The sequence below is a fragment of the Cryptomeria japonica genome, chromosome 7 (genome assembly GCF_030272615.1).
Source record: "Cryptomeria japonica chromosome 7, Sugi_1.0, whole genome shotgun sequence".
In the NCBI taxonomy this organism is placed as follows: domain Eukaryota; kingdom Viridiplantae; phylum Streptophyta; class Pinopsida; order Cupressales; family Cupressaceae; genus Cryptomeria; species Cryptomeria japonica.
The window spans coordinates 802,724,742-802,796,830 of NC_081411.1; the positions used below are offsets into that span (position 1 = coordinate 802,724,742).

The 72,089-nt window shown below is 34.4% G+C and overlaps 2 protein-coding genes across 2 annotated transcripts; both read left to right on the forward strand.

Moving 5' to 3' along the window:
• The first annotated feature begins 13,334 nt into the window (after nt 1-13,334).
• LOC131057278 (ent-copalyl diphosphate synthase 1-like) lies at nt 13,335-41,564 on the forward strand. Its single transcript, XM_057991454.2, has 15 exons — nt 13,335-13,455; nt 13,554-13,607; nt 13,788-13,870; nt 13,960-14,266; nt 14,362-14,545; nt 14,798-15,015; nt 39,259-39,379; nt 39,472-39,584; nt 39,683-39,909; nt 40,005-40,117; nt 40,202-40,300; nt 40,444-40,662; nt 40,779-40,920; nt 41,021-41,230; nt 41,316-41,564. Exons 1-15 carry the CDS (start codon nt 13,335-13,337, stop codon nt 41,562-41,564), a joined length of 2,460 nt encoding a protein of 819 aa, XP_057847437.2.
• Nucleotides 41,565-44,316: 2,752 nt separating this feature from the next.
• LOC131057616 (ent-copalyl diphosphate synthase 1) lies at nt 44,317-51,730 on the forward strand. Its single transcript, XM_057991767.2, has 15 exons — nt 44,317-44,437; nt 44,536-44,589; nt 44,770-44,852; nt 44,939-45,245; nt 45,321-45,504; nt 45,999-46,216; nt 49,201-49,321; nt 49,423-49,535; nt 49,633-49,859; nt 49,974-50,086; nt 50,186-50,284; nt 50,394-50,612; nt 50,729-50,870; nt 50,963-51,172; nt 51,267-51,730. Exons 1-15 carry the CDS (start codon nt 44,317-44,319, stop codon nt 51,513-51,515), a joined length of 2,460 nt encoding a protein of 819 aa, XP_057847750.1. The 3' UTR covers nt 51,516-51,730.
• The last annotated feature ends 20,359 nt before the right edge of the window (nt 51,731-72,089 follow it).

Below are 72,089 nucleotides of genomic sequence, written 5' to 3' on the forward strand. Positions count from 1 at the left end.
TTCCTCATCAATAATTCCTCCATCAACTGCAATGAGGCAATCTCTTTTACCTTTTCCTTTGTACTTCTTATACTTCTCCCGTTTATGCTCATTGTCTCCATTTGGACAGTTAGCTGCAATATGTCCAATTCGGTTACATGAAAAACACTTAAAAGGTAACTTACCTTTGTACTGACCAGTAACTCTAGGTAACCGCTTGGCCGACAATGATTCAAGCTCAATCAGACTGTCTTCATCATCAACTTCTCTACTAGATCTAGACTCATAATTGTGACTGGCTTCTTTTCTTTTCCTCACTGATGGATTAGAAATTGAAGCTCTAAATGTAGATTCTGATATCTGAGCACTTTCATCATAACCATTTAATTCAAATGCAGTTATTTTACCAATGATGGAGTCAAGAGTTACCTTTATTTTATCAATAGAGTTGAGTTTCTGAGTGGCTGCAACTTGGATAGCGTAGACCGATAGAAGGGTTCTCAACACCTTTCTAACCACTATGGTATCCTCCACTTTACCACCAGCACTTTTGATCTCACTGACTATTTCTTTGATCCTCTAACCATACTGTTGAATTTGTCACCTTCACCCATACGCATGTCATCAAATTTACCTCTCAGAATCTCTTCTTTGGCAATCTTCGCATGCTCATCACCGCTATAGATATCCTCAAGTTTCTTCCATTCATCACAAGCAATCTCTAGACCATGGACATCAACATACTTTGAATTGGACAAGGAATTGATAATGGCCTCCAATGCTTGATTATTCTCTTTTTGCTCCTTCTTTTGATCATCTCACAGAATCCCACTAGGCAAGGTATATCTGGTAACAACATTTCCCAATATTGACTTCCTAAGCTTTTGATAGAGATATTCATCCTATCACTCCAGATTCTGTATTGTTCCCTGTTGAACTTCAGACCTTCTTTCTTCATCATGTTCTTCTAGATCTTTACCTAAAGCTATTAGGCTTAGACACTAGAGGACCTGAAATACTCTGATACCAATTTATAATAAGATGAGTCAATAAGGATCTAGACAACTAATGAGAAAGGGGGGGCTGAATCAGTAGATAGAAAACAGACTAAACTTTCATAAAACTCAAAACCCAACTAATAAATCAATCATTGAATTAACTGGTTTAAACACTAAACTACAAACTGCAACTTGCACTATCAAGTTTACCGGTCGACTAGCATAATAAAATAATAGTGTAACAGATCTGAATCTCTCAAACCATTTAACCAAAAGATTAAAACACTTGCTAACATCAATAAATGCACTTTTCAGATCACTTCCAGTCATCTTAACATGTCTAAGTAGCTTGACCAGTTAAACAAATTAACCAAATCAAAACATAACCATAAAAACCATTCACCACTTGACACAATGATTCTTGACATGGAAACCCAAATGGGAAAAACCACGATGGGGATGAATACCCACAAGTATTCTAAACTCTTCTGAAGTTTGCCCTATTAGGAGCCAAACCTTGTTAGAAGCTTTATAAAAATGTCCTATTAGGAACAGATCTGATTAAGGACCACCCGGTTAAGGGATTGACTATAATACCTTGTTAAAGGCAATACCCTATTAGGAGTAACCTCGATAGAGGATTTTAAATCCAAGCTAATGGATCACTTGGTTAGAGGATTTACAAAACACCAAGCCTATTACCTAGTTAAGGGATTTAGTTGTTGTAATTGTTAGAGAACAACAAGGTTTTTGTTGATTTGGTAATAGCACTACTCTTCTTGTTTAGATCATATTCATGCTCCTATCTGCCTTCAAACATTTTGTAGATACTCCTTGTGGTTCAGCAATCAATCACACTGATACTTAACCAAAATTGTGACCTTATAAGCAAAACAATAGGTCGATAACACATCACAAAAGCTAAGATATCATAGAGATTACAAACAAATCGATTCAAACATGACCGTTAAAATACATAGCAATCATCAGCACATTGTTAAAGACAACCTTGATTGCTCCTTGATCACCACTCATCGAATCCTGTAATTCATCACGTGATTTCCACTTCATGCAATGTACTCGCTCATTCCCAAGATAAAATAGTTATCTCTACACACAAAAAACCACTTGAAACTCATCACATGCATCATGCATATGTGGCATAATCATCTCTGATCACCATTTGATCATAGATCATCACAATCGATTCACCAAGCTCCATTGGTTAGGGTTTGGCATATCAATAGGAAGGGTTACCGGTTGATCTCACTGCTACAATAGTAATACCGGTTTCCATCACTTGCTCATTTATTGGTTGTAAAACAACTCCATTATCGGTTATAATTGACATCAATGACAACACTTAAACTTGATCAATGCAATCTTCATACAAATGCCAACACAATCATCATCAACAAGTTGCAGATCTACAAGGTATACATTTCTATTGTTTACATTCAAGCATTTGCAATTACTTTCTTTCAAGGTTGATTCCTCAACTAGGGTTTGAATGAGGCAAACCCTTATCAACAACCCATTTTCCTCTCTTTTATGTGTGTAGGTTGCAGGTGTGCAGTTGTAATTGCATGTTTGGGCTTCATTTGCAAAGACAGAAGAACCCTTTATTATTTCGTGGATTTTTTGGAGGACCATGTACACTCTCACCATGGTACTAACGAATTTTCTCTAAATTTGTAGGGCAGATCCATATCAGTCTAATTATCTCAGATCCGAAGTTACAACACAATTCCGAACTCGTAGCTCTTCATTTAACTCATTTTCTCTCTTTTCCACATAGTCAACAAGTCAACATATCTATTACAAAAGAGGGCAAATCATACTTCAACCCCTGTAATCCACTTGGAATTCAAATCCTTGTTTCCCTTGGATTTAGATCTAGTGGATTCAAGCCCCTCTTTTGAATGTAAAGTTCCTCCAAGTGAAAATCATCCTAGTGGCTTCCTTTCTCTCTCCTAGGTGGGGAGTCACTAGGATCCAATTTTCCACTTTACATTTTGGTGAACCCAACATCTTACACATTAATTATGATTTCTCATTATTCGATCTAATTAATTGCACTTTGGATTTCAAATTTTCATTTCCAGGTTTGATCTATTTGCAAATTTTAGAGGTTAATTGCATAAAACCCTAATTTTTCATTTTGAGCAAATTAAGATTGTGAAGCACAACTTTTTAATTGTTTGTTTCAGATCTGATTTTCATCTCAAAATTGTAATTAAAATTTGTCTCTTTATTCTGAAAATTCAATGGTTAAATCATAAAACCCTACTTTTTAAGATCTTTCCATTTTTTATTTTTGGTTGCAAATTTGATCGATCTAGACATCTCCAAATCAGCTATTTTTCTAGATTTCACAATAATATCATAATATCTATCATCCCTAAAAATTTCAAAAAATGTTGATCGGACCGTGTGTACTTTCACCACGGTCCTCATTTTTTTTTCCTGAAATTTCAGGAGGTGGAATTGAGTGTGTTTTTCTGCTTAAATCCAGATAATTGGCATACTTTATCAATTTTAAAACCCTCTAAGGTCGAATACAAATTCAAATTTCACAGTTTCAAATTCAAATTTTAAAATTCAAATTTCACAATTTCAAATTCAAATTTTAAAATTCAAATTTCAAGTTTGCATTTCAAATTCCATTTTCCCTCCTTTATTAAATTTTCTATGCATGTATGGGGTGAACATTATTTTGGTTAAATGACATATGAGTTTCTTGTTTTATCATAAGTGCATATGGAGTTCTTATCTTATTTTGCTAATTCAATTTCAAGTTACATTAAAGATGTTCATGATGTTCCCTTTCATGCATATGATGATAATTTAGTTCTCCCTTTCATTCATAGCTATGATTTGCTCTCTCCAAAAATTAATCTCATTAATGAGCGCACATTGGTGCAAAAGGGAATATGGACACTTCTTTCAAAGATCTCCCTCCTAAAGATGAATCTTTGGAGAATTGTGTTCCTTCTTCTCCCAAAAAGTACCTCCCTCATAAGGATTATTTGGTGCAAGAGGATGTTATTATGGCCACTTATCCTAGTGATTCCATACCTTCTCTTCACGATCTTCTCTCTAATGATGAAGTATTAATTACATATTATAGTCCTTTTTCTAATGAGTGTCTTGAACATAAACATACCTTAGAACAAGAGGATGATATTATTTCTCATCATAATTCTCCCTCTCCCAAAAATCAAGAGCCTACGAAAAATCAAATCAATTCCATTCATGTTCCTAGGAAACCAAAAATCCTTCTTGATTATCATGTTGTGTCTTACACATATACTAATGAGGTAGTTGATGAGAACATAAGTGAAGCATCATATGCTTTCTTAGTTCCTACAATCCTCTCTTCAACTCACTAAAATACACCATCTCCTACCAAAGAAGCTCCTAAAGAAGAACTCTTATAGGATGATTGGGGGTCCCTAGATTTCACGTCTACCTTTTCTAGAAACTCTAAGATGCCTGAATTTCATATTCCAAATTTTTCTCTTAACAAAAATCTTGAAATTCATTCAGGCATGTTAAAAATAACATCTAACAATGAATGCCATATTCATCATGATCATTTAAAATAACATTCAAGTTCCTATTATGTTGCTCCTCACTATGTGACATAGTTATCCTACCTATTGGGGGCTCCTTGTCATTCATTGTGGTACAATTTCAGGTGCAATCATACTTAGTGAGAAACATAATAGTCTATTTATTTTTGCCTCTTTTATTGGGGGGAAAGAATATTTCTTTTCCTCTTTCTAAGGTTTCACTATTTTCTTCATTGGGTACATTATTCATAAACTTGATGTCCTTTCTTGCATAGATTTCTCCTTCATGCGAGCACATGTCTGTTTCGTGCTTAGGATCTTTTCCTTGCTTGAAACGGTATGTCTATTATGAACAATCTCTCCTTTAAGGAATTTTGTAAACCTTCTTCCTCCCCTTTCTCTCTCTTTGTAAATTACCTCTTCTATTGTGTTATTCATAACTTTATGTCCTTTCTTGAATGGAGTTATCCTTCATGCGAGCGCATGTATGTTCCTTTGTTAGGATGTATTCCTTGCTTGAAATAGTATGAATTTTATGAGAAATATCTCTCTAGAAGTTGTGTAATTCTTCTCATTTTCCTACACTTGGGGGAAATGATCTCTCTCCCTCTCTCTTTCTCTAAGGATCCACTCTTTCCTATGTTGTGGATGGTGTGAGCTTTATTACTTGATGTCATTCCTTTTGTGGAATTGTTGTTGCTCACTAAAGGATTTTGTCTTATGCAATTGGTGTAAGTCCTTGACTACAACCTCTTTCCACACTTCTTAATGTACATCTATGATAAATTCACGCATCCCCATGGGGGCTAAAATTGAGTCATCCCTCATCAAGAATCCCTTTCACCTAGAAATAGGAGGAAAGATTGTATTCTTGCTCTCTTTTACACTTCATTCTAGAAGATGTTATATTTATTTAAGACAACTCCTCTTGGGGTTATATGTCTCTTGAATAAAGATATCTTCTCCTCCAAGGATCTCCTTTACACTTACAACAAGATATCTCTTTTCAACTATCGTATCCTTTATTGAAGAGTATTCCCCTCTCTTGCTTTAATTTATGACATTGTTGCATAATGTATATCTTCTTTGTGATGAAGGTAGGTATCCTTGTTCTTATTCCTTAAGATATCAACATTAGTCTATGTTGACATCTTAAAGGGGGGGTACCCACACTGCTCCTTTCTACTATACTTCTCTCATGCATTGTACAGTGAGACATTCTTGGAACCATAGGGAAGCCTCTTAGAGAAATGTGTCATCACTTTTCTTATATAGTGAGACATTCTTGGAACCGGAGGAAAGCCTCTTAGAGCAAGATGTCATCACTTTGCTCTTGTACAATGGGTCATTGTCAAAACTAGAACACATACTTTTAGAGTGAGATGTTTTCACTTCTTCTTTTCTTGTATAGTGGCTCATTCTCAGAACCAAAGCATAGACTCTTAGAGCCAGATGATGTCACTTTTCTCCTATGCAGGGTGATTATTCTCAGAACCAGAGCATAGACTCTTAGAGAAAGATATCATGCCTTTCTTGACACATGTACTAGACATTCTTTATAGGTTGTAGCGTACTCGGGCATAGACTCCTATGAGGTTCTTCAAACCTCACTTTCACACACACGCAGTTGAGGTTGGGTGAACTAGCGGTGTTAACACTCTCCTCCTTTACATGGATCACCCAAATAGGCTCTGGGGATTATATTTCCATGTCCTTCTCTCTATGGATCACCTAGTTTTAGGGGCGAGATGTCCATAATTTATCTCTTGTTTTCATTTCTTCTCATGGATCACCAAAGTGTGTATTCATGCCCTCTCTCTTTTTCCTCTCATGAACCCCTAGTTTTTCTATTGATGGTTTAGGGATGATGTCAGATTTTCTCTTTTATATGATCGCTTGTGTTTATAGAATAGCATTAGTCTTTGTGTCCCAATTAGTTGTTGATACATCTAAGTATCGAGGTCTCTTTGATTAGTTAGTTTTTCATCTTGTGTGTCTTTTATGCTTTGTTTTTGTTTTGTGTATATTGTTCCTTTTTTCTTTTTGTGTGCTCTTGCATATGTTTGAGTGAGTTAAGATCCTAAGATTGGGGGATTTTTTCCTCAAGATTAGTGGCGTCTAATACTCCTTGTGGTATTACTCTACATCTCTCATCTTCATCTCTATTTATTCTACTTTACTAGCAATAGTGGCGTAAGCCATACTCCCGCTAAAGTGAGGGATAAATGTAGTGTCATAAAATTGCGCCTCCTACAAATTTAACCATATTTGAGGTCCTCACCTTGGTGACAACACCCTCCTTTCTAATCAAGACCTCTTTCTTCTTTTTTCACCACTTGACACCTTCCTTTTTGATCCCTGACGTAGCCTCGAGACCCTATCCGGGCCCCAAGATAGGGCAGGACAGGGGCATGGTGCCCCTATCCCACTGTCTTAGGGTGGCCCCAAGATAGGTCCCCCTAGACCTATCTACACTTTGGGATCCCAAATCTCCCCAATGTCGGCCTTTGGTGAGATGAATTAACCTTCTAAGGCATGTATAAAAAGGGAGTTGGTTTTCTCATTTGCATGAGAAGTGATTAGATAAGAAGGAATTATAAAAGAAAGCATAGGCGAAAATATACATCATCAAGTATTCTCTCTTCATGAGTCTTCTTCATTCATCCATTGGAGAAATATTTCAACATTCATTTGAAAGCATGTGTATGTGTTAGGGTTTTTTCATGTTACATGCCATTCCATGCAACACTTGTGATTATATTCAAGAGGCAAAGCAATCATCATCAACAAGTTGCAGATATACAAGGTATACATTTCTTTTATTTACATTCAAACATTTGCAATCACTTTCTTTCAAGGTTGATTCCTTAATCGGGGTTTGACTAAGGCAAACCCCTATCCACAACTCCTTTTCCTCTCTTTTCTGTGTGTAGGTTGTAGGTGCACAACTATAATTCCAGGTTTGGGCTTTATATGCATAGACAGAAGAAACCTTTTCATTTCACGGATTTTGTGGAGGACCATGTACGCTCCTGCCACGGTCCCAATTAATTTTCTCTAAATTTGAAGGGCGGATCCATATCAGTCTAATTAGCTCAAATATGAAGTTACGATGCAATCCCAAACTGGTAGCTCTTCATTTCACTCATTTTCTCTCTCTCTCTCTCTCTCTCTCTCTCTCTCTCTCTCTCTTCCACATAGTCAACAAGTCAACATATCTATTATAAAAGAGGGCAAATCACACTTCAACCCTTGAAATCCACTTGGAATTCGCATCCTTGTTTCCCTTGGATTTGGATCTAGTGGATTCAAGCCCCTCTTTTGAATGTAAAGTTCCTGCAAGTGAAAATCATCCTAGTGGCTTCCTTTCTCTCTCCTAGGTGGAGAGTCACTAGGATCCAATTTTCCACTTTACAGCAAGTGATACCAATCTTTAGTGTCTACACGTTTATATGTATAAATATATACTTCTACATATACATATGTTTATATATGTATATGCATATTGAATCATACCAACTCCAAAGCTTTAAGGAGTCTAATCACATATGATCAACCTATTGGAATCAATGAACACTAAGAGGGGGGAGGTGAATCAGTTTTTTGTAATTTGCAAACTTATTTAGTTGTTTCTTAATCCATCGGATGCATAAGAAAGAAAGCAAAGTGCAAAAACATAAAGTAAACAACAACACAACCATAGCACCAATATTTTTACATGGAAATCCGGAAAGGGAAAAGCCACAGTAGGATTTGAACCCACAATATTATTATACTATGGTCAAAAGTATGATAATATTACATAAGGGGAATGCACTTGCATTTAGGTACACTTTTGAGAGCTCACTGCTCAATTACAAAAGGGCTGCAACCTTGAGGAAGGCTCATTGCCTTATAGGCTATTACAAAGAATTACAATAATGAATGAACTAGAGTATAGCATCTAACTATGGCAAAATGTAGTTCTGACTATGGTTAGATTGTCTCCTACACCAGATCTGTTAGTCTGATCTTTTTTCCTACTTTGTCACTCACCGAACAACCAAAAACTTCAATCATATTCACCAAACTTACAAACTAGCTCATACAGACTCTTTTTGCTCATTACTACTTTTAAAATGTTTAACCAACTTGATCTTATATATCCACACCAACAAAAAGAATTATTAACCATGTCAGCCTCCAAAAACCGCATAACACGCAACATGAGATGTTTATCACCAAGTCGACTCAATCCATCCACAAATCCAAATGCAAACCAAAACACAAAGTTAATAATCTTCCCATAAGTTGGCCCAATCACCTCGAACACGAAACTGATCACCGAAATCAACCCAACAAATCCGCAACACATGTTATACCAAAATAGCTCTTCTCTAACTAAATTACCTGATACCAAAGCTCTAAAATTGTTCACGAATCAACATCGGATATCAGGATTAGGGAATAATCTCCCTCGAACCTCGAATCAACTGTCTTGATCACCGCAACCAAAATTACATCACCAAAATCAAGATACACACATTCCATTGGTTACTATGTTCCACCTTCCATAATTATGCCTTATGAACAATATGACTTTTGGTAGACCAATACTATGAACATCGGATGTGATTTTAGAATTGAGTTGTCATCAATGACAACTCCTATTCATCTAGCATGCACCAATCTTCACCGTAACAGTGTCTCTTGCCAACAATCTCCCACTTTGGCATTGATGGCAACACTGTGAAAAATGAACTGTACACTCAAGACTACAAAACTTCAAAATTTCAAATTCACCAAGAATATACAAGCTCCCCCTGAGAATTCACACCATTTTTCACTCTGATCTCTCCCCATTTGTCAACAATACCAAAGATAGGAATCCGCCAAAACTGATATACAAAGATATGTATAGTTGCTCACAAGAATTTGAATATGTCTACAAAAAATATTCTAAGGGACAACAAATGGTTATCCCATGCCTTCTTCAAACTCTCCAAAATGTTGATCACACCGCTGAAGAGATAGGGATGCATCTCTTCTCCTCTTCTGTCTATTGGAATAGGATTATTCAATGCGTCCTTAGCATCTTGCATGCTATTCATCAAAAAATCTATCTCGAGAACGATAAGACTCCTCACTTCACCTATTCTAGCTAAAACTCTTTCATTTTCTTGATTTAGACTTTTAATCTTATCTAAAATACTCAAAACTTGTGGTTCAAAAGTACTAGCTGGGACTAATTGAGATGCGTATGACTATGATATGCTAGCTAGATGCCCTTCACATTCTTTAATTTTCTTGTCAATGTCTATATATTCTTCATGATTTTACTACAACATAGCATGTAGCAATTATGATTTGATCAAATCATTCTATGGTCTCTATCATAACACAACTTTCTAGCCATACTTGTCAAGGTCTTTATTAAGTCTACTATGTGCTATTTTTGCCTAATATTTTTGTTTGTAACTAACATGTTTTTGGTAAATTTATCAATTGAAATATCAATTTTGTGCAAGATACCTCAATTTTTGTACAAGTCTTTTCCTTGGGGTCAATTCCATGTCGATGAAATACTCCATGTCCTCTACAAATCCTAGGTAAAATTAATTTTTCATAAGTTCTACTTTGCATTGCATATGCTATACAATTTATATGCTTGATAAAGGGGGCAAAATGTAGCATTAGGAATTGAATAGCCCCACAATTTTACACAATAGAAAACTTTCCTCTAGCCTTGAAAAAGATACTTTGTAATTACATTATGATATTGTCAAGATATTATTTCTTGATGAATTTGTAATGTTTTATAGCTTTTAAGCTTGATTTTCTTGGATTCCTATGGTATGCATGGAATTTTGTATGATGTATTAGCATCCTACAAAAATGCATTATTCAATGAACCATTAGAGAATTATCCTTCAAGGAGTCTTTTAGTGTAACGACCTTGTTAGTCAATATGAATCGCATAAATAAACCCAAATAGGTTCTATACTAGGCTAAAACCCCCCATATTAAAAAGAAGGAAATTATTCATCCTTTTAACAACACATAACATCAATCTCCCTCTCTCATCCTATCTCTCAGATACATTTCTCTTCTACAACTTGAAGGTTTTTATATATAATATTGTATATTTCAGCCATCTTGAACTCTTGCATATACCTCTTGAACAATGTCTTAGTGTAGTGTGTAGTCTTTTGGCAATTGGGGAATCATCTCCAAGAGATTGTGGGAATTTTCTCAAGGGTTCTTCTTGCTAGTTCAATTGTCTTTCCTTCACCATATAGATAAGGTATGATTGTTCCATTTTCATAGCATACTTCATTATCATTTAGCTAGAATAACTTTTGTTTATTGTCTTTATACAATTTATATTGTCTATTATCCATCTTGGCTATCTGTAGAGGTATAAATAACAAAGTGGGGATTTGACTAAGGAGAAGCTTTTAATATAGTCACCCAAACCTTTCTTCTTGTTTTCTTGTGTGAAATTTTTTCTAGAGTTTCTCACAGATTTGATATATTTGTGGTGTCTACCCTTAATCTTCTCTTTTCTTTGATAATTTTAATAAATTAGAATTCTATTGCTACTTTGTTTTGTCATTTTTTGTGTTTTTGATTTCAATGTACATGTAGCTATAGACTTCACATTGTTTTGTGCACTTCTATTGTCTCTCTATGCAATATGACATGGCATCATCCTATAGTTCATATGCTTATTAAGAGTATGACTAAAGTTTAATTCTTGAAATTGTGAGAAACCCTTAGCATACTAGAGGTCAACATTAAAGGGGGCTATTAGTATAATGTTTCCCTCTCACTCACATCTTCTTTGAATTATTCTAATTAATATTAATAGTGGATTTTAGGAAAAATAAGATTCGTATACATTATTCTATATAATAGTCCAAAAAAGAACAAAACTCGACAATTTAGAACAACTTAGAAATTAAGATATTCTAGATTGATGAATTCTCTAAAAATTGAGAATTCTCAAATATTAATTTGGATAATAAAACTTTAAATATATAACCATACAAAGTAATACATTAAATTATATTGAATGCAATATAAACTAAATTAATATAACATATTTCTTTAATTGTTTAACTTTATTTAATGGACTTGGAAGAAAGTGGGGTTCCTCTTGATGACCCTAACTATAAACTTGCGGAGGAAGGGGAGATGATGGTCACCCCTAGGACGTTTAGCAGCAAGAATCCTCCCAGATGGGTGGTTAGCAAATACAAAACCACCAGAAAACTGATCTCTAAGGCTGAGCCCCTCTCTAAAAAGAAAAAGTTGGCAGGTAAGGAGCATAGTCCGAAGATTACAGAGCAGGGAATTAAATTGAACATCCCTATCAATGTCCAAAAAGAAAAATAGGGGACCATGGCCAATGAAGAGAACAATGGGATTCAGAGGGCTGGTAGCCTAATGAATCTGGTTATGGAAGCTACCAGAAGCCAGGAAAGTTGTTGAAAGTGGGTTGAGCATGAAATTGATACCCTCAAATTGGGGGTTAAAGAGATTATTGATATCTTCCCTACTTCCCCTGAGCCCACTAAAACTAAGAAACTCATGATTATGACCAAAAAGCTCTCCAAGGACATTGAGGTGATGAAATGCAATCATTAACAAAGGATTGAAAAAGTTAAGTAGTCTATGGCGGAGATTAAGAAAAATCTCAAGAACCTGGTTGACATAAGCAAAGAAGCCATGAACAACAGTATTGAGGGGCTTGAAAAGATTAATGCCATGGTTGTTAATTACAGATCCTACCACAACGAACCGGTAAAAGATCTTGGAGGGGAACATCTGGCTGCTGGTGGCAGCAAAACCACTGGTCGCAGTTCTAGAACCAGAAGCAAAAGCAGCAACAAGGGTACCTCCAGATTCATTATGGAGGAGCTGGAGGAAATCAATAGGATTTTCATCCAAAAGAACAAAGATCTGGTGCTCTCTCTTAATTGAGAGTTTTTTCTTTTGTTTTGTCTTGCTTGTCTATGTTTTCTTTGTTTTCGTGACTGCTCGGGGATGCTCCCTTGTTTTGATGTTGGTTCATGTCTGTTTAGCTGATGACCAGTTGTTGTAAAACTTTTGGTTTTGGGTCCATGTAAAACCCGTTTATCTTTATCAAAAACTTTATTTAATATCTTATTTTATTCTTTTTTACACTTCTTATTATTTTTTTAAATTTTTTTTAATAAACTTAAATTAAACTTGCATTAATTGAACGCCATCTCTTAAAAGTTAGAATTAATTGTAAAATAATATATATACAGTGAACCAAAGTAGCAATGATTGAACTTTAACAATTTTAAATTTAGCACTATTTATAAATTAGGTGAAACATACCCACACTTCCAAATTATCATTACAATTGATTCCCTACTGTACAATTTGATTATGATGGGAATTGCGGGGAGCAAAATAGAGAGACAGTAGAGGGCAAAGTGGCATTAAAGGAAATTCGATAAGTAATATTCTGAACCTAGTGGCCCTTGTCGTTTAGGTACAAGTAATCTCTCTTACTCTCCACAATCCTGATTCTCTTACCATTCCCTAACATCTGTAATTGATATTAAACTGGAAGTATTACAATTTATAACAGTTTCCACAAATGAGATTAACAGTTTCCACAACTGATTCCTAAACTAACTCCTATAATCAGACTATAATGGTGGATCTTAAAACTCCTATAATAAAAGATCTTACAACACAACTGAAACATGGTGGACACGTTTATTCATTATTTCTAACAGGTGGCTAGGCCTAATATCGGAAGATGATGGGTTCTTCTGCGCATTACAGAGTATTGGATTCAGTGCTTCTTCAGAAACCGGGCAAAATCTGTTCATTGGCATCAGCAGCTGTTTTCAAACACACTACTCCATTTGGATTCAGACGAAGTAAGCATGATGAAATATGTTTCTACTTTAGCTTTAATGGCTTGCCGCTTTTCTCTCAACGAATTGATTTTAATTATTCTGATATTGGATGCACTCAGATTGTTGCGAAAAGAAAACTGCTCTTCTTACAATTGCAAAAGCAGCAGGTCGAGGTAATTCTCTTGTTGTGAATAGATCAGAACGATCATTTCTGTGGAACTCCTGATAAACTCGAATTGGGTTATATGAATCTACCTTACTTTCAAGGCGTTTTACGAGGTTAGAGGATGCTAATGACTTAATCTACTGCGAATTAAATTAATTAATCTGATGGGCTGAATGTCTAAAATCAGTTGAAGTTGTACAAAGTACATATCAAATCAATGTCCTCCCAATTACTGAAAATGTCGAGATCGAAAAGAGGCCAAACATTGAGGTGATTCAATTTTTTTTTCTCTATAAAATATTAATGTGATTTAAGTATTGAATCAATTTTGACAGTTTTGATGTCTTTAATAGAGGCAGCTGGTTAAGGAGGCTATGGGAATGGAAAGGTCTATTGAGACGATAGAAAACATGTTTCGATCAATAGAAGACGGTGAAATTTCCATTTCTCCATATGACACTGCATGGGTGGCACGGGTTCCAGCTTTAGATGGCTCTGCAGAGCCCCAGTTCCCATCTTGTTTGCAATGGATTATCCATAATCAGCATGCAGACGGATCATGGGGAGATTCTCAGCTATTTCATGTTCGGGACAGAATTCTCAACACACTCGGTTGCGTCATTGCTCTTAAAACTTGGAACGTAGCTCCTGACGACATCAACAAAGGTATATAGCTTAGTTTGATTTTCAGCCGGGCCAATTGTTTGTATAACTTTGTGTTTGAAGCCAGAAAAGCTTAATAATTTCTTTATTACATACAGGATTACGCTTTCTTCAGAGGCATATTCCAAATATAAATGCCGGAGATGGCGTTTACAGTCCGATTGGCTTCGAGATCATCTTTCCTGCTTTGATAGAAGATGCTAAAGCCATGAAGTTAGACCTTCCTTACGATGCGGATCACCTACATAAAATCTACGACGAAAAGGCCTTGAAATTGAAAAGGTAATAACTGTTGCAAACTGACGATTACATCAGCCAGTGCTCCGTTTCATCTCCAGTTTCTAAATTGTATCACAGCCAAGTTTCTATGCCTTGTTTCTTTTTTCTTAGATAGTCTGTAATTAATGATTTTGTCATTACCCAACGGTGCGCAGATAACAGTACTAATTTAGTCAATTTCCTTTTCTTTGGCCTAGTTTCTTATGGAGTCTGCAAAGTCATATTTATGTAAAGTGGATTGTGTGAGTAATGCAGAATACCAATGGACATTCTGCACAAGTCTCCAACGACATTGCTGCATTCTCTTGAAGGGTTGCGTGATATGGTAGATTGGGATAAGCTTCGGGAGTTGCAATCGAAGGACGGATCATTTCTATTCTCGCCAGCTTCTACAGCATGTGCTCTTATACAAACTAGTGATGTTAAATGTGCTCGGTACCTTGACAAAGTAACAAAGAAGCACAATGGAGGAGGTAATTAATTTCATTTCTGGTTCATGTACATATGATCTTAACGCAAAAATAGAACTGAAAAAAAATGCTTGCATGTGCTCTGTTTTTCTATTAAATATTTTATTTATTTATTTATTTATTTATTTTTTTATTTATTTATTTATTTATTTTATTTTTTTTTGTGAAGTTTGCTGAGATGCAAAGGATGCCCAATATAACATGTTACACACAAAATAACGTATATTTATGATCAAATGCAAGGTTTCATTGCAATCAATTTTAACGTGTTGTAAATAGTATTTAGTTATAAAATGTAGGAGCTGACATGGAAGACTACCTCAAAAAATACAGGAAACCTTTTATACAAGATTATGTGAGAAATGAATTTACTTGATATTAAGATCTATGAGATATTTAATAAAGTGTATATGATTCTTTCTTAAATAGAAAAGGTAAGTGATAGGATTAAACAATGTTGAAATTTGTCTTAATCTTATGTTACGAGACAATGACTTAAAGAATACTAGAAGACCTAGAACACAAGAAGTAAATGAGATACATGACCCCATTTAAAACCAACTTCTAGAACTAACACTGAGGACCTATGTTAACTCGCACACAAGTCCACACTAAGAATTAGTTAGGACATACCCTTATTCACACTAACATGAAAGACCTTCGTAATCAGTTTTAAGTTGTTGCAATAATCTTTAGTAAAGAATTTTAACTCAATATTTGTCAATTTAATAATTTATATTCTATTTTGTTTGAAATCTATTTGACTATAAAACCATATATCTTCTTGTTAGAATTGGTGTAAGATCTCAAGTCCGATTTTGTTGAATTGCTTCAATCTGATCATTGACAACTTTTAATCAATTATCATTCTTAATTAAATCTATATATAAAATGGGATGAACTTCTTCTTCCAATAATAGTAAATAATTAAATAGATTACGAAACTAGCACAAGCATTAAATTACATAATATTGTACTTAAATAGTCAACTATAATAGTATCAGATAGTTAAAATAAATAAATCTTGTTTACAAAGCAGATAGAGATATTTATCATGTTGCTAGAGTAGGTGAAAGTGAACTTATTTTTCGAATGCCATGTATTAAACTTGATTTGTAACTAATCAATCCTATATTTACTCTTAGCTATTCAAAATATAGTTTAAATAAGGCATTGATGAATTCATATTCAAAATGTATCTTTTCATGTAAAAAACTCATTCTTAATATTGTCATCATTGACAATGGCTCTTGTGAAGTGACACTCCATATCAATGTGTTTTCTCTTTTTATGATTAAATGAAACACATAATTATTTAACAAAGTTATAGTAGAATTTTTTTCCCAAAAAAATATGTTTGTTACTCATTACTATTTCTTTAAAATCTAGTAGCATTCTTGTAATCCATACTACTTGATATGTTTGTAATGTAGCAAGTGAATATCTTACTTCCTCTAGAGAAAAATATATAATGGATTTTTTTAATTCCCATGGATTGCTATAGAACTAAATTGGAAGACATAACTAGAGGTAGGTTTTTTCTAAAGTAGATACTTCCTCCCACAAATATCAATATAAGAGATTTAACCAATTTCACTAGATGCATTATTAAAACTACCATGAATTTAATGCCACTAACATCTGTTAGAACTCTTTATATCTTGCAAGTGATTTCCTTTTGGGAATCTATATGAACATTGAAACTAAACTTACTATGCACATAATGTCAATCTTAGTGGACATCAAATACATCAAACTACCAACTAATCTCTCATTAAATGTTAAGTCCACCTAATTATTGTTGTTACCTTTGCTTGATTTCACACCCATAATAATAAGAGTTGATGTAATTTTATAATTTAGCAAGGTATCATTCAGATAGTTGGTTTCAAATGTAAAACTTTCATCATGTATTTGATTCATTTTACTCAGAAAAAAATATTTTATCAACTGATTTTTTCTAAATCTCATACTCTTTCTTCATTTCTAATGTAATCATCCCATCTGATAAAAATCCATTCAAAAGCAACTTGTCAATGTATAAAAAATAGTTTCACTATTGCACTTATTGAAACAAGTACTTAATAACTATGATTCAATAAGATTGTGTGAATCCCAAAGTGCATGCTTGAGCCCATATAAAACTATTTTTTACTATATACACTTTGTTATTTTGAGTCCATATATCAAAACTAGATGATTGTTGTGCGTGAACTTGTACTTCTAATAGCCTATTTAAGAATACTAATTTCATGTTCATCTTATATGCATTCCACTTGTGTTGAGTTACAAATATAAAAATTAGAGATCTCATTATCTTTAATCCAACTAAAAAATGTAAAGGTCTCATTATAATCAAATTTGAGTTATTACAAATAGTATTTAATTAGAAAAAATTATTCATGTCTTTTAATTTCAGTATTTGTATTGTATTTTATCTTATAAATCCGTGTAACCTTGAATAGCATACTTTCTTGTTGGAATGGGTATTAAATCATAAGCATCATTTTCCCATTCACTTTAATTACATCATCTATAGCTTATAATTATTAAATATATTTTTATAATTAATTTTAAATCATAAATTAAACAATCAATTTTATTGATATTTTTCAAGCTTCTCATCTTCTTATGAGTTCTTAGTACTAAGATGGTTCTTTTTCATAGTTGATGTTAAAGAAGGAGCATAACTACTTCAAATGCTAAATTTGGTATTGATAAGAAGAGGCTAATTTGATATACTTTCAACTAAAAGAGGGGTAAAAAATTAAACATAAAGAGAGTTGCAAACCAAGAAGGACCAACCACCCAACAGAGAAAAGAGCACTACACAACCCTATCATTATCCACTAAATGGTCCAACATGTGAGAAAATTCTAGAGATATTTATCCCCTATCCTTAATATTCCAACACTACATTTGATTAAAATCCCATTTGGCCAAGCAATCTACTAGTCCATTCCACTCCCTAGGGATGTGAATAAAAAGAATAGATTCCAAAGAGCCACGCAACCAACTAATCTATCTAAAAACCACAATTAAGTGCCAATTGACATCATCTAGTCGTTGCTCTCAGAAAGTCACCACCACTTGAGAATCAAATTCACAAATAATCCTTTCCTAGCTTAGAACACAACAACTCTCCATGATGAATAATCCATAGTGGAGATGGATGTCGCTGGTGGTGATCTATCTCCTACTGAGGTGGACATGAATGCAAGTTTGGAGTTGGCAAGAGGTGTTGTGGATAGGATAATGGTGTCCTATTTTTTTATTGTAAGGGAGTTTTTTCTACCCTTCCCTTAGACTTATTTCTTTTATCTCCTACTAAGGTGGAGATCACGAAGGGCACAAGGAACTTGGTTCTATTCAAGCTTAAGGTTAAGGTTATGGGAGCCTTGCTAAAAACCATTGTTAAGGTTACGAGAGCCTTGAAAAACCCTAAGGTCATGTTTATCTAAGTATTCTTTTGTATGCCTTTAACCTTTTTCTCATTCTAGTTCTTAAATGTTTTTTCTTTGTTGTTAGGTTGTGGTTGGGCTACAAGTTATCTATGTTGTATTTTGTTGTAGCTAACTTTCTTTGGGTTTCATACCCATAAAAATTTTAAGGGTTTTAGGTCCCTTCAAAACCTATTGTAACCGTTTGATCCTTTAATAAAAAACAATGCTCCACAAACTTGTTACAACTTTCTTTCTATGGGTTCCAAATACGTGTAAAATCTAAGGATTTTAGGTCCCTTCAAAACCTATTGTAAGGGGTTTTGGGTCCCCTCAAAACCTGTTTATCAATAATAAAAAATAATGCTCCACAACATACAAAATGGAAAAATCCTCGATAAAAATATTTGTATCAAGACCCTTATAAATTAAAAAACTAAACTAAACATCTCTATAACTATCACAACCTACTCTAGCAATGAAAACATGATCAAGATTCCCCGAGAAGACCCATTAGTATTAATTTTTAAAACTTCACGAGGAGGGATCCAATGACCCTCCTAATTTGTTAGCCCAAGTATTGAACTTTCAATCATCTTTGTTAAAACCTAAGTCATGGCATGTAGTCATCCTTTTGTCAAATTTTTGAAAACAAGAAACCTTATCAGCTTAGTTGTGACTTTTCGAATCTAAGTGTGATGGTTCTAAAGTTCCAAAAATTGTTGATTCCCTCACCTCTCTCTAACTCAAAATGTTGTCATCAGTCATGTATAGTGTTAAGGTCTATATGGCTGGGTAGTTGAGACATTTCTTAACTCTTGTACTTAGTCATTTGTCTTGGTTCCTAAGTTCGTGAGATCGCCAATTAGCTAGTTATTCTCCAAAGCCCTATTCTTTGTGTCAAATGTTTTGAGTTAGTTCATAAATTTTTCGATCCTCTATATATATTAGATATGCCTTTTCATGGGTCACCCAATATTGGTGTTATCTAGGTTGGGAGTTCCTTGAACTTTTGAATATGCAAGAAAGGAGTGTGAAGGTTTGGTAATTTTTCAACCATCTGACTAGATGGAGTTTTTCTCTTTCGGAGATGCAATCTACTTAGAGATTTGGGAGGTACACCCCCTTAGTGATAGATTAGGTGGCTAAAGCATGTAGAGTTACTAAATAGGTTTTTGAAGGTAAATGATATTATTCCTTGTTGTAGAAATTAAATGAGTTGATGGCCTTGTCCATAAATGAAAGGTGGCAATATTTTGAGCTTATTCTTTCTTTAAGGTGGCAATATTTTGAACTTATTCTTTCTTTAGGGATGAGCCAAAAAAAAGTAAATGGACAAACTAGAGACTCTATTGGAGTAGGAACTCAAGAATTCCAATGATTTATATTTCAAAATTTCTTGAACTAGCACTCGATATGGCTTATTTCCTCATCTTAAGACAGTATGGTGCTTCCTCATGAAGATCATCTTCCTATGGTCCAGCCTGATTTGAATTGGATTCAAAGAGAGAAGGAAAACATAGTTTCTCAATTAAACATATTTGCATGGAGGGAGAAAACTAGTTATACTTGAGAAAGAGGAGAGATGAGCCAAAGTTCACAATCTTTTTTACAAAGAGGAATTGTTGTAGCTACAAATCTTGCACCATGGGAATATTAATTCAATATATAGTAGAGGTCTATGGCCAGGGAAGTGTACTAATATTTATTGACAAAAGTCGATGTAAGATAAAATGGTTCTCACAAGAGAAGTTGTCACTCTAGTAATTCAACCTGGTCTAGAATCGGTTGAGAACCCACAATAAGATATTCTTTCTAGACTAAAATTTGGCCAAGGAATGTAAAAGGAGTTTTACAAAATATATAAGAGATATTTTCGTGTTGAAAGAAGATGAAGAAGAAGAAAACACAACAATGTAAGATGTCCAGCTTTATCTAATGATTGTAGTGGCAAGAAATCTAGTGCCCCAAAAAAATTAATAGTATTTTATTTTGTAGACCTATAGCTAGTAGAGATGATGTAAAGTCAAGATCTAGTAAGCTATTTTTGGTTTTATTTTGAGTAAGCTTTCATTTTCTTTTAGTAACAATAACTTTCAAAGACTATTATTTTTAAAAGAAAGTTACTAAAATGTTGTCTGTATATGTTGGGTAGAAGATGGACAAAAGGGCCCCTTTCTTCTTCTTTTTTGGGTGGGAGAAAGGGTTTTTTGAATGTTGAACCATCTCAACTAGATATTAATAAGATAAATTTGAATGCATTTTTTCATGTATCATAAACTTTGAGTTATAGTTGATGAATTGTATTACTATTCCTATGGTAAATACACTACTATTTGGATTATATTTTCTTGTTATCTGTTGAATAGATTTTTAAAATTTATATTTTTACACTGTTGTGAATGTTTAGGTTTGAATAAATGGAACAATGATGTTTGGTCCTTTTACAAATCTTCATATTTTGGGGTAGAATCTTTGTATTCTATTCAATCATAACTCTGTTAGGATTTTTCACCTTTAAATATTTCTCGTTAAAAGAATATCCATTATAAACCGTAAATTATATTATAAGAAGGAGTTATTCTACACTTTTCCAAGAGGGTCTCACAAAGAGAAAAAATAATTCTGCACAAGTGTTGAGCAACCATCCTAGAATCATAAAAAATCCTACAATTTATCTTCAATCAAACATGCTAGATGATGAAAGTGGATCAAAGAGCCCAATAAATTTGAAGGAAAGAATTTCTAATAGGAGGTTTACCATTGTGGGCCCAAAAACTAGCCAGAGAGGAGACATGACAACAAGCCTAGTTCCACACACCCCACCAAAAGTGCCAAATATTCTTGGAGAAATAGCACTAAAAAAGAAGATGAGAAACACACTCCTCACTATTACAACATAGAATGCACATAGAGGGAGCAAGGAATCCTCGCTTGCACAAATTATCCTAGGTAAGACATTGATTTTGAGCCACTAGCCACATGAAAAAGTTACACTTGCACCAAGAAAATTTGTTCTAAACCTATTTCCACCAAGGCACCTCTATACCTCCAAATAGTTATCTATCAAAACCCAAGTATCATGCAACCACAAAATAGTTACCAAACAAGACTCTCCCCGAATCAAAAATATAGTGCCCCTCTAAAGAGTTGCACTCATGAGAAGTAATATTTTGAGTCAACTCTTTTCAAGTCCCCACTAACCCCTCTAGCAACCATTCACAAGAATCCTTCCATCTATAACCAACAACAAGCCCTAGATTTTGAACAACTTTTCAAAGAGTGCCAAACCATAGAGCCTTTATTATCCAAATGACAATAACGAACATACTAAATATTAACTCCTCTTAAATACTTATGAGTGAGGATGCAAGCCTAAACCTGATTTTGACTAGTACACTATCACCAATATAATTTGGCTGCAAGAACTTGCCCTTTCAAGATAGTCAAACGAAGAAAAAGGTTCCCCGTTGGCATGTTTGGCATAACTGATGAAGATGAGATGATAGTGGATGACTGTACCGGTAGATGAAGATGACATGATCAGTCATTTATATTGACATTGATGGCAACCAGGTACAATTGATGTTTAATGATGTTTACAGTTGGTTTTTGGTGATTGACTTGTTAGCTAAGTGATTTGGTCTATCAGAGTAAGAGTTTGATAGTTTGATAGAGTTTACCAACAAGACTGCAAATTAAGACCTTAACCGGTAAAGAAGATAAGTTTTGATGGTATCAGGTGATTGGTGATGTTTGGTAATTTGTGGTTTGATACACAAGCTTTTATGATGGATTTGAGTATGTAACTGATAATGCATCCTACGATGGTTATTGGAAGGCATGTTTCGAATTTCTGATGAAGTTTTGTCAGGGTTTAAGAAGGGTTTAAGGACCGGTAAAGAATTATCCTAATGAATAATGATTTTTTGTTTGGCAGTGATCTACATCAAGTTCACGTGTTGATGCTAATGTAGCACAAATCATGTGATGAGTTTGAATGATGTTTTGGCGCGTTTGGAGAATGAATTTCTTGGGAATGTGCAAAGTGCTTAGCGGAATGTGCTAAGGGTTTGACTTTGTACAAGATCGACTTGTTGTGACAATTTATGATCATTCAATGACTGATATTGATTTTTAATTGATTGTAATGATCCATATGATGATCTATAATGATTTGTAAATATTTGTGATGATCTATGTAGTAAGTCATAGGGTTTTGATGCCGACCTAGTCGTAAAAGTTACTTATGTTAGCAAGGTTGATGTTTTGTAGTGGTGATTTTTTAGAAGTGTGAGAAGCCGAACTAGTGTGTGTAAGAAGGTCTTCCAGAAGGATGCAAACTTAGAACTTAATTGGATCTGATCAAGCAAGCAGTAGAGTTCTATACACGGATCATTCAATGTTGTTCTCTAACAATTACAACAGCTAAAATCCCTTAACCGGGTAGGTCCTAATAGGCCTCACATTGTAAAATCCCATAATAGGGTGACTCAATATCTGAGTTCTAAATCCTCTTGCGAGGTTGATCCTAAAAAATCAAAGCTTCTAATAGGGCTGAGGTAAATCTCTTAACCGGGTGACTCCTAATAGGGTCTACTCCTAACAAGGCATCATTGTAAGCTTCTAACTGGGCTTGGCTCCTAATAGGGCACATTCTGAAAGAGTGCAAAATATTTGTGGGTACCAATTCTCATTGTGACTTTTCCCTATTTGGGTTTCCATATTAAAAACATGGTGTTCATGTGTGGTATGTTTTTCTTGTGATGTTCATGTTTTATTTCTGATAACGGGTAAAGATAGTTTATGTTTGTTTATCAAAGATCTTAAAGTGGTTACCAGTATTGATGATTATATGATTGATGAAGCATTTTGATCAGTTAATAAGTTGATAATTATGTTTGTTGAGCTAATATTTACTTGATGGCCAATCTGATTAATAAGTTTGCATAAGAGGAAATGATTAACTAGATCTAATAAGGAAATATGTTATGAAGATTTGGTTTAAGTGTTGAATGTTTTTAGATCTGAGATAAGTCTGGTTTGGTGTTGAAATTTTATGTTTTTGTTAATATTGATTCACGCCCCTCTCAATATTAATTGGATCCTCTAGGTTTATCAATTGGTATCAGAGAAGCTAGCAGATAGTTTCACAAAACCATTGCTAAAGACAACCTTTTAGTATCTCAGAGGCAAATTAGGGGTCAAACCCCAACTCAGACAAAACTAGAATGCAAGATGCATCAATCACGTGGGCTTCATGACTATTTCTCACTTTGGATTGATGAGATGCAGGCTACTCCACAGGGGGAGAAACTTAGATGTGTTTGCAGACATGTTGAAGACAACAACTGTAACAGACTTGATGATTTGTGATACTTATGCACCTTTGGAATTGTTGTCAAAGGGGGAGAAGAAATATGATTAAGAGAAGACATGTGATTAGTTGGAGTAGATATAGTGTAACTAGCAGATGAGATGCAATAGATTAGAGAAGAGTTGCAGAGAAGGTCCAGAACAGAGCGGAACATTATGAGGTGAGTATGTTGATATTTAGTGTTGCCATCAATACCAAAGGAGGGGATTGTTGGTATGTTTGGCATAATCGATGAAGATGAGATGATGGTGGATGACTATATCGGTAGAGGAAGATGACATGATCAGTTATTTATATTGTCATTGATGGCAACCAAGTTCAACTGATGTTTAATGATGTTTATAGTTGGTTTTTGGTGATTGACTTATTGAATAAGTTATTTGGTCTACCAAAGTAAGAGTTTGATAGTTTGATAGAGTTTACTAGCAATACTGTGAATTAGGACCTTAACCGGTAAAACAGATAAATTTTGATGGAATCGAGTGATTGGCAATGTTTTGTGACTTGTGGTTTGATACATAAGCTTTTATGATGGATTTGAGTATGTAACCAGAACTACATCCTATGATGGTTATTGGAAGGCATGTTTTGAATTTCTCATAAATGTTTGCTAGGGTTTAAGAAGGGTTTAAGAACCAATAAATAATTCTCTTAACCAGCAATGATTTTTGGTTTGACGGTGATCTACATCAAGTTCACGTGTTGATGATAATGCAACACAAACCACATGATGAGTTTAAAATATGTTTTGGCACGTTTGGAGAACAAATTTCTTGGGAATGTGCAAAGTGCTTAGCGGAATATGCTAAGAGTTTGACTTTATACAAGTTCGACTTGTTGTGATTATTTATGATCACTCAACGACCAAAATTGATTTGTAATTTATTGTAATGATCCCTATGATGATCTATAATGAGTTGTAAATATCTTTGATGATCTATGTAGTAATTCTTAGGGTTTTGATGTCGACCTAGTTGTAAAAGTTATTTATGTCGGCAAGGTTGATGTTTTGTAGTGTCGGAGATTTTTGAGAAGTGTGATAAGCTGAACCAAAGTGTGTGAGAAGATCTACTAGAGAGATACAAACTTAGAAATTAATTGGATCTGATCAAGCAAGCAGTAGAATGCTATACACAGATCATTAACTATTGTTCTCTAACAATTGTAATAGCTAAAATCCCTTGATCAGGTGTGTCCTAATAGGCCTCACATTGTAAAATCCCCTAACATGGTGACTTAATATCTGAATTCTAAATCCTTTTACGAGGTTGATCCTAATAGATCAAATCTAATAATAGGGCTAAGGTAAATCCCTTAAGCAGGTGACTCCTAACAGGGTCTACTCCTAATAGGGCATCATTGTAAGCTTCTAACCAAGCTTGGCTCCTAACAAGGCACATTCTGAAAGAGTGCAAAATATTTGTGGGTACTAATTCCCACTATGGTTTTTCCCTATTTGGGTTTGCACATGAAAAACATGGTGTTCATGTGTGGTATGCTTTTCTTGTGATGTTCATGTTTTATTTCTGATAATTGGTAAAGACAGTTTATGTTTGTTTATCAAAGATCTTAAAGTGGTTACCATTATTGATGATTATATGATTGATGAAGCATTATGATTAGTTAATAAGTTGGTAACTATGTTTGTTGATCTAATATTGAATTGATGGCTGATCTGATTAATAAGTTTGCATAATAGGAAATGATTATCTAGATGTGATAAGGAAATATGTTATGAAGATTTGGTTTAAGTGTTGAATATTTTTAGGTCTAAGATAAGTCTGGTTTGGTGTTGAAAGTTTTAGTTTTTGTTAATACTGATTCAACCTCCTCTTAGTATTAACCAGATCCTCTAGGTTTATCATGCCCATCTTTCTTAGGCTGACACATAGACTCCCACTTAACAAAGCTCCACTTATAAGGATATAATTACCACTCCAAAGGAATTGGCATGAGAGAGCATCAAATTCCTTTAGGAAATACACAATTTTTGCCTAAGCAAAACACTAGTAAATAGAAAGAGCCTAGATCATATATTGAAGAAGAGTCACCCTAGTAGCAATAGATAGCCACTAGTGACACTAGTGATTAACCTTTTGATGCAAATTATCCAACAAGTCTTGCCAGTATGGCCTCAATTTCCTTCCAACAACTAAAGGGATAACCAAATAGAAAAATGAAAGAGAACCAATTTGAAACCTCAAAATATTGGCAATCCTTCTCTGAATTGACTCAAGAGTATTAAAACAACCGATAGAAGATTTGTGCTCATTGAATTTCTGACCTGAAGAAGCTAAATAAATATCCATTGTTTGCATGAAAGATTCAACTTCATGAAGACAAGCAACCCTCATAAGAGAAGTATCATCGATAAAATGGAGATGAGAATATTTAGGTAGCCCATTACCCCAGCTCCCAACCTAAAGCAAGCCTTGGAAAACCTAAGACTTAATAAATCTACCCATGTCATCAACCCTAATAATAAAAAATTACGGAGAGAGGGTGTACCCTTGATGAAGACCTTTGGAAGCTCCAAATAACTGAGGAGACTCACCATTGATAAGAATATGGAAAGACAAGGAACTAACACATCTCATCATCCAATTAACACACTCCTGACTAAAACCAAAGGCTATAAGAATTTTATGCAGAATTTCCCACTTAACTCTATCATATGCTTTTGCCATATCTAGTTTGATGAACATAGATTTCTCCTTAGACACTACCATGGAGTTAATGGCTTCAAAACCAACCACACTCCATCTATAATTTGTCTTGCAACAGAAAACCCCCTTGCTCATTTGAAATCAAAGATGAAAGCCAAATTTTGAGCCTCTTTGTAATCAATTTAGTAATGATTTTGTACACCACATTGCAAAGACCAATGGTCTTAAAGAAATCCAACCTATTAACTCCTTCCCTTTTAGGAATAAGAACAAGAAAAGTAGAATTCAAGGCTCAAATCATTTCTTTGCTACCAAGATATTCTCGGGCCACCTCTAGCAAGTCAAATTTAATAATATCCCAAAATTCATAAAAAAATCTATAGGAAACTCATCTAGAATAGGAGCCTTGCACTTATGCATCCCAAAAACAACCTCTTCTAGTTTAGAAAAAGAGACTGGGTGAATGAGAGATTAATTCATCTCATTTGTTCAACTAAAGAGGGAATACAAGCTAGAATCAAATTCTCATATTTAGTAGGAGGTGAATCTTCATAAAAGAGAGCATAGTAGAATTATGTAGCCTCACGAGACAATACCTATAGAGAAGTCAATTAAATTCCCTTGGAGTTAACTAAAGAGGAAATATAACTCTTGTTCTGGTGAACTTGCTCAAAATTATGGAAATTTTTTTTCTTTCTATCACCTTCTTAAATCCAATAAATATGAGCCAATTACTTCCAAAAAATATGCTTGGAAATTTCCCACTCCTCTAACTCCCTCACAACCCAACACTCAACTTTTCCTAAGTCCTCTAAGAAACCATAATCTCAAATTTGGTGAGTGACAAGATCAAGGTGATCTTCAATATTCCTCTTCATAGAATGAACCTTACCATAGCACAATCAATTCCATTGTTTAAGCTAAAATTTCACCAACTGCAATTTCTTAACAAAGGTAAACATAGTAGTACCAAAGGTGGGGTCTCCATCTCTCCACCACTAGACCATTAATTCATAAAGGGAAGAATCGCAAAGCCACATGAGTTGAAACTTGAAAGAATGATTCTTTAGAACTCTAAAAGAAGCTACTGAAAATTTAATTTTCTAATGATCACAACCCCTCCAGTCAAGGATCTTAGATCTTGTAATCAAGCTACCATCCACCTAATAGCCAGAAATCTATCTAGTCGTTAGATCCACACTATCTATTAGTCCAAACGTAGACCCATTAGACAGTTTAACATCAATTAATTCAAGGAGGTTCATATTCCCATGAGAGAGATCAGTACAAGGACCCAACCTACCCACCCCCCCTATTCTCTACTAAACTTAACATAAAATTAAAATCACTAGCTATAATCCAAGGAAGATAAGGAGCAAACAATTGAACATACCTTATATAAGACCAATGAAGATTTTTCCCATAGATATCAATTAGAACATACAAATTAGTAACCAGTATAATCTCACCAGATTCCAAGCTAGAGGTTGCCATATTAGAAAGTGCAAGTTGATTAGATATCTACATAAGAGGAATAATCTTTCTCCATTCCCAAAAATGGTCTAGACCTCTAGAACAACCCGTGAAACCAATGCATTGACATTGACCAAAATAATTAATAGAAAAACCACACTAATGCATGAAATTTGTTGAAAGCTTAGTCTCCTAGATACAAAAAATATTTGAAGAATGAACTGCAACCAAATCTAATCTAAAGGTTAGCAATGTTATTTTAGGCCTAGTTGATTTTTATTAAGGTAAGTTTGGTTTTTCGCAATCTCAAAATCCTATTACAAAGTAGCAATACAACATTAACCACATAAATTAAAACTTCTACCAAAATAGAACCATATGATCTAGCCTAAACAATGTGAAACTCAACTCTTTTGAATATTTGACTGTAAAATTTAGGGTCTAAATAGGATACAAACTTAGGAATGTCAATCACTTGCCATTGAAAAATTCTCCAAGAAAATCTATCTTCTATGTCCATAGACCAAGAAGAAAGTGGGATGCCCCCACAAAAGGACCAACCATGAGATTATCACAACCTAGTTATTGTTTTGACTCTTAATATATTAATTTATCTGATACCTATTGTATAAATAACATGGCATTTACATCTTTATTTTTATTCTCCTTAGGAATATATTTCTCTACTTTTTTTCAAAGCATTACTAGCCTTTCATTGGTATTGTTATCTATTAAAACTCATACATCTTGTGAATAGAATAGTCATTATCTCCTTCCATCAATAAGCATAATCTTTTTAATTAAACACTAAAATATAATACAAAAGAGGTTGTTGCTCACATTGATTATTGTTGATCAACTCATTGAAATTAAAAATATATTATAATAGCACATTATAAAAAATATTAGATAATACAAAATGTCACATCCCTTATTATTTTAAATTATTATTTAATACTTAAATTGATTATATTTGATTTTTTTTAATATTTTATTTAATATATTCATTGATTTTTCCTTTAGATTCTAATTTTAAATAAAAATAAAAAATTATACTAAAAAATAAATAAAAATGTATTTTTGTCAAAATACATGTTTTATTAAAAATAAATAAAATACTTATTCATTATAAATCAACTAAATTTCTTATAAATAAATTAAGTAAAAGGAAATTTTGTTTTTAAAGGGAAAAAAAGCTAAAAGAAAGTCAGAGTGAATTATTATTTTTAAATGCATGTTGAATCTAAATAAAATAAAAGTTATTACAAAAATAGAAAATATTTTATTTCCTATTAGTGGATGCTTTAAAAAAAAAAAAAGAAAGACTAATCACGCCTTACCCTTTGAAAGCCACTTGAAAATAAATTTTGCCTTCCCTGGTGCTCATAGACAAATGGTGCTTTCAACCATTACTATACTCGAACTAATCCAGTCCTCACAGAGAGCCTGTGTTCATGAATAGAATGAACCGCTATTTTCCAATCTAACCAAGTAAATTAAGCACTGCCATCCTTAGAATTCAATCGTTAATGATTTATTTGTCGGTTTATGTTCTTAGTATCTGATACGTCGGTTCTATTAATAGTTTACATTTGAAAATTTCTTATAATGTTCTCTGTCATATCACAGTTAACAGTATAAGATAATAGTCCTTTCAGCAATATATTTTGTTAGATAAACCCTTATGATAAGAAATTGATGTATTTTCTATTGGTGACTTGAATGAGGTTTTAGAATCTTTATGATAAAACTTCAAGGTTTCGTTCAGTATTAATACGTCATAATGAAAAAGATATCTCAAGGGTAAGAATATTTGTGTAGGAAAGAAATGTTTACCTTCAATCATAAACAAACAAAACTTACTATCAGAATGAAGCTTATGTTCACCGATGATAAGGGAATGTGTATTATGACTTATTAGTTTAGGACATGATGGATCCTTCATCTTTAAATTTGATATTTCCTTAATTATTACTCATGATTTTGTACAATAAGTGATGATCCTCTTATGTCTCCATACATAGATATGTTGGTGTTAGTCCATGATAGCTTTGGAAAACTTTATAGTGAGGTTCTTGGACATATTAATTAGGGAGTTGATTATCTTATATGTTTCTTGTGAAATTCTTGGTTGTTTATGCAGATTTTCTTAGAATAATTCCAATTGAAGATATATTTAAATTGTGAAGAGTAAACAAGTGAACATGTATAGCTCTATGAAGATTACATGAGTTCTTATATAGTATCCGTTCATGCTCTTGTCCGCTAGAATATATGATCTCTAGTAAGATCTTGTACACTCTTGCATGTTTCGTATTTTTTTTTTAAATGCAGCCTTTGTGTTATTGGGATAAGTTTGAACTTCTAATTGACCTTGTTATTGATAAGGAAATCACATAGATATTAAATGTCTATGATTAACAACTAATGGTTTGATCCACTATCTTTGTTTTTTATTAGGGGAAAACATGTTTTGGAGCGTCCTTGAAATCTTTACATCAGAGATTCAAAAGATAGTCATCAGAGTCCACCAGAAAAATAAAAGACAGTAACCACATAAAGGACAACTAGCCGAAAACAAAAGGCCATCAACAGAAAAGACACAACACAAAGAAACTAAACACTAGACAACAGAAAAAGCAAAGAAAAACAACCAAGCCTAGGTGAAGTTCTTTAGCGATTCGGCGCTTCCAACTCCAATTGCTTCATTGTCACAACAATACTCTTGAGATCTTCAATGTCCCTGCTTTGGTTTTGCTTCTTCTTGGTACTTTCTCTTGTTCTTTTTCCAAGATGAGCTTCCTTATCTTCAGGGGTTCCATCCTTCTCCTTAATAGTGTCCCTGAGGGCCTTATCCCCCTGAACTTGTTTGAGTTTGTTAATAAGGACCTTGATACTATCAGAAGCGGCTTTTAAAATATTGTAACTCTACTCCCTCATTGTTTTGAGGGTCTTCTCAATCCCTTCCATCTTCTTTTCAGTTTCCCCTGCTCTATCTTCCAAGGTTTTAAAGCTATTGCGTTGGGCATTTATAATTTCCTCCGCATTGATGATAGCTTCAGTCAAATCACTTAAGCAGTTAGGTAGAGAACTGAATTTGTCAGTGCCAATAGCTTCTAAAGCTTCAAGTTTTCTAGCTTCCTGGACCTATTTAGCTTTTATGTTTTTAATTTCCTTTTTTACCGAAAAGAAGACCTTATTGAAGCAATCCATTCCATTTTTGATACTAAGGTCAAAGTCCAGAGGGGAGCCATCCTAAGCCTCATCTCCCATAGGGTCCAAGTTCACTCCACACCCACTTCCTTCCACTCAGCTGTCTTAATTTACTTGTTGGGGGTATTCTCCCTAGCCAATCCCTTACTCCGATCTTTGGAGCTGATAGGAAGGGGCGAGTGATTCTTGGCTTCCAACTCCTCACCTCTCAGCATCCTCCCCTTTCTCTTCTGGCTTGAGATAATTTGAACCTCCTCACTATTTCTCTCCATGTCATCTTCATTCTCCTCTTATTCCTCATACCAACCGTCATCATCCTCCCCCTTCTTTTTCTGATTGACTAACCCTTTACCCTATTCCTCTTGGCTGGTTTTCCTTTTACGCTTGCTTGACCCGGTGGTATGGTGGTCCACCTTGACTTTCACCTGACTTTCACCTCTATGTCATATCCTTCATAATCTTCATCATCCGAATTACCCAAATCATCATCTGACTTGGATACCTCAGATATAGCCTGCTGAATAGTGGTGTTCTTGATATGGTTGTATAGGACAACCATAAGACCCTCGTGTAATGCAAGGTTAGTCTTGGGATTAGAGATATAATCCATAATCTTGGCATTTAGGGTACATAATAGGTAGTAGGGGAGGGAAATTTTCTCCTTGTATCGAAAATGATTAAGAATAGAAAAATGGTAACTATAAACTCTGGTATATCTACCATCTAAAGTTATGAGTTCCATGACAACAAACAAAATTCATTGCCAGAGCAACTTGATTACCTTAGGGGAGTAGTATGTGTGGCTTCCCTTTACTAGTTTCGCTTTCTCCACCTCGTCCTTGGGGAATTTCTTCACTGCAGCTTCCAGTCCCTATAGAATTTGATTCCTTCCATTGACAGATCAGTCACCTCTACGATCTTGGTCCCATTAACCTTAACCTTCCTGCTGCCAATGGTCAAGGTTCCCTTTTTCTACCCCTTTTTGAAAATTCTAGTGATTTCAGCTCTTCTTTCTTGCATTATTTCCATGTAATCTGACATTTTTGTCGCTTGCAGCATAGCCCAAACCTGGGGACGGTCCTGCTATTTATCAAATTTTGTAGCCTCTGTGCACTTACGATTTCCCCAATCTTCTTATCAGTATTAATAGAATGTAAATTCCAGCAAATATCGTTGTTTTGTGCAAACTTTCTTTTTTTAAGAAACAAAGAAGAAGCCTCTAGAAGTAAATAGATATTTCTCAAGCTTCCACACCAAATGGAAATAAGAACACACAAAGTGTGCGAGATGCTATGGAAATTAATGGTGCACCTCCTTCTCAGTTGATTATGAAACCGTTTCATGATGCCACGACCACCCCTACCATATCAAGAAATGATATCAAATCCTACCTTGTTTTCCATGATATCTCTCTTAATTTAAAATGTCATGTGCCACTTGAGAGAGCTCTCCCTCTCCATACCAAATCTTTATCTTCCCACTCCATACTGCCTCATTGGTAGCCCAATCAACACTCTTTTTGGACTCTCTATAATCATGAGAAATGTAATCTTGGTTGAATCCCTCAAGCAACTCCTTGGCCATGTCGATAATATTTTTAATCTTCCATGACGGCCAAGGAGGCAATTTATTATATTATTAGAGTCTCCCTCCAGCCATATATTTTTGGCTCCCAGTTGATATGCTAAATTTATGGCTTGGAGGGCGCCCATGGCTTCAACCAAGTGATTAGTTTGGTTCCCCAAGGGGAAGGTAACCACACCCTGCAAAAGCCAACACTAATCCAGATAACTCCACCATAGCCAGGTGGCCTTGGCTTCCCTTTAGCAGCCCCATAAAAGTTAGTCTTAATCCAATCAATAGGAGGAGAAGGCTAGCAACACATCCTTCTGTTGAGTTGATTGGTATTATTGTCCATTGAGGTTGGGATATTCTAGCTCCTTAAAAATTCATACTCTTCCTTACTATTGCAATAATGAGATCCAATAGCCATCACATTCTCAACAAGATTGTGTTTTATCTTAGCCCACACCACTTCAGGGGAGTTAATGGCATTCTTGAAAATTTTGTTTTTCCTTTCTTTCCAGATACCCCATAGGATATATTGAAAAGAAAAATCCCACAATTTCCTTATAGTCATAATTTTTGTTCTACAAGACCAGCTCCTAAAATAGTATTTAATCTCCTCAGGAAACAACCAATTTAAACCCCATAACTGAAAAATCATCGACTAGATAGGTTTGACAAAAGGATAGTGAATAAAAATATGGTTCATGGATTCTTCATCATTAAGGCATAAGTACCATCTGTTGGGGATGCAGAATAACCTCTTTCTTAGGTTATCTATGGTTAAAATTTTATTTTGCAGAAGAATCCATAAAAAAATATTTATTTTAGGAGTCAAATATGTACATGAAGCTTTGGCCCAGCAGGGGATAGAGTCTTGAGACTGAGCCAACATAAGGACAGTAGAAGCCACCCTATAATTCCCTGAAGGGGTTCTCCCCACACCAGATGGTCCTCCCTTCTTAGATTAATGATAACTTGGTTGAGTTTCATATTAACATTCTTTAAGTTGGGATCAAAAGTTCTCAGGTCCACCCACATCTGATCTCTCCAGTAGTCAACAACTTTGACACAAAACTTGTTCTTGTAGGCTTGGATGATCACCTTAGGAACACAATGATTATTGAGAGGAGCACCTCCAATCTAGACATCATCTCAGAAATTGACCCTTCTACCATTACCAATGGCCCACACTTTTCCTAGACTCACAATTCCTTTTGCATTAGTAACACTGTTCCATATGGTAGAGCCAATTGAGATCTGATCAAAGGCAAGGAAATCTTCCATGGTAGGATTCAGTTGTAAGTATTTAGCCTTCCAAATTTCATTCCATTCACTTGTTCCCTGATAGATTCTCCATATTTGTTTTGCCGGAAGGGTTTTATTCAAGGTTTTAATGTTTCTCAGGCCAAGGCCCCCCAACTTCTTTGATTTGCAAACTTTATCCTAGGAAATGAGGCCAACTCTCTTCTTCTCCTCAACCTTAGACCATAGGAAAGTTTTTTGAATTTTCTCAATTATATTTGCAAATTTTCTAGGTATTTTAAAGAGACTTAAGGCATAAACTGGAAGACTTTGGAGAGAAGATTTCAAGAGTTGGATTTTACCGGCTTGGCTAAGAAGGGTCCCTTTCCACCCAGCCAGCTTCCTGCTGAATCTATCAACAAGACTATTTCAGAAAATATCCATAGGTTTCATACCCAAGGGGAGACCCAGGTAAATAGGAGGATGGCCAATTTGGCATCCTGGGATATGGGCCATCCTAGTTTGTCTGTCCTTCGGAGTGTTGAAGAAGAATAAAGAACTTTACTCCATGTTAATCGATTGACCCGAAGTAGCACTATAAGTATTGAGAAGGTGTTAGGATTAATGATAGTCCCAAAGATACTGAGAGGGGGGGTGAATCAGTATCTAATCAGTTAGCAGAATATTTAACCTTATTAAGAACTTTGCATTCTAGAATAGTGTATTGGTAAATAAGAATTAATGCAGTAAACAGGAATAATAAAGACAGCATAGAAAACACAACATAACACAAGATGTTTAACAAGGAAACCCGATGTGGGAAAAACATCGATGGGATTTGTGACCCACAATATTCACTCACTATCCAATGAATAAATATTACTTACAATGAGGGGCCTGCACATGTAGGAAGGCCAACTACCTAGAGCTCACTATTCAATAAGAGTCACACTAACTACAAAAGTGGATTATAAAATCCAATACAATGTACTGCTTCAAATCAACATCAACTATGCCAGGTTTAGTACCGGTTTAAGCTCATTCTATAACCAAAACCTTCGATGTCAACTATATCTCCTTATACAAAAATATCATCCATATATTCTCTCCATACATACTCCTTTCTACTCTTCTACACAAAATGACCTATAAGATCTCATACATATATATGAGTCTTTTACAATATGCCATGTCAGCTTTACAAAAGATAATTACAATTAAATACAACAAACAAAATTTTATTCCCCGTCGGCTAGGGTGTCGGTATGTATTGTTACTGCTGCCGGTGAAGTGTCTACCAGTGCATGTAGATGTCTATGCCAGTGTCGGTGCCTATCGGTGGCTTTACCAGATGAATGCCAGTAGGTTGCTAGATGCTTGCCATCAATGACAACACCAACTATTCTCATAAGAGTGTAGAATGCCAATAGAAGGTTCTTCATGTTAGTTGCTTCTCTGATCGATGAAGTACCCATTAAAATGGTATCATCAAAAAATTGTTGGTGGGAATGGGCCTTGAATCTAGAAGAGGGAGAAACTCCCAACAAAAGACTCTGAGAAACAAGATTGCTTATATTTCTTCCCAGATATTCAACCAAGATAATGAAGAGAATATGGGAGATGGTGTCCCCCTGCCTGATGCCCCTAGAAGATTTAAAGAAAGTGGAGGGCACTCCATTCACTATGACAGACAAAGAAGGGGTCGAAATGAATTGGCCAACCAACTGAATAAACTTTTCACAAAAACCAAAAGCTCTAAGAACCTTGTCCAAAAACCCCTAGGCCACCCAATCATAGGCCTTAGACAAATCCAATTTCATCAAGAAGCCATATTTCTTCGATTCCACCAGCGAGTGAATATTTTCATGAATAGTGATGATAGAATCTAGGATTTGTCTTTCAGGCACAAAGCCACTATGTTGGGGCGAGATAATGGAAGGAAGAACTGTGAGAAATTTTGTAGTAACCACCTTCAAGATAATATTATAGAAGGAATTACACAAACTAATTGGTCTAAATTGATCCATCGAGTCAGCCCCTGGACATTTGGGAATCAAGACCAGAAAAGTGGCATTGAGTTCCTTTAAGATAAACCTAGCCCCAAAAACTTCTTGCACTCCCTTAACTAGATCCTTTTTTATAATACTCCAAAAGGTTTGAAAGAAGAACAACAGGAACCCATCAGGTCCTAGAGCATTATTGCCATCAAAGGAGAACACCACTTTCTTAACTTCCCTTTCATAAGGAATGGCAACCAAGACATTGTTCTGATCTTTATTAATGAGGGAAGGAATGGTCTCCAAGAGGGCCCTTTAGGAAAGATCATCTAGCTTGCTATCCACAGAGAGAAGAGAGTAGAATAAGTTCTTGGCTTCATTCCTAATCTCATCGTTCTTCCTTGTTTCAGATCCACCAATCCTCAATTTAGAAATATTGTTAGCAGCCTTGTGTTTCAAAGTAGTAATATGGAAGAATCTGGTATTTATATCCCCAACTTTAAGCTAGAGAGCCCAGGACCATTGTTTCCAAAATTCTTCTTCCCTTCTGATGATCTCATGATACTTAACAAGCACTTCATTTTCCTCTCTGATAGAAACCTCAGTATATCCGTTGGCTTGGACTTTTTCCTAGATTTCCTTTAGCTCAAGCTGGGATTTGGACTTATCAGTGAATAAATCCCCAAAAACTTCCTTGTTCCATTTCTTAATATTATCTTTCACATGACTTCATTTTTTTGCCATTCTATAAATGGTTGTACCTTTGACATCAATCGAACACCAATCCTCAATGGCCATCTCAAGGTTAGGATGATCCAACCACATTCTTTCAAATCTAAAAGGGAAATTTATTTTTTCGCTTATATTCTCTGCCACGAAAACCATAGGAAAGTGGTTCAAACCAATCCGTGAAATAGCCGACAGGGAGCTCTGATAATGGCTAAACTAGTCATTTGAGATAAGGGCCCTATTTAATTTAACTTGAATAAGATCCCCCCCCCCCCTGCCATTTGGTTAGTCCAGGTAAAATTGGCCCCTTGAAGATCAATATCATGTTGACCCTGGTTATTAATAAAGTTTAGCAGGTCCATTATACTGTCTTATAACTTCTCATTGTCACGGAGAGGTGTATTGAAGTGCCCCATAACCAACCACCATTCATCCTTAAGAGGAGATTTGATAGCTTCTAGCTTCTTCCAAAATTTGCATCTACCTAGTCTATTATTAGGAGCATAAATATTAGTCAGGAGCCATGAGGTACCATCCCCTAAATGATGAAACCTTATAAAATTCACATTATTATCCTACTTAACAGGCACCGCAGTGACTCGCCTAAGATTCCAAAAAATGGCAATACACCTAGAAGCACCATCAGAGCTACCTCCTAATACCCCACCATCCTTAAAAATCATAATATTCTCCACTTTCTCTTTTGTTAGTTTTGTTTCTTGGATAAGAATAATATCTGGTTTATGTTCTCTAACGAAATTTCTTAGAACATCTTGTTTATGTGGACTATTCAATCCGTGTATATTCCATGAAATAATTTTCATTTTCATTTTAGGGAACATACCTCAAGGATGGTCATTTGAGTTCCATCCACTATTTTTGTTGGCCTATTGATCTCTGAGCTGGCTTGCTGATCTTCTTCCAGGGGGTGAGGGGATAAATCCTGTGTCGGCCTTAGTCCTATTTCTGGTCTTGATAGGGGTAGCTTGGGGGGTTGACTTCGACCCCTTTTTTCCACCTTTCTTTCATTCTGCAGCTTACGTTTAGAAAACGCCCTTACAACATCATTATTCGGTCTAGGGCCCAAAAATTTTGCCAAAAAGTGTCAAAGCCATAAGGTTGATGTTGTGCTCAATCACTGGATCTGGAACTTCAATATCAAATATGCCCTTTTTTGGTTCTGAGATATTACGCACTATAGGGAGTGAGGAATTTCCACTTAGTTTGACACCGAACAAAGAAGTCCATGGACGACCGATGTCCCTACGACCAGATCCCTGCCTTGGGCTACCTCCAGCAAGTGATTCTCTGCCCCCCTCCACCAGGATCGAGAGGCCTATTGCCACCTTGTGGGTCCCCAACCACCAAATCCTTTCCATTCAGCTCAGAAGAGTCAGGGCAATCCCGAGATCCATCCTTTCCGCCCACTCCCTAGTTCACCTGTCCATTACAAGGTTTCCCACCCTATCATAAGTTCAAATTCAAAGTCACTCCCTCTCCATCTCCCTATTATCCACTAGTGTATGTTGAACATACACTAGAGGATACAATTGTAACATATGACTCGAATGTTCTTGAACCTTGACTTCAAGTTTGATGCATGAATATATTTTGATGATTGTGTCTATCGTCACTTTATTTTCTTTGTGTTTGAGGTGGCACTTGACTCTATGAAAAAGTATCAGATAGTTAAGTTGTTTCTTGTGTCTATCATATGTATGTTGTATGTATTTTTTGTGTCCATGATATCATTACCTTAGAGTTAGAATATGGATATGTTGTGTTTGTTGCACAAAATTCCATTATTCCTGCCAGTATTGCATTGCTAGCCTGCCTCGTGCTGGGTTGGGTATCTTTCATGTCATGAAAGATTCCGAGGAAGTGTAACTACTTCACGGTAGGGTGAAAACGCGCTCTGGCAATGTTCTCGCCCATGATGTGTTCGAGGGAGACAGATGTCAAGAGTTCCCATTAGATTGGTCATCATAATTTGTTTCTTATGCATTTATTTTATTAACCTTATGGTCTAGTGTAAAGATTTTTGTTTTCTTATGTTTATCTTGTTGTTAGCTTATGTAATTTGACTTAACATGTTAAAATGTAATTCCTTGTCTCTAACCTTGTATATCTAGACATGTGGCAATGATGTATTCTTGATTATGTGTATTTTGTGAATGATGTTATTTTAAAATTATGGTGGTCACTACACAAAAGATACACAAATTAAATTATATTGATGAAAAAATATATTCTTATTTTTTCTTGTAATTGCACTTTGTTTGACTTATTTTCTTTCGTTTGTTTTCAATAACAAAATGCATATAAAAAAATATTTAATTTAAACAATTGTTTGAATAAACTAAAACATAGACAAATTGTTTGCTTCTTGATGAAGGAAAAGTAATCTAGATATTAGTTAACTATCTATCGGGAATAGTTACAATCAATAAATTTCTTCTATGAATTAAGTTGAGATATGTATCCGGTAAAATTAGGCTTATATTTCTAATAATGGGGTTGCGATATAAATTTGAAATCAGCGCCCAATGTATATCCTGTGGACTTATTTGAGCATTTGTGGATGGTGGATCGCCTTCAACGCCTTGGGATTGATCGATATTTTGTAAAAGAGATCACAAACAATCTTGACTACGTATATAGGTGACTTACGCAAAAAAAAATTATTTTCAATTTTGAAACATTTTGACCGATGCAATTCTAGGGTCAAAATTTGTTTGTTCTTTATAATCCAGATATTGGACAAATGAAGGTATTGGGTGGGCAAGGGATTCTTCAGTTCAAGATGTAGATGACACGTCCATGGCTTTCAGACTCCTTCGATTACATGGATTTGATGTATCTAGTGGTTAGCTTTCCATACTCTTTGAGAACAATTCTAATTGTGTTTCTAAGGTGTTACTGTGATGAACGATTCACATAATCCTTCATATTTTGATATTGCAGAAGTATTTTCTCACTTTAAACAAGGTGATCAGTTCATTTGTTTTAAAGGGCAAGCGAGCCAAGCTGTTACAGGAATATATAACTTATATAGGGCCTCTCAAGTTCTGTTTCCTGGTGAAATTATACTACAAGAGGCCCAAATATTTAGTAAGAATTTCCTAGAGGACAAGAGAGCCAAAACCCAGATCAATGACAAATGGATTATCTCCAAGGGTTTAGTAGGAGAGGTAATGGGCGAATTTTGGATACTTTTTCTTTACAATGTTTTGTATGTCCTTTTTTCTGCTTCCCAATTTTTTGACGACATGGGGATTAACATCAGGTTAAGTACGCCCTTGATTTCCCATGGTATGGCAGTCAACCACGGATTGAGACGAGAATGTACATTGAACAGTACGGGACGGATGATATTTGGATTGGAAAATCACTTTACAGGTAAACAAACTACAAAACCTCGTTTATGAAGCCACACCACTCAAGATTTGTCCGTTGTTTATGATTTGTGTTTGCACATTACAGAATGCCGTTTGTGAACAACAAGACGTACATCGACCTTGCTAGGGCGGACTTCAATTTGTGCCAATCTATCCACAGGAAAGAACTAGACGCAATTATTAGGTACAATTCTACTCCTGCAAAGCTATTAGATTTCCACAATCTATTCAAATATTGTTAACAGTTTTAAATTTGATTGTGTCAATAACACTGATGTTTTTATTACCGGATAAAGACCCTATCATTCTCTGTTTTGATTACTGCAGATGGTCCGTAGAAAACGGATTTGACGAGCTGGGTTTAGTGCAAGATTCAATTGTAAGATTATATTTCTTACCTACAGTAGCTCTATTTGAACCAGACATGGCTACTTCTAGGCTTGCATGGGCACACTCTTCCATACTTATGACTGCAGTGAGAAATCTTTTTTCACTGTGGCATTCATCCCCGCATAAGAAACGCCACTTTGTGGACGCGTTTGGGAGGTAAATCTACAATTTTTAAACATCATCTGATGGTATTGGAGAAATTAAATTTCTCAACAGAATACTGGAAATGCAACCCCACTGTGAGCTTTAACTGCAATTTTCGTGTTGTGCAGATGGGATGTGACAGCAATGCATGAAGATATTCCAGAATCTGCAATAAGTCTTCTGACATGTTTGTTTCGGATCATTAACATGTTGTCTGTGGATGGTGGTGTGACGCAGGGTCGAGACATCAGCGGGATTCTAAAGCATGCTGTAATTGCATACAAAACCACTAAGCATATCGCATGGAATTGCAGTCATATTATTAACTAACAAAATCACCACTAATTAAGCATATCGCATGGCATTGCAGTGGCAGACGTGGCTGGCAAACGAGGCGGACAAAGGAGAAGAAGGTGCGGAGGTTAACGTCGTTCCAGAAGCTGAGGTCATTGTGTTGTCAGCATCATTCTTGGGTAGAGAAGTAATCTCCCAGGATTCGATCCTCGAACCCGGCTTCACTCAAACAATAAAGTTGACAAACACGGTTTGTTCCTTTCTCCGGGCAGCTACTACCTCCAAGGTACTCACTTCAATCTCATACAATCTCACTTGATTCTATACTAAGTAAGTATTTTTGTCACTTTTTAAAGGACATTTCTTTTCAGGAGAAGTATTTAGGTGACCGTCATTTGTCGGTTACTCCGGAAGAAGATAAATTCAAACATGTAAAACACAGAGCTGATGCAGCAATGAGAGAACTGGTTTGGGCAGTATATGAGGGACACAGGGGAGTTCCAAATATGGTTAAACGCGTATGTCTGAATGTGAGCAAGAGTTTCTATTATGTCGCACACTGCAGCAATAAGGAGATGGGCGATCACGTGGAGATGGTACTAATGGAGGCTGTGGAGTAATGCATACCGCCAAATAGAACGACCCTCTTTCGATTGGGACGGGTAAACATGGCGGATGCTTGTCGATCACTTCGTCATTTCCATCAACTACATGAAGAGTTTTGTATATCTGTGGATAGTTTTAACTCAACGTCGCTGTCGTCTCTTTCTTCTCCGAATGTTTAGGGTACGGATCAGCATGTTTAGATAAGTGGTCAATTCACATTTATAAACATAACAGAGGTCATAAGAAATTCTTTGCAACTACTACATGCTTGCAAAGTTAGCTTGCATGACTACTGACCCTTCTCCCATAGTATAAAAAGGTAAATGAAGAGATCGGTAATTAAAATTATTTGTAGATTATTGTAAATTAAACATTCACATTTCAAAAATTAAAGTTTCAATTGTGGAATAATTATACAAAATTTATTATTACAAATAGTAAGTAGCGTGTTATATAATTAATAATATTATATATTTGTATATGATAAGTTTTAAAATAATATTAAATTTATATGTTTTATTTCTATTTTTTTATTTTTGATAAAAAATATATAAAAATTTAGTAAATTGAGTAATGCATTAATTCAATATAGATAATATTTATGTCTAAGAAATCTTAAAATATGATTTTTAGATTTGTAATGGTAAATGTTATATATCTAGGTCCTTTTGTTTTATTATGTAGTCTTGGTTTTATTTAGTTATAATAAATGTAATAATTATTTGAAATGGTGGGGAAAAGAAGTCTTAGCTTAAAAATATAAACTAATAACTTAGGTGATCACTATTTCCATTTGTTTCATTAAGAAGGGGTCCTCAACAAGATTACATTTCAATCTTAAGGGAGTGATAGATGTTATTCTAATTATTCTCCTCTTTCTTGTTGTTTGTTTGTGACTAGGTTAAGAATTAGGTGAAATCATAGGAAATTGACAATATTCAGCATAAACATAAAAATGCATAATTGAAATTCAATAGAGAAAGGTAAATCTAGAATTAAGACACAAAAAATAGCCTATCACTAAAGTTTGGACCTAAAAAGATTTAAAATTAGTTCCTAAAATGGGGTTTCATATTGGTAGTTTGGGTGAGTTAAACTATTTTCTTGGTTTAAAATTTTGGAGGCTACATGATGGATTGTTCAGCACATAACTAAGAAATACTTTAGATCATTTGAAAAAAAATAATATGCTTGAATGAAATCCAATCTCTACCCTCTTTCATATTAGAATCAAGCTTAGTAAAGGTTATATTTCAAAGAGGGTAGATACCTCTTTATACAAATAAATGATAGGTAGCCTGGTTTATACAACTCATTTTTGACCAAAAATTTGTCTTTTAGTCAATCTAGTATCTAGATTAATGTAAGAACCTAAAGAAATCTATTACATTGTTGCAAAGAAATTTTCGAGACATTCATGAAAAAATACACTATGACTACAAGTCCTCAATCTCCTTTGTTGGATTTAAAGATTTAGTTTGTGGTAGCGATATAGATGATCCAAAGCTGACTAATGGTTATGTTATCTAGCTTTCATTAGAACTATTACATAAAATAAAAGAAAAAAATTATATCATCATCCTCATGTGAAGAAAAAATATAGCAACAAAAGAAGTATGAATGAAAGAAATTTGGATTCAAAATCCTATTATTTAAGCTTTGTCTTACATAATGTTTAGCTACTACTTTGCATTGCGACAATTTGAGTACCATATATGTTGCAAACAATCCATTTTTCCATTTTAAAATAAAGAAAATTGGAATTATGTTTAGTACATTTAGAATCGAGTTAAAGCCATATTGTCAATATATAATTTGGTCAAAATAAAGATTACAAAGTTAATATGCCTATTTAGTGTATGATTGAAGTTAAATTCTTGGAATCATGAGGAACCTTTAGCAAACTAGAGGTCAACATTATTTGGGACTATTGGTATAATGTTTCCCTCTCATTTGTATCTTCTTTGAATTATTTGTATCGCTCTTAATGGTGATTTTTTAGGAAAAATAAGATTGTATATATTATTTCATATAATAGTCCAAAGAAGACAAAACTAAATAAGATAAAAACAACTTAGAAAGTAGAATATTCAAGATTGAAGAATACTCTAGAAAATAAGAGTATTCAAAGTTTATCTTGTTTGATTAAACTTGAAATATATAACCATACAAAGTAGTACATTACATCGTATTGAATGCAATATAAACTAAATTAATATAACTAATTTCTTTAATCAAGTAACTTTACTTTATATCTTATTTTACACTATTTTACATCTTTATTGTCTTTCTAAATATTTCTTTAAATCTATTTCTCTTACACTTAAATTAATGTTACAATAATTGAACATTATCTGTTAAAATTCATAATTAATTGTAAAATAATATGTATACAATGAACCAAAGTAGCAATAATTGAACTTAAACCATTTTAAATATAGCATAATTTTTAAATTAGGTGAAACGTACGTACACTTCGAAAGTGTCATCACAATTGATTCCCTACTTCTGGATGTGAATGGAATTGCGGGGACCAAAATGGAGAGACAGTATAGGCCACAGTGGCATTAAAGGAGAATCGACGAATAATATTCTGAACCTAGTACTTCTTGTCGTTTAGGTACAAAGAATCTCTGAAACTCTCCACACTAATGATTCTCTTATCTTTCCCCTAGTGTCTATATAGCAATCACTTGGAGCTTTGGTTCCCGCAAGCCGCACCTTCGAAAAGATTAAGGAGGTGGGTAGGCCTAATATAGGAATATCATGGCTTCTTCTGCGCATTACAGACTATTGGATTCAGTGCTTCTTCAGAAGCCGGGCAAAACCTGTCCATGGGCTTCGACAGCAGTTTTCAAACACACTGCTCAATTTGCATTCAGACGAAGTAAGCATGATGAAATACGTTTCTACTTTAGCTTTAATGGCTTATTGTTTTTCTCTTTACGAATTGATTTTAATGATTCTGGCATTGGATACACTCAGATTGTTGCGAAAGGAAAGGTGTTCTTCTTACAATTGCAAAAGCAGCAGCTCGAGGTAACTCTCTTGTTGTGAGTACATCAGAACGATCATTTCTATGGATCTTCTGATAAACTCGAATTGGGTTATATGAATCTACCTTATTTTTAAGGCGTTTTATGAGGTTAGAGGATGCTAATGACTTAATCTATTGTGGATTCAATTAATTAATCTGATGGGTTGAACGTCTAAAATCAGTTGAAGTTAAACAAAATGCATTTGAAATCAATCTCCACCCAATTGCTGGAAAGGTCGAGATCGAGGAGAGGCCACAGCTTGAGGTGATTCTGTATTTTTCCTATAAAATCTTAATGGGATTAAGGAATTGAATCAGTTTTTACAGTTGTGATGTGTTTAATATGTACAGCTGGGTAAGGAGGCTATTGGAATGGAAAGGGCTATAGAGACGATTAAAAACATGTTTCGATCAATAGAAGACGGTGAAACTTCCGTTTCACCATATGACACTGCATGGGTGGCACGAGTTCGAGCTTTAGATGGCTCTGGAGAGCCCCAGTTTCCTTCTTGTTTGGAATGGATTATTCATAATCAGCTTGCAGACGGTTCATGGGGAGATTCTCAGCTATTTCATGTCCGTGAGAGAGTTCTCAACACGCTCGGTTGCGTCATTGCTCTTAAAACTTGGAACGTAGCTCCTGGAGGCATCAAAAAAGGTATATAGTTTAGTTTGTTGGTATAACTTTGTGTTTGAAACCAGAAAAGCTTCATAATTTCTTTAGTACATACAGGATTACGTTTTCTTCAGGGGCATATTCCAAAGATAAATGCCGGAGATTGCGTTTACAGTCTGATTGGCTTCGAGATCATCTTTCCTACTTTGATGGAAGATGCTAAAGTCATGAAGTTAGACCTTCCTTACGATGATGATCTCCTGCAAAAAATCTACGACGAAAGGACCTTGAAATTGAAAAGGTAATTAACTGTTGGTAACTGACGATTACATCCGCCAGTGCTACGTTTCATCTCCTGTTTCTAAATTGTATCACAACTAAGTTCTTATGCCAAGTTTCTTTTTCTTATAGAATAAACTCATTTTATGTCTTTCTGTTATAAAACCATTGTATTGAGAGCTGTTATTATGCTGCTCAGTTTATGAGCGGCAATACATTGTGTTCTAAGTTAATTTTTCTGTGTATGCAAAAGTATCTCTGCTATGCAAGTGTTTACTATTTCTTTTTGTGGATATATTTCTGTTATCATTATCTGTAACTGTTTTAAATTCTTCAATAACTAGTCCTTGTAGAATTTAGTTATGTTTTTATTTGATTAGATGATTCATGTTAAATCAAGTCTTATCTAAGAAAAAAATGATTTCTGGTGAAGCTCCTAAAATGTGTTGTTAAAACCCAACTATTGATAGAATGTTGAACTTGATTCGTTAAAAGTGGATTCTGTGAGTAATGCAGAATACCAATGGACATTCTGCACAAGTCTCCAACGACATTGCTACATTCTCTTGAAGGGTTGCGTGATATGGTAGATTGGGATAAGCTTCGGAAGTTGCAATTGAAGGACGGATCATTTCTATTCTCGCCAGCTTCTACAGCATGTGCTCTTATACAAACTAGTGATGTTAACTGTGCTCGGTACCTTGACAAAATTACAAACAAACACAATGGAGGAGGTAATTAATTTCATTTCTGGTTCACGTACATATGATCTTAAGGTGGAAATAGAACTGATAAAAATTACAGCACATTGTAGAAAATGTGAAGCGTATGTGCTCTGTTTTCTACAAAATACTGTTTTACTTTTACAAAAAGAAATGTTGTTGCAATGTAAAGGATGTGCAATATAACATATTACAAACAAAATAAATTATTATATTGATGAGACTATAATCATTTAGATACTTTTTCTATTAACATCCTATTTAACAATATTAACATTATTGCATTTGTCAAAATAGATTTGTAATGTTTAATCTTAGTACAAGTGCAAAGGTCTTATTGTAATCAATTTAACTTGTTCCAAATAGTCTTTAGTTAAGAAATGTAGGAGTTAAAAATTATCTTAACATGCAAAACTACATTCAAAAGCACAAGAAATCTTCTACAAGAGAGTATGCATGAAATGAGCTTGCTTGATATTAAGACCTATGAGATATTTTAAAAAGTGTTTATGAGGTTTTCTTAGATAGGAAAGGTGGGTGATAGTATTCAACAAGATGTTGACATGTGTCTTAATCCTATGTTATGTGACGACAACTTAAAACAGCTATTAAAGGACCTAGAACATAAGAAGTGAATGTGATACATGACCCCATTTAAAACTAACTTCTAGAAATAACACCTAGCACCTAAGTTAACTTGTGAATAGGTCCACACTATGAATTAGTTAAGACATATCCTTATTCACACTAACATGAAGACCTTTGAAATGAGTTCTAAGTTGTTACAATAGTCTTTAGCTAAGAATTCTAGCTCTGTATTTGCCAATTTAATCATTTATATTGCATTGCATAAGAAATCTATTTGACTATAAAACCATATTTCTTCTTGTTAGAATGTCTATAAGATCTCGAGTCCCATTTTTGTTGAATTGTTTGAATCTCATCATTGATCATTTTTAATCAATTGTCATTCTTAATTAGATCTATATACCAAATAAGATTAGCTTCTTCCAATAATATTATAGTAAATTAACTTTAAATAGATTTTAAAAATGACATAATCATTAAATTACTATGTTCAAAGCCAAATTTACCTAAATGAAAATTAAGTAGGCCTAAAATAGAATTAATAGCCTTTAGATTAGATATCAAGGACATGTAAATTAAAACTAGTTATATAAATGATCATGGATTCTCTTCAGTATATTTATAAATCTAAAAGGTATAATAGAAACACTAAGCTGAAATAAATGATTCAATTGAAAGTATATCAAATTAGCCTCTTGTTGACAATACCATATTTAGAATTTCAAGTAGTTATGCTCCTTCTCTTTTAACATCACCTAGTAAAAAGGAACCACATAAATTAGAAGTTAGACTAGCAAAATAGTCAACAATAAAATATAATCATATGATCTAGACTAAACAATGCTAGACTTAACTCTTTTGAATGTTAGACTCTTAAATTTGGCATCTAAATAGGATGCAAACTTAGGAAGGTCATTCTTGATACCTTACCATGAAAAGCCATATTCTACGTCCATAGACCTAGTAGAAGGTAGGAGGCCCACACAAAGGGCCTAACCATGGGATTGTCACAACCTTCTTATTGTTTTAACTTATAAAATATATATTTCTTTTTTAATATCATGAGATAACCCAATGAGACCCAACCCAGCGATGCAACCCAACCACACCTTGCCTTGGTCTTAATTTTTGTCGAGTTTTGAGGTATGGAGGGGGCTACTAGAGGCGAGAATACCTTGATGAATGATAGAGTGCGCTCAAGCAATCCAACTATTGGCTAAACCCAGTGAGGAAGAGTTGAACCTTGGACCTACATGGGAAGAATGCAAAGGCTTGACACAACCTTACCGATCATTTAAACTATAGGACAAAGCACCTATTTAAATAAAATGGGGATAACTTGGCCAATATAAAAAGCTTTATGGTTTAAATTAAGGATGTAGGTACTATAGGCAATAAGCCCTGCCATTTCTCCAAGGTTCTCCCCAAGGTAAAGCATATTTCATTGTTAGCATGATAGAGACGAATCCATGGGGTTTGAACCTAGATTGTAGGCACTATAGGGAAGAAGTCACATCATTTCACCAAAGGGTCATCGCCTTAAAAATGTATGGTTTGAACCAAGGATGTAGGCATTATAGGCAAGAAGCTCCACTATTTCTCTAATGTTCTCCCCAAGGTAAAGCATGCTCCATTGATAACATAGTAAAGAAAAACTCTTAACTCCTAAAATATTAATCTATCATATACCTTGTATAAACAGTATGACTTTTACATCAGTCTTTTTATTCTCCTTAAGAATCTTTTTCTCTACTTTTTTCAAAGTATTTGTATCTTTTCAATTAACTAATTCAAGGGAGTTATTATCTAGTAAATCTCATGCATCTTGTGAATAGAATAGACATTATCTTCATCCATCAATAATCATAATCCTTTTAATTAAACATTAAAATATAACACTAAGAGAGGTTGTTGCTCACATCAGCTATGGTTGGTCAATCCATTAAACTAAAAATATATTATATTATTACACTACTAAAAATGTTAGGTATATGTGATTATTTTTATATAAATTACGATTAAATGTTTGATAGGAAAACTATTGTGTAATACAAAAGATACACACAAATTAAACTATATTGATGAAAATATATTATTGTATACAAAATTATATTCTAGTTTTTTTTTCTTAAAACTATTGGTACTTTGACTTGTTTTTTTAATTTGATTTCAACAACAAAATGCATATAAACTGAAATTTAATTCAAACATTTGTTTGAATAAAGTAAAACTTAAGTAATTTGTTTGCTTCTTAAGGAAGGCAAAGTAATCTAGATATTACTTAACTTTATCTAGGGAATACTACTCACAATCAATAAATTTCTTGTATGAAGTAGATTGAGATATCTATTAGGTAAAACTAGGCCTATATTTCTAATAATGGGGTTGTGACATATATTTGTAATCAGCGCCCAATACATATCCTGTGGATTTATTTGAGCATTTATGGATGGTGGATCGCTTAGAACGCCTCGGGATTGCTCGATATTTTGGAAAAGAGATCACAAACAATCTTGACTACGTATATAGGTGACTTAGGCAATTTTTTATTATCCTTAATAATTTTCATTTTGAAACATTCTGATATACACAATTCTAGACTCAAAATTTCTTTATTCTTTATAATCCAGATATTGGACAAATGAAGGTATTGGGTGGGCAAGGGATTCTTCAGTTCAAGATGTAGATGACACATCCATGGCTTTCAGACTCCTTCGATTACATGGATTTGATGTATCTAGTGGTTAGCTTTACATACTCTTTGAGAACAATTCAAGTTGTGTTTCTAATGTGTTACTTGATTAACAATTCACATAATCCTTCATATTTTGATATTGCAGAAGTATTTTCTCATTTTAAACAAGGTGATCAGTTCATTTGTTTTAAAGGGCAAGCAAGCCAAGCTGTAACAGGAATATATAACTTATATAGGGCCTCTCAAGTTCTTTTTCCTGGTGAATCTATACTACAAGAGGCCCAAACATTTTCTAAGAATTTCCTAGAGGACAAGAGAGCCAAAAACCAGATCAATGACAAATGGATCATCTCCAAGGGTTTAGTGGGCGAGGTAATGAGCAAATTTTGGATGCTTCCTTAAAAATTCTTTCCTTTTTGTTTACAATGTTTTGTATGCCCTTTGTTTTGCTTCCCAATTTTTTGACGTCGTGGTGATCAACATCAGGTTAAGTACGCTCTTGATTTTCCATGGTATGCCAGTCAACCCCGGATTGAGACGAGAATGTACATTGAACAGTACGGGACGGATGATATTTGGATTGGAAAGTCGCTTTACAGGTAAACAAACTACGAAACCTCGTATAAGTAATATTGACAAACCCTCGTTTATGATTTATGATTTGTGTTTGGTTTATGATGTGTGTTTGGACATTATAGAATGCCGTTGGTGAACAACAACACGTACATCGACCTGGCTAGGGCGGACTTCAATTTGTGCCAATCTATCCACAGGAAAGAACTAGACGCAATTACTAGGTAGAGGGTTTAACTCCTGTATTTTATCAGGAATCTCGTGAGTGTGAATAACACTGAAGTTTTTATTACTGGCTAAAGACTGTCATTCTCTCTGTTTTCATTACTGCAGATGGTCCGAAGAAAACCGGTTTGATGAGCTGGGTTTAGTGAAGGATTCAATCGTAAGATTATATTTCTTACCTGCAGTAGCTCTATTTGAACCAGACATGGCTGGTTCTAGGCTTGCGTGGGCACACTCTTCCATACTTATGAGTGGAGTGAGAAATGTTTTTTCACGGTGGCATTCAACCCCGTATAAGAAACGCCAATTTGTGGATGCGTTTGGGAGGTGAATCTACAAATTTTAAATATTATCTGCTAGTGTGGAAGAAATTACATTGTCCAATAGAATGTTGGAAATGCAACCCCAGTGTGAGGTTTAACTACAATTTTCGAGTTGTGCAGATGGGGTGTTAGAGCAACGCAAAAAGATATTCCAGAATCTGCAACACGTCTTTTGACGTGTATGTTTCGGACGATCAACATGTTGTCTGTGGATGGTAGCTTGGCCCAGGGTCGGGACATCAGCGGCATTCTAAAACACGCTGTAATTGCATACAAAACCGAGTAATTTTTTCTAGTTACAGTCATATTATTAACTAACAAAATCACCACTAACCAAATCTCGTTGCATTGCAGTGGCAGACGTGGCTGACAGAAGAGGCGGACAAAGGAGAAGAAGGTGAGGATGTTAACGTCGTTCCAGAAGCTGAGGTCATTGTGTTGTCAGCATCATTCTTGGGCACAGAAGTGATCTCCAGGGATTCGATCTGCCGACACGACTTCACTCAAACAATAAAACAGACAAATACGGTTTGCTCCTTTCTGCGGGCAGCCACTAATTTCAAGGTGCATTTTTCGATCTCATATAATCCAAGAAATAGTACGATTTTATACCAAGTTTTCTTTCTCTGTCACTTTTCTAAGGACAATTTCCTTTCAGGAGAAGAGTTTATGTGACCCTCATGTGTCGATTACTGCGGAAGAAGACAAGCTCAAACATCTAAAACACAGAGCTGATGAAGCAATGAGGGAGCTGGTTTGGGCAGTACATGAGGGGCACAGAGGAGTTCCAAGTATAGTTAAACGCGTGTGTCTGAATGTGAGCAAGAGCTTCTATTATGCCGCACATTGCAGCAATAAGGAGATGGACGATCACGTGGAGATGGTACTATTCCAGCCTGTGGAGTAATGCATACAACCAAATAGAACGACCCTGTTTGGACTGGGACGGGTAAACGTGGCGGCCGCTTGTCGATCTCTTCGTCGTTTCAATCACCTACAAAAAGAGTTTTGTATGTCTGTGGAATAGTTTTAACCCAGCGTCGGTGTCGTCTCTTACTTATCCGAATGCTGAGGATCAACATGTTTAGTCTATATTTGTCCTCGTTATTGTACATGCAAACCAGCAAAGATGCCCGTGTCAACATGTGTTGTCTTTAATAAGTCTGTCAAACATTCCATCAAGGTGGAGACAAAAAGAAAAAAAACAAATTGTCAAGATATTTTTGATATTTTTTTGGACACTTGTATTTTTGTACATTTGAGTTGGTCTAATGATGGAAAATTTGTATTCTTAAAAGAAAGGTCACATGTTCAAATCTTGCAAAAGGTATAGGTATGTACAACTCATTTGTAACAAAATAAGGTTTTAGACACATGCACTTACATATATTTGAATTAGACTAATGATGGAAAACTTGTATTTTTTAAAGAAAGGACACATATTCAAAGGTTTTAGACACATGCATTTACATATATTTGAATTAGTCTAATGGTGGAAAACTTGTATTTTTAAAAGAAAGGTCACATATTAAAATCTCATGAGACATAAGGTATGTACAACTCATTTGCAGTACAATTTTCCTCCCAAAGGCCCTAACCTATTACGGTTCTACAATGTTCACTTGTTGTTAAATACTTGTGCTTAAAATATTTATTCTTGCCACATATTTATTATATATAGCAAATAAATAGTCCACATATAAATAAAAAAATAACCAAATGTTGGTCAAAATGGGCCTATAATTGAACATATGAAAACCTATGAATATTATATAAAAAGCATAAATATGTCAATTAACAAGTGAAATAAATGCTTTTTTGTTTTGTTACCTTGTTTTAAATATGGCCTAAAAAAATTTCAAATCAACATTGATATGGCCCTTCTCTTGAGTCAGCATGACCAATGTGTGTCCCAAACATTGTCAAGATTGTGTTCAAATGTTGTTAATAAGATGAACCAAAATGGGTGTTCTCTCTAATCCTAAAAGTCATGTGACATATTGACAAGATGTACAAAATGATTGCATGCTGTAAATTTTAACTTGTGTCAAATTTGTTTGTACTTGGGCAATTTTGATAATATTTTGAATGTCATGTCCAGTTTTCAAGTCGACCCAATTCATGGATTCCAAGATTTTAATGCTTACATTTTCAAGTCAATTTAGGTTTTGATAGCTTGCTAGGTGTTCATTTTTATGGGTTTTTCTTGCAATGACATTCTTCTAATCTCAACTAAATTCCATAGGAAAAGAATTGACTATTTAAAAGACATAAAGGTTTTTCTCTTGTAAACCCTTGCGGTTCTCAGTTGGAAAAAGTAAAAGTATGAACAAGTCAATTTTTTCCATGTACCCGATGACATCAATGAGACGTGTAGTCCAAATTGTCAAAATGAAAGATAAAATAGAATCATATACTCCAACAAATCACTGATTGATAACATGGTATTTAAAGAGCAGTGAATTTAAAGAGAGGTGACAATTTGATAATCTTTCAAACATCAATTGACAAATTGAGTAAATTTATAAAAACAACGATTCATTTCGCTTTGAAAGGGCATTCTTATCAGAAAGTTGGTTCACTTGATAAAAAACCCAATGCATAACACTTAAGAAGGCAAACCTAATTTTGTTTTCGAATACTGTTATCAATGATCGATGAGCTAAGTAGGATTGCAAAAATACCGATTTAAAAGACTTTCAAGTAAGTATGATTGACAGATGTACATATAATCAATAAGTTATTCCACTTGAAAAAAAAGACCAAAACCATTTCAAACGTGGAAGCCTAATCATGTTTTTGGTATAGAAGATGTCATTGACAAGATGGTATTGCAGATGAATAGGCATAACTATCAGAAATCAGAGTTATAAGTGCCCTGCTAAACATGCATGTAAAATGTGGAAGTTATTTCGTAAAAATGCTTCAAATCGATGTTATGATCTCATGCAATCTAATGTTAGAGGCATGCAAAATGCGGAATCATAAATAACATAGGTGAAAAGTTTGACAGCGTGCCTCAAAAAGACGACATCTCATGGAATTCAACGACAGTGGGATACACGCAATATTGATTTGTTGAAAAGGTTTGAAAAACTTCCAAGCAAATGCAGTTTGCAGGTGTAAAGCCGTGACCCACAAACTTTATCGGCATTCTCCATGTATGTGCAACAGTGAAAGGATGTGTTTCCTTGAAGCCTACACATCATTTATGAACATGGTTGAATACTAGCAAACCGCCCGACATTGTAGTTAGAGACGCTCTTACAAACATACATGCAAATATAAACATAATTCGCACAGGAACTGTTTTCATTAAGAGCTCAAAATTTTGTCAGATGGTGTAATTGCAACGCCCTGCTAGGTACGCATGCAAGACATAGATGTTGGAAGTGGATTGATTCTAGAGGGGGTGAAACAGAGTCAATAACAAATTTGATTCACTTTACTTAATTTTCAAATTTTTGAATAACTTTTCAAATCTGTTACTAAAAATAGAACATGCGATACACTAACTCTTATTTAAGCATGTGTTTATGATTATTCAATATAAACGGATTGAGTATTCTTTTTATGCTTAACTTTTTGACCTGACATTGCAAAATGAACTGTTTTAAACAATGTATAAATTGCGAACTTGACTTTTTGAATACAATGAGAGTTTGCAAATTTAAACACAGTGAATGAAGTATAGACTGACAAACATATGAAGTGAACTTTGCATAACATCAACACAAGATAATCAAATGTATCAAAGCATAACATCTAATGGAACAAATAGAAACAATTTGACACATGACACAAGAATTTCATGAGTGGAAAACCCTCTTGGGTACAAAAACCACTCGTCAAAATAATCCTTTTATTAACTCAAAGAGCACCAACTCTGTACACTAAATTTAGAAGTAACAAACTTCAAGGAGCGCCAACCCCTATGTCTCATACAATGCCAGAAAACAAACTCAAGTTACAATCACTAGTAACCTTATAATTGCAATCACAAAATTATCAATGAATGGAATGAGTTTGACATAACAAAGTTGTGCAATGATTTCAACTACAAAGACTGTCAATAAAGATTTTCAAATCTGTGTATAACAAACAGAGAATCTTCTTTCATAAAATTTTGCTTGTAGTATTAGAGTAAAACAAAACCCTTTTCATGTATCTGAAAACAATAAAAGTTTTGTTTTCATTCAAACTTCATAACAGTTTCTTCAAAAAATGTGTCTTTAAATAACATTACAGTAAGCCAAATGTCTTCATAGTGTAACCCTCGTATAGGGTTACCAAACCCTAACTTGGGTTTGAAATAAAACTGAATCAAAAACAACCATTATCTGCCAAAGAAAAACCTTTTCCCTTTTTCAAAACCGACAAATATTCATGAAAAATGTCTCTTTGAAAAACCCTTATTTTCATTTCTTTTTTTGTTTTTGAAAGTAAGAGCTTAAGACAAATATTTGCATTTCAAAAAAAATGAAACCCTCTTTTTCGTTTTCCAAAAATAAAATACCAAAATTTCTTTTTACCCTTTTACTCTTCAAATATTCAAGAACACGATGAAAATAATAGAATGATATTACTTGTTGATGAAGGTAAGAACCTAAGAAATTCGATGTTGAATATCTGCAAAAAAAAATCCCCATAATATCAGTCACAAAAACCACCATTCGAATCTCCATTGTCTGTAGACCAACATAACTGAAACCCATAACGAATGTCCAAGCCAATTACTCACTATAACTACTAGAACATGTTTCATGACAACAACTCTCTTTAGGGTTTGAGAAAACAAAAAGAAATGTTATCTTTTGTTTGTTATTTGCTCTATATCGAACCCTTTACCAAATTTTATGTTCTTTGAAATCCGACCATTTTAAAAAAAATGCCAAGTCCAATCCAAGTCACCGATGACTGTACATATCGGTCCCACAAATTTCTTTAAAAGTGTATGCAAACTAATCTGAATAAATATCACATCATCAGTCTAAGTAAGAACTAGGTGTCGACCCTTTCAAATATGCCGATAAGCACTATGTAATTTGCTTAAATCATTGAAACCTGATAGCTTTCAAAGCTATAATAACAATGTAAACAAATGTCGATAGCACTATAAAGTGCTATATAAAGTGTGACTAAGTCATGCGCTAAAAGTGCTTTGTAAACCAAGTGAATCCCATGCACTCCAAAGTGCAAATGAAGATATGTATAAACCATAAAATTGCCTAGCACAATAGTGTGCTATGAACACATACATTGGACCATGAGCAAAGTACCAATCTATAAACTAATGAACATGATAGCGCTGCACATACACTGAAATCATCAGTAACACATGAGATAAAAAAACTAAGTATACCAAACTGAGAGTAAATCATTGTGAACCATGTCAAACCATGTATCATGCCAATATATATCATTTTTTTCATCGAGGACAAATACAAAGAGGGTAAGAAACTCCCCCTTTGTCCTTGATAGCAAAAACAAGCCATCATTGAACAAGGATCACTATAAGCCAATGAACCACTATATGCCATATGTAAAATGTCCATCTGAACCACCGTATGCCATATGAAAAATATCCATATGTATAATGTTCCAAAATGCCAAAATTCCATACAGAATTATTTTACAGAATTCTCAAAATATTAGAAAACAGAATGTACAGAATGTCAAAACCTAAAAAATGGAATGTACAGAATGTCAAAACCTGTCAAAACTAGAATGTCAAAAACCATCAAATCTTTCAAATCTCAATGATTCTCAAATCTCCCCCTTTATGTCTCAAGGAAAAAGGGTAACAAAGAATATATGCATAAAACCTAAAGAAATAATGCTGCATGATATGACAATGGGAAGAAAGAAATCAAGTAGAGCAGCCAAATGCTTCTTTTGGAGAGCCAAGCTACCCCTTAATCTGTGCAAATATTTAAGCAATAACAAATTGAAAGATTACTCCCAATCTCTCCCTGAATCTTTCAATAACTTCCTTAGGCAAAGCCTTAGTAAAGGTGTCAACCACTTCTGCCTAGGTAGGCACATACAAAAATTAAAATTCACTAGCTAACACTTGTTCTCACAGAAAATGTATTCTGATTACTACATGTTTAGTGCGAGAACACATAACAGGATTCTTCGAAAGATTTATTACACTTGTGTTATCACAAAAGATTGAAATTGGCTTAGCAACAAAAATGCCCATATTTGCAAGTTGATAAGACATCCAAGTCAATTGAGTACAACATGTTGTAGCAGCTACGTACTCTGATTCAGCAATAGACAGAGTGACACAATCTTTCTTTTTGTTGTGCCAAGGAACAAGACAATCTCCTAGGAAGAAAGCAGCACCATTAGTGCTTTTTCTATCATCCATACAACCAGCTGAGTCAGCATCAGTGAAACCAACAAGAGTGAAATCATTATTCTGAGGATACCATAAACCATAGTCTAAAGTACACTAAATGTACTTGAAAATTCTTTTCACAGCATTTAAATGAGATTGTTTAGGTGTAGATTGAAAACGTGACACCAAACGTACTGCATACATAAAATCGGGTCTAGATGCAGTCAAATATAGAAAATTGCCTATCATTGATCTATACTCTGATTGATTTACCTCAGGTAAGTCATCAGATTTAGTCAATTTGTACCTTGCCTCCATTGGAGTGCTAACTAGTTTGCAATCTGTCATGTTAAATTTTTTAAGCATTTCTTTTGCATATTTAGTTTGTGACAGAAAAATGCCTTGTTCAAGTTACATTACTTGAAGGCCAAGGAAAAAGGTTAATTCACCCAACATGGACATTTCAAATTTATATTCCATGATTTTAGAAAACTTTTTAGATAAGGAATCATTATTGCAGCCAAAAATAATGTCATCCACATATACTTCAACAACTAGAATGTCATTACCTTCAACCTTGACATACAAGTTGTTATCAACTCCACCTCTAGTGAATCCATTTGTTGTAACATGAGCATCCAATCTAGAGTACCAAGCTCTTGGAGTTTGTTTAAGGCCATAAAGAGCTTTTTTCAACTTGTAAACATGATCTAGTTTATCTGCAAAAACAAAGCCTTCCGGTTGTTCCATATATACTTCTTTATCAAGATAGCCATTGAGAAAAGCAATTTTGACATCCATTTGGTAAACTTTAAAATATTTGTAGCAAGAATAAGCTAGAAAGATTCTAATTGACTTTAATCTAGCTACATGTTCATATGTTTCACCAAAGTCTACACCTCCTTGTTGTGCATAGCCTTTGCAAAAAAAGTGTGCCTTATTCCTAACAACATTTCTAGATTCATCAAGCTTGTTCCTAAACACCCATTTTCCACCTATCACATTTTTATCCTCTGGTCTTGGTACTAATTCCCAAGTCTGATTCTTTTCTATTTGGTTGATTTCTTCTTTCATAGCATTTAACCAACATTCATCAATTAAAGCATGCGAAACAATTTTAGGTTCGAAATTAGTTACCAAATAATAATGCTCAGCCATTTGAGCTTGTTCATTAGCTTTTGCTCTTCTCCTAGTCAATATTCTTGCATCTTTGTCACCAATAATCTGAATTTAAGAATGTCTTTTGGCAATGATCTTGGAGGGTGTATATAGAGGAGTTTCTGCTTTAGGACTTGGTTCATTTTCCTCATTAGTTTTAGGACTTGGTTCACTCTCCTCATTTGTTGCTTCTGCTTCTGCAGATTTAGGAGCTTTGTCAAGTCTTATTGAAGTATCCTCCTCAATATCCTGCAAATTATCACCTAGACGCATCTGCTCATCGAATCTCACATTAACTGTTTCAACAATTTTATTCAACCTATTATTGAAACATCTATAAGTTTTTCTATTTGTGGAGTATCCAAGAAAGATACCCTCACTAGTTTTAGTATCAAAGCTTCCTAGATTTTCTTTAGCTCTCTTAATATAGCATTTGCAGCCAAAAATCTTGAAATATTTAATAGAGGTAGCCTTACCATACCAAAGTTCATAAGGAGTGAAGGTAGATTTTACCTTGATTTGGACATGGTTTAGAATGTAAACAAATATGTCAACAACTTCTTTCCAATATCTATCAGGCAGATTTTCCTCATTGAGCATTGTGTGAGCCACCTCTTTGACAGTTCTATTCTTTCTTTTGACCACCCCATTCTATTGAGGTGTCTGAGCAACAACACATTGTCTCTTAATTCCATGTTTTTCATAATAGTGAGTAAATTCTTGTGATGTAAATTCACCACCCTTGTCTGATCTCAAACATTTTAATTTTAAATCAGATTCACGTTCTACCATTTTCCTAAATATCTTAAATCTATCAAATTCTTCAGACTTGTGTTTGAGAAATGTGACCCATACCATTCTGGTATAATCATCAACAAAGAGCATGAAGTACTTCTCACCATTAATTGATTGAGTCCTTGTGGGACCACATAGGTCTGTACGCACAAGTTGCAATGGTCTTGCGGAAGAGTGTTCTTTAGATTTGAAAGACACTTTTGTTTGTTTTCCTTTTAGACACTCTTTGCATACTATGTTTGTAGGTTTACTTAGAATAGGAAGACCTATGACATTTTGGTTCTTGCAAATGCGAACCAGATTGTCAAAAATTACATGTCCCAAGTGTTTGTGCCACAACCAATTTTCCTCAACTTGACCCATAAGGCATATACCTTCATTGTTTTGATAATCAATGGAGTCAAGCAAGTTGTAAACATTTCCAATTGTTCTCAAATGAGCAGCAAAATTTTTACCAGATTTATTTTTGATAGCACAACCTTGAGAACTAAAGGATACATTATAACCACTATCACAAATTTGACTAATACTCAGGAGGTTGTATTTTAATCGTTCAACATAATAAACATCACGGATTGGAGTATCACCATTCAATAGTAATGTACCTTTGCCTCTTACATAAGCTTTTGAATTGTCACCAAATCTTACAAAACCACCATAAAAAAATTCTAGATGAAGAAAATTATCTCTATTTCCTGTCATATGGTGTGAACATCCACTGTCAAACACCCACATTGATTTCTTATTTGAAAGAAGAGCAGTCTACACTAACATTGATTGCTCTGTGCTAGGTACAAACTTAGGTTTCCACACCTTATCAATGTTTGCCTTTGATTTGCACTGAGTAGAGGTATCTCCAAAGGTGTTAAACTTGATACACTTCACTATGTTTGGAAAGCCATAGGCTTGTTTGTGTCCAAACATAGGAGTTCTATGTAGTAAAAATATGCAAGTGTTAACCTTATGGCAAAACTTATTGCAATAAAAGCAATAGCCATGAAAGAGCTCAAATCTAAATGGCATCATTCTGTTGTAAGCTTGAAATTGTTTTCTGTTTGTAGGCTTAGTGGTCGGTCTGGATGATTCAGCCTTTTCAAAGCCTACGCCAGTCAAATTCTTGTGTTGTTTTTGCTTGCTTAATATATCATTTAAATGCATTGTACTTTCATACTATTCAATTTGCTTTTTGCAGATTTATTGTTTTATATTCTAAGGCTTCAATTTCCTTTTCTTTGTCTTCAAGAAGAGACTTTAGGTTTTCAATAGCTAGATCTGAGTTATTTAGTTCAACTTGTAAAATCTGATTTGAGCTTTCATGGGAAGCCACTAGCTTCTTCAGTCTCTTTATTTCTTTGAGAGCACAAAGTAACTCTCCCTCAAGATCAATTTCACTTTGATGTAAATAACATTGTTTTTCAAGTTTGCTAGTCATAGCTTTCATTGAGGAAGATTATATTTCTGCCATGAACAGTGTCTCATCACCTTCACAAGGTGATTCATCTGTATCATCCCCAAAGTCTTCTTTTGTAAAGAGACTCTTATTTCTCTTAAAAGTATTGAATTTCTTTTTAGGGTTCCACATTTTCTTTTTATAAATTTTTTCTGGTTTTTCCTCTTCATTATTTTGATCACTTGACATTGAGTAGCAAAGTGCCCATTTTTGCCATAATTAGAGCATTTGAAGGGCAATTTTCCCTTTTATTTCTTTTTTAGTTTCCTAACAAGCAATGCTTGAATAGCATCTGAGAGTTTAGATTCACTATCAGGTTCTTCTTTCTTTTCTACTTTGAAAGCAGTCTCTTTAGACATGGAAGGATTGCTGCCAATCCTCATTTCATAGGGTGTAAGTATACTTTGTAGGTTATCAAGAGACATAGTAGAAAAACTCTTCTTTTCTTCTAAGGTTGAAACCTTAGTTTCAAATTTGGGCAAAAAAGTTCTAATGACCTTTCTTATAACATCATTTTCATCAATATTTTCACCAACACCCCTTCTAGAATTCACAACTTTGTCAATTCAGAGAAAATAATTTGCAATAATCTCATCTTCTTTCATTCTCAAAGACTCAAACTGATTCTTGAGTGTGAGAATTTTAGATTCTTTGAATTTCGCATATCCTTGATAAATAGTTTCAAGTTTGTTTCATATCTCATGGGCAGATGAACAATGCATAACCTTAACAAAGACATCCTTTGTAATACCACACAAGATAGCATGCTTAACTCTGACATTTAATTCATATTGTGTCTTTGCATCAAGATCTGTGGGAATAGTAGTAGGAACAACATAATTTGTGTTCACAATGTTCCACACATTAAGATCAACAGAAACTAGGTAAGTTTCCATCCTAATCTTCTAGAACACATAATTTCTGCCATCAAAGAGAGGAGCTCTAGAAAGTCAAGCACCTTCTTGTGATTGAGCCATATGAACTTTCAAAGACCATAATCAATCCCTAGGATAGACCTAAATGGAGGGACCCTATGCTCTGATACCACTTGTTGGAAGTGGATTGACTTTGAGAGGGGGCAGAGGTGAATAGGAGTCAATAACAAATTTGACTCACTTTACTTAATTTTTAAACTTTTGAATAACTTGACAAATCTGTTACCAAAAATAGAACATGTGATACACTAACTCTTATTTAAGCATGTGTTTCTGATTATTCAATATAAACAGATTAAGTAATACTTTTATGCTTAACTTTTTAACCTAACATTGCACAATGAACTGTTTAAACAATGTATAAATTGTAGACTTGACTTTTTGAATACAATGAGAGTTTGGAGATTTACACACAGTGAATGAAGTATAGATTGACAAACATATGAAGTAAACTTTGCATAACATCAACACAAGATAATCAAATGTATCAGAGCACAACATCTAATGGAACAAATAGAAACAATTTGACACATGACACAAGAATTTCATGAGTGGAAAACCCTCTTGGGGTAGAAAAAACACTCGTCAAAGTAATCCTTTTATTAACTCAAAGAGAACCAACTTTGTACACTAAATTTAGAAGTACCAAACTTCAAGGAGCACCAACCCCTATGTCTCATACAATGGCAGAAAACAACTCAACTTACAATCACTGGTAACCTTATAATTGCAATATATTTTGCAATCACAAAATTATCAATGAATGGAACAAGTTTGATATAACAAATTTGTGCAATGATTTCAACTACAAAAATTGCCAATAAAGATTTTTAAATCTCTGTATAACAAATAGAGAATCTTCTTTCATAAAATTCTATTTTTAGTATCAGAGTAAAACAAAACCCTTTTCCTATATCTGAAAACAATAAATGCTTTGTTTTCATTCAAACCTCGTAACAGTTTCTGCAAAAAATGTGTCTTTAAATAACATTGCAGTAAGCCAAATGTCTTCAAACTGTAACAGTCGTATGGAATTACCAAACCCTAACTAGGGTTTGAAATAAAACTGAATAAAAAACAACAATTATCTGCCAAAGAAAAACCTTTTCCCTTTTCCAATACCGACAACTATTCTTGAAAAATGTCACTTTGAAAAACCCTTATTTCCATTTCTTTTTCTGTTTTTGAATGTAAGAGCTTAAGACAAATATTTGCATTTCAAAAAACATGAAACCCTCTTTTTCGTTTTCTGAAAATAAAATACCAGAATTTCTTTTAACCTTTTTACTCTTTAAAGATTCAAGAACACACTAAAAATAACAGAATGATATTACCTGTTGATGAAGGTAAGAACCTGAGAAATCCGATGCTGAATATCTGAAAAAACAAAATCCCCGTAATATCAGCTAGCATTTGAATCTCTATGGTCTATAGATCAACATAAGTGAAACCCATAACGAATGTCCAAGCCAATGATTCCTTGTAACTACTAGAACATGTTTCCTAATGGAAGCCCTCTTTAGGGTTTGAGGAAACAAAAATAAATGCTATCGTTTGTTTGTTATTTACTCTATATCGAACCCTTTACGAAATTTTATGTTCTTTGAAATCCGACCATTTTAGAAAAAATGCCAAGTCCAATCCAAGTCACCGATGACTGTACATATCGGTCCCACAAACTTCTTTCAAAGTGTATGCAAACTAAGCCAAATAAATATCACATCATCGGTCTAAATAAGAACTAGGTGTGAGCCCTTTGAAATATGCCGACAAGCACTATGCAATGTGCTTAAATCATTGAAACCCGATAGCTTTCAAAGCTATAATAACAATGTAAACAACAAATACCGATAGCACTATAAAGTGCTATATAAAGTGTGACTAAGACATGCACTAAAAGTGCTTTTTAAACCAAGTGAATCCCATGCACTCCAAAGTACAAATGAAGATATGTATAAACCATAAAATTGCCTAGCACAATAGTGTGCTATGAACACATACATTATACCATGATCAAAGTACCAATCTGTAAACCAATGAACATGATAGCCCTGCACATACACTGAAATCATCAGTAACACATGAGATAAAAAAACTGAGCATACCAAACTGAGAGTAAATCACTGTGAACCATGTCAAACCATGTATATCATTTTTGTCGTCAAGGACAAATACAAAGAGGGTAACAATAGAACCATCAACGAAGCACCTGATTTGCTTGATGGAATGCCTCAAATCGATGTCATCTCATGACATGCGATGATTGCAGGAATGTGCACCAAATGGTTTTTGCAAGGAATCTCTCTAAATCTTTGAATGAATAAAATACTGCAAGCTTTGTATGGTGATGTTTGTGAAGACGTGCTTACTTGGTGCCTGTATATCTCATGACCATATAACTTGAGTATTTTTTTACATGCAAAGTCTGCAAGCTTAGGGAAGATGCATAAACTGTTTGACAGTCGCCTCATAAAATGCAGTGATTACAAATTTTGCAGAAAACAGAGATATTGATGCGCGATAAAAACTCTTGCACAGATGGATGTATAAAGTGCCATGACCGCAGGTTATGCACAAAATAGATTTGTTGAAAATATCTTCAAAAAATTTCAAGCAAATACGATTGTAAGATGCAAAGCTAAATTCTTTGATTTGTAAGCTTCAGAAGTGTGTATGAACATCCATCGACGTATAACGAGAGAGAAATTATTGTCAAGCGTTGCGGCTGTAAATGCCCTAGTAGGCACGTGCAAAAAATGAAATCAGATACAAACTACCTGCATTGTTTTGTTGCATAGTGATGCAAGTGTGCAACTGGAAATGGAATTAATAATGTCAAGAATGCAATTGCAGTTTCTAGAGAGAGATTTTAAATTAAATTTTTAGTGGTTTTTGGTAAATTTTCAGACTCTAACTTCATGTTTGAACTGTTGTGTTTTCAGAGGTTGAAACTTTTATAAAATCCTGTCTTCATATATTGTTTATGTAGATCAAAATGTAACTTTTATTTAGAGGTAAATCATGATGTAATAGATTTTCAATGAATAAATTTTTTTCTGTGTTAAATTGAATTTGTATTTTGTGTTTGATTACAATTCTACATGTTTGACAAAAGGGCATGAAGAGAGGTCCCAAGAAATGAATATGCACAAAATTGTTTCTTTTGTAAAGAAGCTCTATCTATTGTAAGTTTTTCATAAATGGCTGTCCATGATCGACCTTGATCTCGTGGTGGTTGCTTTAAACTTTAAGCCTATGGTCATTACAAAAATGTGCTTTCTTGGTGTTTGTGGGTCATAATAAATATGAGCAGAATTTTCTTCTCAGTAATACTTCCTCCTTGATTGTGGTTAAAGTGCAAATTACAAGAGGATTAGGATATAGGAAACCAGTGGGTCCCATTGTCGATTTTCCTAAGTCAATTACATCATTCTCAATAGTGAATCTCGGTACTAGTTATCAAAAATCAGCCACCATGAAGTAGTATGTGCTGATGATTGACACAAGCCTTCCAGAAGTCCTTGAGACAAAGCTTGGTCATCTAAGCATTCAAAGTTTTTGGGGATCAGTGACAGATAAGAACCGATCAACATTGGCATGCAGAATCTTTAATAGTGGATTAGCTCATGCCGCCAGATTTCCAATAGAAGTTTAGTGTCATGATTTAGTATTGGAGTGCGTAAAGGGGTACAATCGAAAAGCTAGAGAAAATCGATGGCCAATTGATGGATAAGAATGACGGGATCTCTATGGCTATTGGTCTAAGGCTACCATATAGAGAGAAATTTCACTTTATTGACAAACAGAAAGCCCTCAAATACTTTAGTGAAAACAAGAGTAAGCTCTTGAACAACTTCGCTTAAAACTGGTTGGTATCTCCCACATGAGGGAAGTCTTAGCTCTCGAAAACACTTCATCGTTCCCTCTTCATCAAAGAAGTTTGCAATTCGATAATACTACTTCACCGACTAATGGGAAGAGCAGATTCTACAAATTTTGAAATATGGATGCACCTGTTCATTATAGTTATATCAGAAGGAAGGAGATTTATTGATTGGGGGTAGTCTCATTAGTCATTGTTTCCATGAACAATCGGTTCACTTTGAAGAAAGTCAGCACTTTCATATGTATTCTTACCTTGTATACATAATTGCAAATTTGTGACCTTGGCCGAGACTTAGCACTAGAGGCGTGCTCAATCAAACAACACAAGTATATGACTATTATAAATAGTTGCAGTTGGAGGAAAGCTATATACATTTCAGGAGGGTCAATGACACCTTTAGAATGTTAGCAATAAGACTACTCTAGGGAATCACAACCATAAGAACATTAGCAAGAGTAGCTACATTGCTGAAGAAATATGGGAGCTTCTTTATTCAGTTTCCAAAATTTATCTATCTACCGGTAGGTGGATTCGATGGCTATCCCTTTAAGCTACCTAGGTATGTCGATGATAATCTCATCTTGATTGAGCTTTCAAACAACTAGTTGCAGTTCAGAAGAACTGCAGATATAGAAAGAAGATTGGTATCCTATTTCTCATCAGGCTCAATTACTGGTAGATTATTATAGGGGCCCACCCAACCCTGAGTTGCGAGTCTATCTCAGATGTAGAAAATGTAGAGAGGGCATTAGCCAAAATCAGTTTGTATGGTTACAAAATGAGGTTCCCTTTTGATAGAAAGAAATATGTTAGAGATAATCTAAACTTGGGTCTTGGATATATCCACTTCCCCGATATTGAATATTTCTTGGAAGATTCCAAAGATGACTTTGAAGTCGAGAGACAGGATTGAACAAGCCTCAGCTTAAGTCAAATGAAAGAATTCAAAATTGATTCGGTCATTGACGAGTTAGAAGATGATGGATTAGACTTAATAGACCCTCTCTATTTTGAGAAGATTCAGGTTCAACCCCTCCCAACCATCAATTGGGCAGATCCATAAGTTAGGGAGATCGGTGAGAGGACAACCTTTGTGATGAAAAGGTCAGAAGCTTGGATTAGAAGGACAATAGATGAGATGATAGCGACAAAAAGTGTGATGCCTATGATGCACCCAAAGATATTGTTAAAAATCATCAACAATCGATTCAAGAATAATCTCCATGCGATAATGAGGAGTACGAGAGTATGATCGATATGAGTTTGCCTAGCAAATATAGATACTTGATATGAATTGAGAACTTCTAGATTTTCCTTAGTGTGAACAATAGATCCTCCAATATAGATTCAAATCAATAAAACTAGAAAACAAAAGTCAATTTTTCCAAATGACAGTGGCAAACTAATTCATAAACCAATGCTCTTGCTGGAGAAAAAACAATGCACCTCAGACTTGATGAAAACTCACTGAGCGGGAAGGGGCTAGAATCACAGTCTTGATGATACCATGCGTCGCCAAAACAAAACTTCCACCAAACAATGAGGAGTAACCACAAGAAGCTATTTCACTAGCCAATGACCAAATTCATCGATGTGTATGAGATATGATACATTATATAGTCCAAGCAGAAAACGATAGAAAAGAATACAAGCGACGAGGACAAATACCCCAATTGAGAAGAAGAATAGGTAAACCACTTTGGCACCAAAAATGATATACCTAACCTAATTAGCTAATCTAAAAGAATGTTGATTCCTAAATAAACTTAAGAATATGTTTATAGCACAAGTTACATGTACATCATGAACCTTGAATCTAAATACAAAACCTCTTTGAAATTATATTCAACTTTTTTCACAAAATACAATTAAATTATCTTAAGAAGCCTCCTCACTTCGATAAGAATAATTAATATTGTTGTTATTACTTTCTTTTAATTTTAAGACAATAAAGGAAGATTCTAGCCAATAATATCATCTTATGTGTTGCAGATTCTGGAATAACTTACAGATTTGTAGTGGTAAATATTATATATCTAGGTCAATTTCTCTTATATTGTGGGTCATTAAACTATCATAAATGTTATTAATATTTTAAAAGTTGCATGTTCTTGTATGTAATTAACTCATACTCTTAGATGTCTCAAATCTTGTTATCACTTATCCCCATATTTATATTCCTACTTTATATAATAGTTTTTCTCACCTTAGATTGGATGTGTGGCTACATAATTAATCTTATCCACTTCTATAATCTCATATCTAAACCTTACTTTTGAAAAATTTTAAATTCAAAGTATTCACATTGTTAATGACTTTACTAGAAGTTTTGAGCCAATTTAATGCAAATTATATTGATTTGTGTTCTTGGATGTGTATTTAAGAAAACACATTCATTCATTTGAAATAATATTTGGATATCCTAAGTCGTTCTTACTAAGAAATCTAGAGTTGATATTTTGGAGAATGTAAATTCTAGTAGCATTTACATTAGAGTACATCATCATAGGACCATTATATATTTTTTTGATGCCCTCAATTATTTCACTCAAAGTTCTAATGTCAGTTTACTAGGCATTTGATAAAGGAGAACTTGGCTCTCACAATCTAATAGACTCTTTAAAGGTGTATCATTACAACACACATATACAAGAAATTAAAGAAAGTAAATTACTTTGATCCAACTTCCACTAATTTAGATTTGCATTCATAATTACAATCCATGTGAAAGATCAAGTCAACAAATGTAGAGGTTAATTTTATTCATGCAAATATACACCATAATATTTGTTTTTTAATAATATTATATCTTTATTTAAGCCAACCATAACAATCTAGAACATTAATGAACTCGTCCTTAATAGTTGGAACCTCAGTTTTGCATCATTGAGATAAGAATCATTTGATAATTGATTGCAATTTGGTTACATTTATTTTAAGTATATTAAATTATTTTATGTAGATGTGTTCTTCCCCCTACAAGTTTGTAAATGGTAAAAGGTAATATTCCTCATTTAGTGATTTGCCTCTTATTGCAGTATTTTAGTTGAGTAAAATTCTTCTCTTTTCCATTCAAGTTAGATTTAAAACCAATCAAAATTTTAGTAAGATCTACTTCTTAATCAACAGGTTCTCTTTCATATTCCATCCCATATTGGTAAGATTTTTCATTTTGGTACAGAGGTGTATGAAAGTACAACTTTGAATTTCAATAGTTTTGGAATGCATAGTGCAACCCAAAAAAGTTATGTTAATTGACTAGGAATAGAGATCTATGTTAAACCTAAATTATTTTATGTAAAAAGGCCTATAATTAGATCAATTGCAACTAGTTGACCCATGTTTTGGTTCAACCTGTGGTCATCAATCCTTGAACAAGACATATCCAATGTAATCTTCTAGTTCACATTTTTATGGAAATACAAGGATATCCTATAAATTTCATCCATTGAAGTAGTAGAACTCGCCTAATTCCTCACATTCTTCTAGCTAATTGGGATTCTATTCTAGTTAATGCCTTGAATTCCTTGTCCAAAATGAGTAGATGAGATTAAAGAACCCCAAAAGAATCTTCTAAGATGTGAATATTTGTACTCTATATTTTTATCACATAATAGAATATAGCATTAATCTTTCTTGTGACATCTTTTAAAGTGAATACACTTGACTACCATCAGTTATCAGTGCCAAATAAAATCAATAAATGTTATTATCTCATACATGATTGTTTTAGGAGAAAAAGAATCATTCTTTACTATTACATTCAAGAGGGTTATATAATAATTTATTTTTATTTAAATTTTAAATTCTAGAAAAATTAGGAAAGAATACTTGTTATTACATGGCTACCAAAATAAATATAATTTATCTGCTATTGAAAATATTTCACTTTAGACATATCAATAATGATCCAATCATTAGGTACGAAATACCTCCTAATAGTTTATTAATTAATAGTTAGACTATAAAATAACCACATTGATGTAGGGAGACCTCCTTCTAGGTTGCTTATGCATATGTTCTTTGGATTATCCCTCTTTGTACATGAAGATTTTTGAAAACTAGATCGTCTAATACCAATCAGAGAGTTTTTTAGTGGTGAATCTTCACCAATTGGCAAATTCCGCATATTTTTTCGTAGTTTTTTTTGAGGAAATGGCGAATAGTCTAGGGCAACATCACTGGTCAAATCGCTCAGAATTTCGGGGTTAATGGTACACTATATTCTGGCTTCGCCATTGACCACACACCGTTCGACGTGCATGCCCATAATATTCGCCTGGAATCACTCGGACGTGGGTATTAGATCACCTTCATTATTCACCAGAAATAGTAAAACAACCATGTACCTAGGACCTAATTCGCCAATGCTAAATTACATGATCATTGCACACGTCGACCAAATTCACCAATATCAATTAAAACATTATAAGCATTCGAGGACCCATTTTGCCCCACTTAATTAAATTAAATGTTCATTGCATGCATTGACCAAATTCGCCAATATCAATTAAAACACTATAAGCATTCGAGGACCCATTTCGCCCCTCTTAAATTAAATGTTCATTGCACGTGTCGACCAAATTCGCCAAAAAATAAATCACGGATTGATATAAATACACTCTTTGACTTTCTTACAATTTGTTTGTGTTTGATTAGTAAATTTGGGAGCTCTCAATTCGCATTCCGCAATTTGAGTTGGAGCATCGAAGTTCATTGTAGGGTGGAGGGCCAGAGTTAGAATCCTGCAACACAGGCCCAAGCATTCCTGATTCCTGATTCAGAGAATTGAGAAGGCATAAAGGTGAGTAATCATTTCTTCATACTTGATAGTATTAGTTTTAACTTTTAATTCAAAGTGAAAGGTCAAAACTCAAGATGTCATAGTCAGACATGGGTGAGACTCCTCAGGGTGGTGAAGGGATTGAGATGTTAGACAAGGGTGAGACTGAGACTCCTCAGGGTAGTGAACGGATTGGGATGTCATACAAGGGTAAGACTCCTTAGGGTGGTGAAACTAAAGGGATTGGGAGGCCATCAAAATGTCCAAAACTTAAACTTCAAGATACTACCATAAAGTCTTTCTTTGGAATTGGCAAAGTTTATGGTCCATCAACTTCTGCAGTTGCAGAAGCCATTCACAATAGCTTACCACCACCACAAGGTGGGATTGTCATTGAGTTAAATGCATCAAATGAGGATGAAAATACTGACATGATAGAAGATGTTCTAAGGGATACACACAATGAGATAATCCACTCGGATGCAAATGCTAGTACTGAAGATGATGTTGGTAGGAAGAAAAGAAAAAGGAAAGTAAAGCTAGGGTGAGAGTGGGAGATGAAAAGGAGTTTTAAGATTGATTGGGTAGCAAAGTACCCATTCATTGAACCAGTCTCAAACAATGATGAACAACCAACATAATGCAGGTGTAAGATTTGTAGTTAGAAAACTAAAAGAGAGAAGAAGATGCAGCTAAAGCTTGACACCATAGAAAAACATATTGGTAAGGTTTATGAAAAATAGATCATAGACGGAAAGGAAACACCAGTAGTAAGATGGAAATCAAAGGAAGAATATCTTCACGTTAAGTATACCACGGAATATGAAGAGCATAACCACAAAATGACACTGATTGGTAATAGTGGATTTGGAAATACAATCAAGGTTGGGCTTGAACATGCAGCGAAAGATGCAAACCTGGCAAAGACTATTCAAATGAGTGTTATTTTTCATATTCTATCGAGAGGGCGTCCTCTGAAAGGTTTCCTAGAATTTAGTAATTTATTATCTTTTTTGAATGTTCCTCACTATCCTATGTCACATTGGTCAATAAATGCTAGATGGGAAATGGCAAACTGTCTCGCTGAGGTGGAAAAGAAAAATTTACAAGAGAGTATAAAAGAGTCAAATTTCATTTCATTATCCATAGATGAAGTTACTGCGGTAGATAACACTGCTTGGGTTTGTATGCATGTGTATACCGTAATAGAACACATTCACCGAGCTCATCTACTCTATGTTCGTAAAATGAGGGGCAATTCAACAGCAGAAAATTTATATTTGGAAGTTAAGAAAACTTTGAATGAAATTGCTGGTATGGATGACTTCACAATTTCCAAGAAGTTGGTGTGTGTTGGAACTGCAGTAAAACTGGGTCAAAGGACCAGTCTTTGCACTAGATTATAGACTAGTATTGCACCATACATGGTTGGCATTCACTGCATGGCCCATCCAATGAATTTAGCATATATAATTGTAAGCAATTTCCCTACACTGTCAAAAGTTGAAGATCTGGTCCATAAGCTCCACTCATACTTCTGTCGAAGTCCTAAACATTTTGCAGAATTTCAGATTTTTACTGAGGGAGTAACAATAGGAAACAAGCTTCTCAGGGATATTGAGACCAGATGGATCTCCTTGCATGGACCAGTGGAACGAGTTCTAACAGAATATCAATCCTCGATCGAACTAATGTATGAGCAATGCCTCACAGTAGACAAAGCTCCTGATCTCTTACATAAGTTAAGTGATATAGAGACTCTGTTAACAATAGCTAGTCTTCTCCCCATGCTTGATTCAATGAACAAACTTGTTAAGAAAGCCCAAGACAAATCTATGTATATCAATGAGTATAGCACTCTACGTAAAATGACATGTTGAGCCTGGATGGTCTATATTCAGATCTAATAGGGCGAAGCCCAAATCTTTTTAGGTGGCAGATAATTATAGATTTGAATCATGCTGAAATTTTTTACATTTCAATATAAAAAATGAGTTATGTGTCTTTGTAAAAGGATTTCAGATACCAATGCACCAATCTAAGACGGGCAAGCGAGGCAGAGCACTACTAGTTAAAAATGAAAATTTTGACAGGATTGTTAAATCTATTAGTGATAATTTCAAGTCTA

Coding starts and splice junctions, on each gene's coding strand:
- LOC131057278 (XM_057991454.2), top strand. CDS start 13,335: ATGGGTTCTTCTGCGCATTACAGAGTATTGGATTCAGTGCTTCTTCAG. Junction 39,585..39,682: donor TGGATTTGATGTATCTAGTG/GTTAGCTTTCCA, acceptor TTGATATTGCAG/AAGTATTTTCTCACTTTAAA. Junction 41,231..41,315: donor GGGCAGCTACTACCTCCAAG/GTACTCACTTCA, acceptor ATTTCTTTTCAG/GAGAAGTATTTAGGTGACCG.
- LOC131057616 (XM_057991767.2), top strand. CDS start 44,317: ATGGCTTCTTCTGCGCATTACAGACTATTGGATTCAGTGCTTCTTCAG. Junction 44,438..44,535: donor TCAATTTGCATTCAGACGAA/GTAAGCATGATG, acceptor GGATACACTCAG/ATTGTTGCGAAAGGAAAGGT. Junction 50,871..50,962: donor GCGGCATTCTAAAACACGCT/GTAATTGCATAC, acceptor GTTGCATTGCAG/TGGCAGACGTGGCTGACAGA.